This window comes from Salmo trutta, chromosome 32, assembly GCF_901001165.1.
Source record: "Salmo trutta chromosome 32, fSalTru1.1, whole genome shotgun sequence".
In the NCBI taxonomy this organism is placed as follows: Eukaryota; Metazoa; Chordata; class Actinopteri; order Salmoniformes; family Salmonidae; genus Salmo; species Salmo trutta.
Genome location: NC_042988.1, coordinates 11,941,937 through 12,013,455, shown reverse-complemented (window position 1 = coordinate 12,013,455; position 71,519 = coordinate 11,941,937). Strand labels below are relative to the sequence as shown.

The window sequence follows — 71,519 nt, the reverse complement described above, 5'->3', positions numbered from 1 at the left end:
TACCTCGGGGGACGTAGTGCCCTGGTGCTTCAGAGAAAAGTTGCCATTGATGCACACGGGAGGGGATATGGGCCCCTCGTACTCTGGGCTGTTGTATTCTGGAGATCCACTGCCACCGTACAGTGAATCGTAGGCTGAGCAGTACCCTTGTGTCCGTAAGGGATGCGAGTTGGAACCAGACTGATACTGAGGGCTGGAGAGGCGGGAGCACTGGTAGGGGTAAGGATGCATGGAGAAGGAGTTGGAGCCGGGATAGCGTCCCCCCTCCGGACACTGCTCCGTTAGGAAGTTTCGGGAGTTGAGCTGCAGACAACCCGCAACCAGGTTGGTCGTGGGTTGGGACAGTCCTTTACACAGCGTCTGCACGTAGGACACAAGATCAGGCTTCTTCCCGGAGCGCAGGATCTCAGAGAGGGCCCAGATGTAGTTCTTGGCCAAACGGAGAGTCTCGATTTTGGAGAGCTTTTGCGTTTTGGAGTAACAGGGCACGACTTTACGCAGATTGTCGAGCGCAGAGTTCAGATCGTGCATGCGCGTCCTCTCTCGTGAGTTTGCCTTCTGACGACGCAACTTGGAGCGCTCGATACGCGCAGGTGTCATTTTACGCTTCTTAGGGCCCCGTTTTTTGGGCCCGTCCCCCTCTGCACCGTCCTCTCCTTCGTCCTCATCCGCCTCGTCGTCGTCCTCGTCTTCCCCGCCGATCTCAGAATGTGCCCGGCTGCTTCTCAGGTCCGGGACATCCATGTCGTCATCGCCCACGCGGCAGTGACCCTCATCATCCTTGGTCTTCGAGTCCTCGCTCTCGCTGTCCTCTGCCCAGGCCGAATACTTATGCATGTCGGGAAGCAGCGACGGGTCACTGAACAGCCTAGTCAACATTGCGGCACTGAAAGAAATAAAGGACGTTGTGTGAGGAGTGAGGACATTTCAAATCAGAAAAGGGCTAAAGGAAAAAAGAAGACTGTAATGAAATGCATTCAACAGCAATGGGATAATACTCAAATGTTGATGAATATCTCTTCATGATAAAGGCGGAGGACATGAATAACCTAATAAGACTGAAATGATACGTGTTGGGAGGAACTAAAACAGCATGCCATCGGAAGCATTTCAGTGAACACCCGGGTCTATTGCCCAACCGGTCCCCTATTTAATTCCCTGCTGTCGTCCATGTGCCTCCTCCTGCCCTCGCGCAGCGGGTCTCAACAGCAGAGGCCACATTACAGACCCGTGGGGCGCGCTGTGAAGCAACGTGCCCCTACTTTCACTCCCCCCCCGACGCCCACATACTCCTGGCTACATTCCAGCACCATTCCACCGCACTACCCACCTCCACAAAAAGCATGGCAAGAGGATATGTACAGTGTCTCTACCTTGGTGTTGATCATCGTGTCAGAAGATAACAAAATATTGTGTGTGGATATCGGAAGTTATTTTAATTAATAGGCTATCATATTTTTGTAAAATGTGACATTGAGATGACTTCTACCACACCTGCAGAGCCGCTGTTGTTTTACCACGCTCAGCCGTATAGCCTACCAGAGGACACTATAGGATACCATGGGTTATATTATCCACAAAGATCCATTTTGATTGCCAATAAATAATTATAATGATGATGATAATAATAATAATAATGTACATTGTTATTATGACACTCAATAACGATTTAATGTGTAAATATCTTACCCAAACGCCAATTAGAATATCATCCAAATATTATAATCCAAAAATACGAAGTTGATTGAGCCGGGCCTTTTTGAAAATAGCATCAATTATCCGAAAAGGAGAAACGAGATGGTATTTGAATGTAAATAGCCAGTGCAAAGATATGATAGATGGACAGTTTAAACCATCTCAAACCAGTAACACGTTGCCACTCTAAATCACTGTAAATCTCTTGTATCTCTGGTAGGCTGGAGAACTTGTGGTTGGGCTACGTGATGTGTGGACCCAAAGTCAACCAGGAGGAATACGGTGCTAATTATCTCGAGGGTGTGCCAGAGGCAAAATCTCGTTTGGAAATTTCAGGCTCAGGAGATTTGCTCAATTAAAAAAAAAAAAAAAACTTTAATTAACAGACCATGTAAGACTACCTTACAAGAAAAATATTTCACACATAATTCAGTATGCACGACTGAGCGATTCCAAACCACTTTTAGTTGGAAAGGTTTGTATTTACAGATGGAAATTGCTTGTATCCTTTTAGCAGTCGTTAAATATATATCAAAAAGGCATTTCAGAAAACAGATTAGTATTTTCTTTAAATTGCAACAATAATCTCCTCCTGCATGGCTTGTGCTTGCGTGATTTAGGGGAGCTATCGATGTATTTGGAATGTAAAAGGTTGTGCTGTTTAAATAAGAATAGTGGATGATAAAACTACACAAATAAATAATGTCCGTATTAGCCTACTGTACTTTCGCTTTCAATAACGCCCCACCCACCCTTTCATTTTCTCCAAGATGAACACCCAGATAAAATCATCGATAAATCTTCTATCTAAGCCATGACACGCAGAAATAATTAGCTGACGGCGAAGAATAATTCTGCCTCCCCTCTCTCTCCCTATGTATCTCTCTTTCTCTTCATCTCTCTGTTTCCATAGGTCCATGGAAACAGGCTTTATTTTGTATTTGTCACTAATCAAATCAATGCATTAAATTCTGGAGGAAGATTGTTGCTATTTTTTCGATTGATCACCGAGATAGACGGTAAACTAGAGCTTGTCTTTGTGTATAGCTGTTTTCTGGACAAAATAAGCATGGAACATTATATTGCACTCCTAGCCTATAATTAACACACAGAATGGAGGTCCGCGCTGTTAAAAGTTGAAGGACAAATAGAGCATAACATCGTGCCAAACGAAGAACCATAGCTACACCATAATCCAAATGTTCAAAAGCGGCATATAGCTGAGTGAATTCAAAACAGACGTTTACAGGAGGCACAAACATCCACCAAAAAAACGGTCCCGAATTAACCTTGCATTATTAATCTCTATTTATTAAATTAATTACGTTCCATATTGGGAAGGTCACTCGTCGATTTGTTTACACTCCAACTTACCTCCGCGGGAGCTCTTGAAGGGGTGGAAAGCGCGTGAGTTCAGACCATCTTCTGGGACCGCGAGCAAACGCTCCTATAGGTGCGGCAGGGTGCTTTCAGTGTGCTATCCGCGCGCGCGCTCTGAGACAGTGTGGCATCGCTACCAGGCAGGGTTACATACCAGCTATGATGCCAGGCCATATGGTTGGCACGTCACTGGCAAGAACCATCACATGAGAGCCGGTGATTGACATGCGCCCGCATTCGGAGAGATTGTCTTCCCGAGGGAAGAGGGCCCCGCCATCTGTCACTGCGCTCGCGCTCACACAGCCAGAAAAAGAGAGAAACTGAGAAGGAGGCAATACGAGTGAAAGAGAGGAAACAGAAAAGTGGGCGAACAAAAATGTTTGTTGTAGACAACGGATATTATTGCTGTATTTGCCTTTATTTTTTATTTTTGTACATTTAACCTAAGGGTTAAGTTAAACGATGGCATGCATAAAACAACGGTGCTCAAGGAGAGGGGGTTGGGGTGCATTTGCAGACCTGGGAACAGAAGGCGATATTGTTTATCTATTTATTTACCTAATTGAATGGCATTATAGTGATCTATTCGGGGGGGATAGCAAAACAAATAGCATTGCGCGCAGACTCTACGGGCAGAATGATCGATGAAGACGGACAGACAGATAAATATCGGCTATGGAGACCCTATAGATTTTTTGTTATTTACAGGTGCTCGTGAGATGAGATCGGAGATTAGACGTGAGCACGGGTAGGGGGGATGACGAGGTTGCTTGAGCGCTGGTGTTTTCAGAGTGAGACGCTGAGGGGTGCCTGGGGGGCGAGCGAGCTCCAGTCCTCCTGCACAGCAACAACGATGGGGCCCAGGTGTGCGACCCCACCAGGGACGGGATAAGGGCGGGGTTCGGTGAGGGAGGGGGCCAGGGGTTGGTTGGAGCTGGCATCTGTGCGGTTGCCCAGAGTGGGAGGAGCGTTGGCACACTAACCAAATCAATGGCCTTATAAATAAGGGAGCTGCAAGCCTACGAATTCCTGCTTTCTGCTTCCCCACTTCTTGTGTCATTGGTATCTCTGAGTTATCTCTATTCCAAGTTCCAACTCCAATATCTCACCATTAGGCAGTCATTAGTGAAGTTAATCTGGAAAATGAGCTCTGTGACCACCAGGTCCAAGTTGGCATGCATGTGTCTGTCCATTGGCACAGCAATGACAGACCATTGAGCAGTGGGAAAAGGGACATTTTGAAGCAGGAAAATAGCACCATGGGTTCATGTCCTTGGACCAGGTTCTCCTCCAACTCCCCAGAGATCCCAGTTAGACACCCACCAGGGGAGGGTCACCTGCGGGGTCAGCAGTAGTGTGGCAACAGCTGTGGCTATGGGGGTCATGATTCTGCACATTCGATAATGTGTCCCATCCAGTCCCTGACGGGCTGAGAGAGAGGATGGCATTCTGGCACCACTCCAAAGGTGGGGGATGGAAGGCATCACGTCAGGCCCTGCTGCCAGCCAAATCGGTGCACTACCTCAGCAGCACTAGTGAGGCGGGAATGGAGGGTGGTGGGCACGGGTTTCCTTACCCGTGCATTTCAACAAGTCCCAATCATCCTTCAAATCACCTTGCCAAAATAAATGGCAAATGTCAACAGCATCGTTTTAGCCAATGACAGGCTAAAGGAGACAACAAACATGGCGGCTGTAAACTGGTATTAGAATACTGGGAAGAGTTTATGCAAAATAATGTGTTCGTGTGTATGGATTTTGCCAGATCAAATCAAATCGAATTTTATTGGTCACATACACATGGTTAGCAGATGTTATTGCGAGTGTAGCGAAATGCTTGTGCTCCTAGTTCCGACAGTGCAGCAATATCTAACATATAATCTAACAATTCCACAACTACCTAATGCACACAAATCTAAGTAAAGGAATGGAATAAGAATATATACATATAAATATATGGATGAGCAATGACAGAGCGGCATAGGCATAGATGCAATAGATGGTATAAAATACAGTATATATACATATGAGATGAGTAATGCAAGATATGTAAACATTATTAAAGTGGCATTATTAAAGTGACTAGTGATCGATTTATTAAAGTGGCCAATGATTTCAAGTTTGTATGTAGGCAGCAGCCTCTCTGTGTTAGTGATGGCTGTTTAACAGTCTGATGGCCTTGAGATAGTACCTGTTTTTCAGTCTCTCGGTCCCAGCTTTGATGGACCTGTACTGACCTCGCCTTCTGGATGGTAGCGGGGAGAACAGGCAGTGGCTCGGGTGGTTGTTGTCCTTGATGGTCTTTTTGGCCTTCCTGTAACATCGGGTGCATAGATGTCCTGGAGGGCAGGTAGTTTGCCCCCAGTGATGCGTTATGCAGACCGCACGACCCTCTGGAGAGAGCCTTGTGGTTGTGGGTGTTGCTGTTGCCGTACCAGGCAGTGATACAGCCCGACAGGATGCTCTTAATTGTGCATCTGTAAAAGTTTGTGTGGGTTTTAGGTGACAAGACAAATTTCTTCAGCCTCTTGAGGTTGAAGAGGCGTTGTTGCACCTTCTTCACCACACTGTCTGTGTAGGTGGACCATGTCAGTTTGTCCGTGATGTGTACTCTGAGAAACTTAAAACTTTCCACCTTCTCCACTGCTGTCCCATTGATGTGGATAGGGGGTGCTCCCTCTGCTGTTTCCTGAAGTCCACGATAATCTCCTTTGTTTTGTTGACGTTGAGTGAGAGGTTGTTGTCCTGACACCACACTCCGAGTGCCCTCACTTCCTCTCTGTAGGCTGTCTCGTCGTTGTTGGTGATCAAGCCTATTAATGTTGTGTCGTCTACAAACTTGATGATTGAGTTGGAGGCATGCGTGGCCACGCAGTCATGGGTGAACAGGGAGTACATGAGGGGGCTGAGCACACACCCTTGTGGGGCCCCAGTGTTGTGGATCTGCGAAGTGGAGATGTTGTTTCCTACCTTCACCACCTGGGGGTGGCCCGTCAGGAAGTCCGGGACCCAATTGCACAGGGCGTGGTTGAGACCCAAGGCCTCAAGCTTAATGATGAGCTTGGAGGCTACTATGTGTTGAATGCTGAGCTATGAACAGCATTCTTACATAGGTATTCCTCTTGTCCAGATAGGATAGGGCAGTGTGCAGTGTGATGGCGATTGCATCGTCTGTGGACCTATTGGGGCGGTAAACAAATTGAAGTGGTTCTAGGGTGACAGGTAGGGTGGAGGTGATATGATCCTTAACAAGCCTCTCAAAGCACTTCATGATGATAGAAGTGAGTGCTACAGGGCGATAGTCCTTTAGTTCAGTTACCTTTGCCTTCCTGGGTACAGGAAAAATGGTGGCCATCTTGAACTGGGGGGCAGCAGACTGGGATAGGGAGAGATTGAATAGGTGAGTAAACACAGCCAGCCAGCTGGTCTGCACATGCTCTGAGGACGCGGATAGGGATTCCGCCTGGGCCGGCTGCCTTGCGAGGGTTAACACATTTAAATGTTTTACTCATGTTGGCCACGGAGAAGGAGAGCCCACAGTCCTTGGTAGTGGGCCGCGTCGGTGGCACTGTATTGTCCTCAAAGCGGGCAAAGAAAGTGTTTAGTTTGTCTGGAAGCAAGACGTCGGTGTCCACGACGTGGTTGGTTTTCCTTTTGTAGTCTGTGATTGTCTGTAGACCCTGCCACATACGTCTCGTGTCTGAGCCGTTGAATTGCGACTCATTTGTTTCTATACTGACATTTCGCTTGTTTGATTGCCTTGCGGAGGGAATAACTACACTGTTTGTATTCAGCCATATTCCCAGTCACCTTCCCATGGTTAAATGCAGTGGTTCACTCTTATGAACCACCTGGGTCTTATCATTGTCTGTTGACGACCACCCACTATATACTATAATTTAGAGACCCTTCAATGGGTATTTGCTCTATAAAGGGGTAGTCCTTTAGGTGCAACACTCGCATGTACTTCAACACTATGACTCTCATTGGCTGCAGTGGATTGGTTGGTCAGATTATCTACCACAGGGGTGTCAAAGTCTTTTCGCCACACCCCTGTACATGTCACCTCCCAGCATCCCACACTACCACGATTCTGACCAGATTACACGTATTTCACTTTTCCGTCTGTGATGCAAGTCCTACACTGCAACTTCCACACACACACACACACACACACACACACACACACACACACACACACACACACACACACACACACACACACACACACACACACACACACACACCCTCCCCCGCCAGACTCCCAGACCCCATCTGCACTCTCCTCTCTCCAGCCTCCTAATTGCATATGCACAAATGCAAATGCCTATTAATTAATTACTTGACTAATTAGTGCAGTGGTATTAGAGAGCGATAAATCAAGTGGAGATGGGGCCGAGGATGAAGGGGCAGGAGGAGGTCTGTGTGCAGCCAGCATCCACAATGAACACACACCAGGGGGAGTGCTGCTACTGCTCATCTGTGTGTGTGTGTGTTTCTGTGTGCCCATAAGAGTGTGTGTGCACTGGAGATTCCTAAAAATCATTAAAAGACTGAAGAAGTGAAGAGAAAAGAGCGAGTTTATGAATACAGAGAGTTTGTGGTTCAGCTCATGTATCAGTTTTGACGCTAATGGTAATGTAGCCTAGTTGAGAGGCATACAACAAACCTGGCAGACCTGGCAGCTCTGTCTGTGTTTGTAGGTCTGCCAGGACACATCATAGGTGCCCATAGAGATCTCCGGTCTGAAATATTCATCCCTGTGCGCTCACCGCTCACCAAGACAGTGTGGTCCTAATTGCAGCATCAGACAGCTCCACCTCTCTGTCTCTGTGCTGCCTGGCTCTGGCCGTGGATACCAGCTGCATTTGTCTGTGTGTGGGTCCATGTGTGTCTGTGTGTCTGTATGGAGGTGGAGAAAGGTACTCACACTACTTTGTGCTTTGCTTACGTGTCTGTCTGTCTGTCTGTCTGTCTGTCTGTCTGTCTGTCTGTCTGTCTGTCTGTCTGTCTGTCTGTCTGTCTGTCTGTCTGTTTAGACTGCCTGACTGACTGGGTGTCTGTGTGTGTGTGTCTCTGTGTGTGGCTACAGGGTGTGCGTGGCTCAGGGATTCTTCATCAGTTCCTGTGCCAGACCATGCCCGGCCAAGCTGAACCATCTTATGGGATTTCTGCCTTTTAATTATAGTAACGATAGAGGATTAATTGTGGCAGTGGAAACAAGGGCCCATAGATTATTGATGATATGAGTGAGGGGCTTGGGGGTATAGAGTGAGGGAGGGAGAAAGAGAGAGAGAGCGAAAGAGAGCGATATAAAGAGAGACAATGGGAGAGAGAAAAAGAGGAGAGCGAAAGTGAGGAGAGGGATAGAAAGAGGGAGAGAGAGGGAGGTAGGTAGAGAGAAAGAGAGCGGGAGAGAGAAAAAGAGAAGGAGAGAGAGGGACAGAAAGAGGGAGAGAGAGAGAGTGCTAAATAAATCACTGCCTTAGTCACAGCCACCTCCTCTCCTCTGTCATAATGTCCACCGCCTGCTACAGAACCATGTCTAGATGTCAGTGTCCGGGGTTTATTCAAATGATCAAATATGAGGCAAAAGCGACATCTGTAGGATATTATGTGACACTGCATCCTGGCATGCTTTCTGTTTGTTTCATTGCTGCATCTCCTTTTCTACCAGTAGATGGTGGACTTTGGACACAGTGTTCCTGCCGTGGGTCTTTTCATCACTTCTTCCCCCTGCCTCGTCTGTAATCCACCTCTCACAGTGGACCTGGTCCATGTCAACATGTGCTTTGTGATTCTCCCTTTTTCCCTATTCTGTTCCTCTCGCTCTCCCTCTTTCTCCGTCTCCCAGGGATTATCCCATCATTCGGTGAGTGTGCCGTTGTTGTCCTAACACATTCCAGATGGATGTAGGTCCAGGCCAGAGCGCTCACTTTCTCAGTATGTTCAGTGTCTGGCTTTGTCATCATAATAGTCCTTATGGTACAATAATCTCTCTCTCTCTCTCTCTCTCTCCCTCTCACTCTGTGTGTCTCTCTCTCTCTCCCTCTCGCTCTGTGTCTCTCTCTCTCTCGCTCTGTCTCTGTCTCTCTCTCTCGCGCTCTCTCTCTCCCTCGCGCTCTCTCTCTCTCTCTCTCTCTCCCTCTCACTCTGTGTGTCTCTCTCTCTCTCCCTCTCGCTCTGTCTCTCTCTCTCTCTCGCTCTGTCTCTGTCTCTCTCTCTCGCGCTCTCTCTCTCCCTCGCGCTCTCTCTCTCGCTTTCTCTCTCTCTCTCGCTTTCTCCCTCTCAATTTAATTCAAGGAGCTTTATTGGCATGGGAAACACATGTTAACTATGCCAAAGCAAGTGAAGTAGATAATATACAAAAGTGAAAAAATAAATAAATGAACAGTAAACATTACACTCACAGAAGTTACAAAAGAATAAAGACATTACAAATGTCATATTATGTATATATATATATACACAGTGTTGTAACGATGTGGAAATGGTTAAAGTACAAAAGGGAAAATAAATAAACATAAATATGGGTTGTATTTACAATGGTGTTTGTTCTTCACTGGTTGCCCTTTTCTTGTGGCAACAGGTCACAAATCTTGCTGCTGTGACGGCATACTGTGGTATTTCACCCAGTATATATGGGAGTTTATCAAAATCGGGTTTGTCTCTCTCTCTCTCTCTCTCTCTCTCTCTCTTTTTCAATGCCTGCTGGCACTTTGGAAGTATAGTAACAATGTACATATTGCCAAAGCTTACTTTGGATATTTACAATATGCAAATAATAAGAATCAAAATTGTCAACGGGACAACAGTAACAACAATAACCAAGGGTCAGAATAACCATACATTCAACAATAACAATAAGTATACAGTAGAGTACATGTGCAGGTTGATTGGTCTGTTAGACACTGTCCCTCATCTTATGTCAGGCAGCAATGTAGTGCGCTGCCAACCCACAGCTCTCTGCGTCCTCCCCCAACAGGATGGGTAGCCTACTCTCATCAGAGAGGTCTTTGAAACCTTGAATAAGGGTTTCAAATTTGGGGAAATGACACTCTCTAATTGTTTTATATATTTTTTAAACATTTTGTCAGGAAATGCAGCTCTGTCTCATGTTCTGCTGTTGTGCAGTGGTTGCACAGCCTTTCCTCTACAGGGAGCCAGGTTTTCCTGTGTCTACCCTTCTCAATGGCAAGGCTGTGCTCACTGAGCCTGTACTTTGTCAAGGTTTTGATAAGTAACCATGGTCAAATAGTTAGCCACGGTGTATTGTCGATTTAGGGCCAGATAGCACTGCATTTTGCTTTGTGCTTGTGTTTCCCAATAAGCAATATAGTTTTGTTTTGATTGTGTTGTAATGATTGTGTTGCCTCATTAAGGTGTCCAGTTGAGCTTATTTTTAACTTAAGTCGTTGTAGTGTGTGCAGTACTCTATATATATTTTTACCAATTGAGAACTTTGGTCTAATTCCCTGAGATCTGAGATCTTTCTCGCTCTCTCTCTCTCTCTCTCTCTCTCTCTCTCTCTCTCTCTCTCTCTCTCTCCCTGTCTCACTCTCACTCTCCCGCTCTCTCTCTCCCGCTCTCTCTCTCTCTCTCTCTCTCTCTCTCTCTCTCTCTCTCTCTCTCTCTCTCTCTCCCCTTCTCTCTCTCTCCCCTTCTCTCTCTCTCCCTCTCTCTCCCCTTCTCTCTCTCTCCCCCTTCTCTCTCTCTCCCCTTCTCTCTCTCCCCTTCTCTCTCTCTCCCCTTCTCTCTCTCTCCCCTTCTCTCTCTCTCCCCTTCTCTCTCTCTACCCTTCTTTCTCTCTCCCCTTCTCTAGCTCTCTCCTTCTGTCTCACTCCCCTTCTCTCCCTCACTCCCTCTCTCTAGCTCTCCCCTTCTCTCTCACTCCCTCTCATTAGCTCTCCCCTTCTCTGTCTGTCTGTCTGTCTGTCTGTCTGTCTGTCTGTCTGTCTGTCTGTCTGTCTGTCTGTCTGTCTGTCTGTCTGTCTGTCTGTCTGTCTGTCTGTCTGTCTGTCTGTCATAGTGGTGCTTGTACTCATGTCACCATATCACATACCATTATGGTGTGTGTGTGTGTTTCTACTTGCACGCATTACCGTATGCATATTCATCTGGTTCCCACAGTGCCATCCCTGTACTGGCAGACAGGCCAGGAGATAGTGCCATCCCTGTACTGGCAGACAGGCCAGGAGATTGTGCCATCCCTGTACTGGCAGACAGGCCAGGAGATTGTGCCATCCCTGTACTGGCAGACAGGCCAGGAGATTGTGCCATCCCTGTACTGGCAGACAGGCCAGGAGATTGTGCCATCCCTGTACTGGCAGACAGGCCAGGAGATTGTGCCATCCCTGTACTGGCAGACAGGCCAGGAGATAGTGCCTAAACAATGGTCTGTCTCATCCTCAGTCCAGGAGCAAGGCAGGAGATACACAGATGGATTTGAACTAGCTGCCTCACCTGTCCAGTGCTACCTTCCCATACCCTATAACGACCCCATGACCAGAGTCATTGTATGATGTGAACACATAGTTAGTATTTGCCAGCTGGGATGCGTCAGCAGAGGGATGAGTGAAGTGAGGACTGATAAACACTCTCTTTCTGTGTGACCTGTTATGAATTATGAGAACACCTGCCGTCCTGGGACAAAGCCTCTCTGTGATCCTTAGAAATGAACGATTTTACATTTTACGCTGCTGTTGACGTCCAAACCCCAGGTGCTTCAGCTTATTACCAACAGAACACTTGGCTGGCGCTCATGAGGAATTAGGGTGGGGCAGGATTTGGACCGGACTGAGTGTGGCTGTGGATTATAGTTTCAATGATCCATTACCTTTCCATGGCCTTGCCATCTCCATGTACGCAGGTATCTACGTTTCTTTACGTCGTGTGAGCCACAGAGGTTCTATAGTTGACTATTACGTCATTATATGGGGCCAGCTCTCAAACCTCCACTCTTCCTAGTCTGAGCTCATTGAGCCAGAGCAGAGCTGAGCCGAGCATGGCTGAACTTGCCTCTGGGGGGGCTGTAATAACTCTGGGGAGAAGCCCTGTCAACCCCTGCCCTATTGGCTGTCACATGGACAGAGATGCCCCATTTAGGAGAGGTTAGAGTTACATACTTGTCCAGTCTGTCATGGGAGATGCAGTCTTCTCTTTCTGTGTGTGTTTATGTGTGTGCCCTGCAGCTGCCAGAGTCAATTCCAGGAGTTTTAGGGCGGATTTCTGTTTTTGTATTCTCATTCCAGGATGTCTGGCTCGAATTCTGCCAAGATCAAAGCTGAATGGCCCCAGGCTCTTTCATTCTTACGTGCTAACAGAGGAGGTAGATGTGTGCAGAGAAGGCGATGAAGCCAAGCCCTCTAAAGCCATGCTTCTCAACTTGTTTTGCCTCGGGACCCAAATTGAACCAGGTTGTCTCAGCTGGACCCAATATTCGCATCACGAAAAATAATCGGCAAAATACAATCTGGAAAACTATTTTTAATGCTATTGTCACGACTTCCGCCGAAGTCGGCTCCTCTCCTTGTTCGGGCGGCGTTCGGCGATCGACGTCACCGGCTTTCTAGCCATCGCCGCTCCATTTCTCATGTGTCCATTTGTTTTGTCTTGTTCCATACACACCTGGTTTTCATTGCATGTATTTAGTCCTCTGTTCCCCTCCATGCCTTTGTGTGTAATTGTTTATTGTTATGTGGATATTGTTCAGGCGCTATACTTTTGTTATGTTCCGTGTTTTGGGCACGTTTATGTTTTTATGTCCTGTCGTTTTTGGACCGGAATTAAAGTACACCTGTTTACTACACTCTGATCTCCTGCACCTGACTTCGCCTTCGTACACACCCCTAACAGCTATATTGATAGTAAATGTAGCAATTATATGACATGGGAATAACATTGCCAATAATACAAGTTTGCTGATATTCTTAATGAAGAACGTTAATAAACTCAGGGCCGGAGTAATGCAGGGGCTTACCGGGGCTAAAGCCCCTGGGCCAAGGCCCCTGGGGGGATCCAAGAGGTAGCAACTACTAAACTTCAGCCATCGAAGAGAAGTGGGACAACATTCCACAGGCCACAATCAACAATCTGATCAACTCTATGCAAAGGAGATGTATCGAGCTGCATGAGGCAAATGGTGGTCACACCACATACTGACTAGTTTCTGATCAACGCCCCTACCTTTCTTTTAAGGTATCTGTGACCAACAGATGCATATCTATATTCCCAGTCATGTGAAATCCATAGATTAGGGACAAATTTATTTATATCAATTGATGATTTCCTTATATGAACTGTAATGCAGTTAAAATCGTTGAAATGATTGCATGTTGCGTTTATATTTTTGTTCGGTGTATATATATTTATATTTTACTCAGACACCCGTGACCCATTCAAAACCTCCCGTGACCCACCATTCGCTGCTCTAAAGCCCACTGATGAACTTCCGATCTGTCCTCCCACATGTAAGCAAGGCAGAGTGAATAACACGGCTGGCAGCGTTCCTCCTCCTCTGACTGGCCCCCCCTGTCACCTAGTTGCACTCCTCCACCAACCGCTGTGCTGTCTCCCTCATCCCATGCCCCACTCCCACTCCAATACAACCTGTCCTATGTGTGTCTTTGGCTTCAAGTTTCTCTCCCACTCTGTCTATTCCCCTTTCTCCTCTTGGGCACTGGAAAAGCTGTTTTTGTTGACATGCTGTGATTGCGACCTTTTACCAAGCGCCAGCCTCGTCTTGTTGTTGCTGCTTCACCTGATACTAAGTCCTCTCATGAACTTTATGTTCCAGCCCACTCACCACTCTAACTCTAGACTTGCCTGTAACCGTCAGAACTTTACGGTCTGCCTTGTGTAATGAATGGAATACGTACAGTACCATATATACAGTGAAGGCATGTTGTTCAGTGGGTCATATTTACACTATTTGTTCTGTTCATAATTAGTGTGTTCTCTCCGTGCTGTATGCTGATGTGTCCGAGTTGTTGTTTTAGTGGCAAAGGTGCATAAAGATGGCAGCCCCCATGTACTTACCACAAATACCTCGTTTGCTCAGTTCGCCGTGTTGTACATTTCCCTCCGTTACTCTTTTTTTTGGTACCGGCTTTTGCGCAGTATACATGATCTCAAATCTAGCTCCAAGACAGTGGCAATTTGAAAAAACAATTTACCGCCACATTGAACCATGTCGCGCGCTGTAGTTTAAGAACTCTGTGGACCAGTGTTAAAAACAATGACGTAACATCGGAATTCCTCCATCTTTATGCACCTTCGCCGTTGAACCATCTCAGCGCCTGATTCGCAGCTCTCTGTGGAACAGAACAGAACAGAAATGAGACTGTTAACATTCTTCCTGCATCCTAAGATCTTGTTCTTTATGGAAATTCATTAGATGTGTACCCAGCATGCCATGAGTCACCATCAGATATTCATAGCACCACTGTTTACTAAATTAGCCAGCCAATCATAGCACATGCCTCTCTGCCTCCATGCCTGATGCTGATTCTTCTGCATCTGTCATTATTTATTCCTTGTTTTGCTCAGTTTTCTCTCTGTTTTTCGTCCTTTCTTTCTTCCTTTCCACTCTCTGTATCCCGTTGTGTCTCTATTTCTCCCTGTTTGTTCCCCCCTGCTTTCTCTCTTTCTCCTCCCCCTCTCTCCCTCTGAGAGCACAAATCTCTCATTCACAAACAGAGGCCAAAAGAGGCTCAGCTGATGGGATGAGATTATCTTTTTTTCCTGATTACAAATCAACGTCAGCTTAAATATATACAAAAACACAACTCCCCTCACTCCGGTCCATCCCTCCCCCTCTCTCTTCCCTCCCTCACTCTAGCTTCCACCGCCAACCTCCCTGCCTCTGTCCCACCCCCTTCTCTCTCTCTCTCTCTCTCTCTCTCTCTCTCTCTCTCTCTCTCTCTCTCTCTCTCTCTCTCTCTCTCTCTCTCTCTCTGCCAGCTCTAAGGACGTGTCTCAATTACTCTTGTTGCACAGGTTGTGAGCGAGGGAAAGAGAGGGAGGAGAGAGAGAGAGAGAGAGAGAGAGAGAGAGAGATAAACACACACCACCTACAACGTCAAACAAGAGTAAGTGTCAGACAGAAACAGGCAGAGAGGAAGAAGGGAGGGAACAGGGGAGATAAAGGATAGAAGAAATAGCTGACCGTGAGTGAAAGAGGAGAGCAACAAAGATAAACAAAGAGAACTCCATCTGTTTTGTTTTTGAAGTGAGACAGTAGTGGAGAGGTGTGTGTGTGTGTGTATATATATAGAGAGAGAGGTAGACCCAGCAGAAGCAGGACTGCTGTACAGTGTGTTGTGTTGGGACCTTCCTCCAGGAAGCCGAGTGGAGCAGAGCTTGGTGCCTGGTGAGAGAGTGACCCCCCTGGGACACAGGCACAGCCATGGATCCCTCTGCGTCGGATGAGGTTGGGGACGAGTGCAAGGAGAGCAGGAAGATCCACTTTGCTGTGCAGTCCTCGGCACCCACCCAACTGGACCCCCGGCAAGTAGAGATGGTAAGTGAGAGAATTGGTTTGACCAGGGTAGAACAGTGTCTGTCTGTGTACAGTCAGTATGTGTTTAGCTTGTCCTCAGTTAACCTATGTGTGTGAGTGTGTGTTCATCGTGTTCTGCGTGTGTTGCGTCTGACCTGTGTGTCTTGTGTGTTTTCTTGTATGCATCTCAGTTTATCGTGTTATGCACGTGTGCTACAGAGGTTCGACCTCACAGCCAAGCTCAGGGATAACTTATTGTTGATCACGGTCACTGTCAGGATTGGAACTTGTGTTTTACCATCCTAGGACAAACCATGTCATATTGGACCATCAGTCTTAACTGCAGTGTGACTTCTCTTTTTTTGTTGTATCTTGATCTGTGGCCTGATCCTGTCTTTTTCTGCCACATGGTTGAGAATACAGTGTTGTCATCTCCTTCTCGGCTGTTTCTTATACTTTTGTTCTACGGCCTATTTAACTATGGGTCCCATTGTCGCTGAATGTTATCACTCTGGCCAGTTAAACCTTCTAAAAGTTGACCATGGTTTGTTATATCGTTGTGGTCACAGAACTATAGTTAATGATTACACAAGTGACTAATATTTGTCTTGGTCTGACAGATTTTCTATTGGACTGCTAGTCCTTCTCACTTTGTAGAGTCTGTTTCCCTGTCTTGCCTGGTTCTTTTCTGCTGTTTGCCTGTAGACATAGAAAGATGGAACGGGACAATTCTGGCTCTTCTCCTTGGCCCTGCAGCCTGTCGACAGTGTGTTCGATTTTAGTCTGGGAGAAAGTGGGTCAAAGTAGGAGTTGGTTGGTGCTGTGTGAGATCCAGGCCAGTGGCTCAGCCTCAAAAGATAGAGAGAGAGAAATAGAGAGAAATAGAGAGAGGAAGACAAGAACGCTATACTATGAAGGAGTGCAGAGAAACAGGCACAACCTGTTTTCTCTCACTTTCACCTGTCTGGTGTCAGCTCCCTGAGCTGCTGTCCTTGTTACAGAGCTCTATCTCACATCAGCTAATAGTTTGGCATGGCACCGTCTCCATGCTTTAGCCTGATTGAATCACTTACGCTGTACAGTCTCTGACTCAAGGGCACGACTGCAGCACTCAAACATCTTGGGCTGTGAACCCATGACCCTCTCCTCTCCCTGTCCAACGGCCTTCTCTGCTTCAGCCCTGAAACCCTCTCTCTCTCTCTTAGAGAAGTGTTAAACCCCTCTGGTCTGTTAGTCAATGTTTTTATGTTCTTTTCTGTTGATGGCTCTCTTTCTTCCTTTTTCTCAGAGGAACTGTTGCTCAATCTCCCCTTACATCAGATGTTGTGATAGATTATTTCTCCCAGCCTGCAGCTGCAGGCAGACTGACCCTGGCCTTTGGCCAGAGCCTCCTGTGGGGGCAGCTGGCTGGCCTGCTCCCCCACCCTCCATGGGGCATCGTGTCTGGCTGGCGCCCCCATCCGGAGAGCAGAGGCTGGGGTCATCTGGTTTATTTGAAAGCAGTTCAGATAGTTTACAGTGAAGTCCACAGTAACATTCACATCTAAAGAGAGGTGCAGATTAAATGGTGCTGACTGTACTCTACTCTGGGAGGGGCTCCATGAAGGGACTGCTGTCTGTGAGTTGTGTTGGTTATGTGTATGTGTGTGTGTGTGTGTGTGTGTGTGTGTGTGTGTGTGTGTGTGTGTGTGTGTGTGTGTGTGTGTGTGTGTGTGTGTGTGTGTGTGGTCTTTGTGATGGTTGTACTCAACTTTTTTTATTAAGACAGGTCAACAGTGTGTGTGATTTAATGTAGGTACCCATGTGTACAAGCTAACTTGTGTGTTTGTGGGCGAGTGTTGAGGTGTGTGCCGTTACTATACCACAGAAACATACTGTCACAAACATACATACTGTGGGGAGAGTGGAGGATGTTTCACAGCTGTGTGTGTGTGTGTGTGTGTGTGTGTGTGTGTGTGTGTGTGTGTGTGTGTGTGTGTGTGAATTACTGGAGATACAATCTAGCAGTGGTTATTTTGGGGCCCCAGGGACAATGGGGTGGGCATAGTTAATGACTAAGACTCATTTTAAGAGACCCTCATTATCCCACAGCATTAAACACACCCACGCATGTATACGAACACATAAACACACTCAAGGCCAGTGTTTGCTAAGGGGGTTTGATACACAAATCACTTCAATTATTTTAGCACAACAGTTTTAATGACAGCTACCAACTCTAACTATGTAGACTGCAGTACAGTTAGTATACTAGACTAGCAGAGGCCCATAGGAGTCATTTACCCGGAAGCACAACTAACATGATTTAACAAACAGCACCGTCACAATGACCGGTTGTATTCTACCGCAGGGTTGTTTCCATGACGACCGAACGCACAGCGACGTTCCACAGCCTCCCTCACAGATCACCTCTGAAAGGTCACTGTTTTAATGGAGGAATGTCTCCGTGTGGTTGGGTCGTTTGCATAGGCGCTAGCTTGCACATGTGTAAATGTACGAGTGGGTCCAGGATCCTGATTTCTGCCCTGGGGGTTTTGATGTGAGAGCGGCTCCCATAGCTGACACCTAGTGTGCCCTGGACCTGACTCAGACAGAGAGCGAGAGAGAGAGAGAGCACAGAAACATGCCCCACGGTAAGGTGACCAGATTTTGGATATGAAAATCGGGTACATTTTTGCTGTAGCTAGCGGCGTGAAAACATTATAAAAACAATGTCATGGAACTACATTTTCACTATAGTCCTTTCAAATACTTGTATTAATTTTAACACAGAGATGGATTACCCATCCGAGACTATCTAGTAGTTTTCAAGTTTGGTTCAGTGGTTAAAATGTATCACTGATCAGATGTTTGGCTGTACATTCTTATAAAAGGGCTGCGGCAAAGCCATGGGAGCAAGCAAGTTTGGTACCGGGACAGACAACATTTTGACATGCAAATCTGATTGGATACAGCGTTGGATTATTGAAATATCAGACTCCATATCAGATTTAACTCCAGAGTTGCTTTTTTCTTTCTGAGGGCCAATCGGGGCCATTTCTGGGGACCGCTCTAGTCGGGGACAGCTCACCAAAATCGGGGACTGTCCCAAGAAATCGGGGACGTCTGGTCGCCCTACCCCATGGCCTCATTCACACTTAACACTCAGACCAACTAGACAAGACCCCAGCACATCCACTGGCTTGATACACGTGTAGGCTATGACCACTCAACATCTGTTTTAGGGAAACCATGCAGATAAGATTTGTGTTTCTTGAGAGTCGTTTCAACATTAGATGTGTTCATACATGCTCTGAGATTTTCCCAAAGGAAATGAACGATTTTAATAGGGAAAAATGTAATGCAACTCTTGTGTCACAAAAGTCATTGTGGTGGCCTACAGTACAGGATCAACAGCACATGGCAGCATTTGTTTAACCTCCCTATTCCCCCATGTAACGCTCTGGGAGGGACTGGTGTGGGGGAATGCTCATAATGGACACAGATTAGGGTCATCGTTCAGACTGAGAGGCTCCAGTTGATTCACTCACAGTGAGTCGGCCCGTCCCATTCGTCTATGGACTAAACACACAACACGAGCCCTCTCCATACTAATCCCAATGTCAATCCACCTCTGATCCTATGGATTGATAGATAAACTCAGGAGACCAAGGATATCAAAGTACACCAAAGGGCAACAACCGCCCGGTCACCTATATTAGGTCCAATCTAAATGAATCCAGCAGATGGGATAGAGAGCCTCTGTTGGGGTGGAAGGGTGAACACCCTCACCCCACCTCACTCTCCTGAGTTATGTGCCCTTCCTCTGGCTGGGCGTCACACAGCAACCTTTGGTTCAGCGAGTGTTTGTGTGGTAACACTGTGGATCTGATGGACTGTCAATATGCACTCCTAACCAGAGCTTCTCAGTGGAGGGCCCAGAGCACAGAGCATGCTGGGTTGGTAAAATATCATGATCATTTAGGCTGCATGTGTGTGTCATGTCACCGGAGTGGGTTCTAATCCAGAGGTGATTCGTTAATGCAGTTTATCTGCCAATGGGATGTTTCGAACGATGAGTATTCCAGTAAATGAAAATAGTAGTGAAATATGTTATGCTTATTAAGGTGTTACATTAGTTATACCTCATTCACAACAAAAGGCAGTGCTTTTTCCCCCCCTCTCTAAGGTCATCACCTGAGCTCTTGTTGATGAGTGTCTTGTTATCAATAACAGCATAAGTGGAATTGATTTGGCTGGTGTAATCAAAGCACTATGGATTGCCAATTGTGTGATACATTACAAAGTAACAGCTGTTATTAACTGTATAGTATTGTCCCACAGTAACAACAAAAAATATAGAAAACAATGGCTTAATCATGCCCATACCTTATTTTATTTACTTACACCATTTTGTTTTGTTGTGTTAATTTGAAGCGTGTGTCTGTATGTCTATTTTAAAGAGCAACTGCCCCTAAAAAACAACTTCTCATTTAGATATCAGCCATGTGACGTTGATATGAGTCAGAAACAGTTATTCTACTGTCAAAATTGGCCACGCTACAAAGTGTAAATAGGATAATTTTGGTCATAAAGTCAGTCTCGTCCAAAATTGAGTTTTGTGAGACTTGGGGTCTTGACTGCATCGTAACGGAAATGAAGGTTGGGTTTGTTTCAATCCTGCCCACAGCTGGCAGCATACAAGTAATCATCAATTCGGAGTGTAGCTTTAGGTGACCCGATCGTGGTAAATTTGGGTTGATTTTGGATATCACTATGGGGCTAGATAGGGACTACTGGTGAATTACACAATGTATATGCGACAATATATTAAATTCCAATAGCTCCAAATTTCAATGACTTAAAACCTCAAACCAACTATAAATTGTAGAAATTCATATACAAATTTGGAAAGCATTTCATGACAAAACTGCAAGGTTTGCAACATAAAAACGTCTCATTTTCATTGTGTAATTTATCGACGGTCCCTAACTAGCCCCGGAGATAGGCTATCCAAAGTCATACCAATTTTGCCACGATTGCACACCACCCGGCTGAAGCTAATGGGCTAAATTACTTGTCTAACTCTTCCAACCTGCGAATACACACACAAGACAATTCAGTCATGGCACCTAGCATTTCTTAATTAACCAAATCTAAAGCGAGGCCAAATCACAAAGTGCAGTCGTCCTAATTAGATTGTAATCAGATTACATGTAACTGCTGTACATTTGCATATCTAGATACGATCTTATTCTATTAGGAAAGTGAATCCCACACTAATACTGCTCCTCTTTTTAATTGAATCTCATTGATAGACTATTAATAAACTCAGGCTGATTGACATTCTGTTGTCCTTTACATGCTTCCCATGATCAATGTTTTCCATGTGGCTTATCTCTCTAATTATTTAACTGTAGTCAATATGAATGTTTCTCTCTTGCGTAGTGTAGAAGACCAATTCCTTTTGTGTGACTGTATGTGCTCATACTTGTGTGTGCCTGTCCTCTGTGAGTCTACAGGTGTTGTATAAACAGGTAAAGCACAAATATTGAAAGTAGGCCGAGTGATTTGTGGTGTGATGACACTGTACGCAGTCATCAAAAGATCAACCAGAGAGCACTTCAAGAGCATGGGGGCTTATTATGATGTAACGTGTGTGTGTGTGTGCTGTTAAAATGCTACCACCCAACCCTGTGTTATTATAAACGAGTTCCCTGTTGGATTTGGGTACACACATGTACAACACTGTAACTGTCACGTCCTGACCAGTAAAGGGGTCTTTTGTCATTGTAGTATGGTTAGGGCGTGGCAGGTGGTGTTTGTTTTGTGTGTTTTGGGGTTTTTGGTCTAGGGGATTTTGGTTCTAGTTTTCATTTTCTATGTTTTGTTTTCCAGGTTTGGCCGAGTGTGGTTTCCAATCAGAGGCAGGTGTCTTTCGTTGTCTCTGATTGGAAGCCATACTTAGGCAGCCTGTTTTCCTTTGGGTTTTGTGGGTGGTTATTTTCCGTTATAGTCTGTGAACCTTACGGAACTGTTTGCGGTCGTTTTGTTTTTTCTTTGTTTAAGTGTTCTCTTTAAATAAACAAGTAAGAATGAGCACTATACCCGCTGCGCCTTGGTCTGTCCTTAACAACGCTTGTGACAGTAACAGCGCTCTCCATAAATCACACCTAGCACGGCCTGCCTAAATGTCAACTCCATAGAAATTAACATTATATCCTGTGAAATGATTACCCAATGCCTCTGAATATAATGTCAGTAAAATGCCTTAATTTCCATAATCTCAGACCCTATTCTAAACATGCACATCCACATAGTAGGTAGTCTTGTGCACTCTTGTACTACCCATCCACTCCAGCCAGTCAGCCAGTCAGTCAGTCAGCCAGCCAGCCAGCCAGCCAGCCAGCCAGTCAGCCAGCCAGCCAGCCAGCCAGTCAGCCAGTCAGCCTGTGAGCTGCAGGCTCTCAGCAGTGCACCCTGCTGCTGTGACAATAACAGCAGTACCATTTCCGTTGAGGGGAGAGAGAGGAAGGATTATGATCTTACAGCTCTGTTGCGAACAACAGTGGTGGGGGTTCTGGATCTGTCATGTTAGCTGATCCTACCAGGAGTGGATCAGAGGGTTGGGTCAGTACCAGGACCAAGAACTGCCTACATGGGTCTGGGTTTACAGTGGCAAGAAAAAGTGTGTGAACCCTTTGGAAATACCTGGATTTCTGCATAAATTGTTCATACAATGTGATCTGATCTTCATCTAGGTCACACCAATAGACAAAGAGTCTGCTTAAACGAATAACACATAAGCAATTATACGTTTTCATGTCTTTATTGAACACACCGTGTAAACATTCACAGTACAGGGTGGAAAACTATGTGAACCCTTGGATTTAATAACTGATTGACCCTCCTTTGGCAGCAATAACCTCAACCAAACGTTTTCTGTAGTTGCGGATCAGACTTGCACACAGTCAGGAGGAATTTTGGACTATTCCTCTTTACAGAACTGTTTCAGTCTAGCAATATTTTTGGGTTGTGGTGTGCACTGCTCTCTTGAGGTCATGCCACAGTATCTCAATCGGGTTGAGGTCAGGACTCTGACCGGGCCACTCTAGAAGGCGTATTTTCTTCTGTTTAAAGCCATTCTGTTGTTGATTTACTTCTGTGTTTTGGGTTGTTGTCCAGTTGCATTACCCAGCTTCTGTTGAGCTTCAATTGGCGGACAGATAGCATAACATTCTCCTGCAAAATGTCTTGATAAACTTGGAAATTAATTTTTCCGTCGACGATAGCAAGCTGTTCAGGCCCCGAGGCAGCAAAGCAGCCCAAAACCATGATGCTCCCTCCACCATACTTTTCAGTTGGGATGAGGTTTTGATGTTGGTGTCCTGTGCCTTTTTTTCTCCACACAGTGTTGTGTGTTCCTTCCAAACAACTCAACTTTAGTTTCATCTGTCCACAGAATATTTTGTCAGTAGAGCTGTGGAACATCCAGGTGCTCTTTTTCAAACTTCAGACGTGCAGCAATGTTTATTTTGGACAGCAGTGGCTTCTTCCGTGGTGTCCTCCCATGAACACCCTTCTTGTTTAGTGTTTTACGTATCGTAGACTCATCAACAGAGATGTTAGCATGTTCCAGAGATTTCTGTGAGTCTTTAGCTGACACTCTAGGATTCTTCTTAACCTCATTGAGCATTCTGCACTGTGCTCTTGCAGTCATCTTTGCAGGACGGCCACTCCTAGGGAGAGTAGCGACAGTGCTGAACTTCCTCCATTTATAGACAATTTGTCTTACCGTGGACTGATGAACATCAAGGCTTTTAGAGATACTTTGGTAACTCTTTCCAGCTTAATGCAAGGCAACAATTCTTCATCTTAGGTCTTCTGAGATCTCTTTTGTTCGAGGCATGGCCTTTTCCCGGACCTGCTGTTTTCGACTCTCTCTCTCTACCGCACCTGCTGTCTCTAACTCTGAATGATCGGCTATGAAAAGCCAACTGACATTTACTCATGCACCCTCTACAACCACTGTGATTATTCTAATCATTTTTTGTACCCTGCTGGTTATCTATGAACGTTTGAACATCTTGGCCATGTACTGTTATAATCTCAACCCGGCACAGCCAGAAGAGGACTGGCCACCCCTGAGAGCCTGGTTCCTCTCTAGGTTTCTTCCTAGGTTCCTGCCTTTCTAGAGTTTTTCCTAGCCAACATGCTTCTACATCTGCATTGTTTGGGGTTTTAGGCTGGGTTTCTGTATAGCACTTTGTGACATCGGCTGATGTGAAAGGGCTTTATAAATACATTTGATTGATTGATCCACGGTATAGCGCGATTGGAATTTAAAGGCAATGTTCCCGCTGCATATGTCAGCTCGATCGGAAATAACCCTTACATTTCAACCGCACTATACTGCGGATCTTCCACGATGCGGATTGAATCGACCCCTTAGTGTATGTATAAGAAAGGACAAAGGTGGAACAGTGGAACAGTCCTGTGTATGTATTCGACTGACTGTTGACCGATGGCTAATTAACTGGGTAGTGCAGTGGGCAGGTCAGTGAGGATGGGTAGTGGGGTGGGCAGTTGGGTGATGATGGGTACTGGGGTAGGTGTGACATCATACTGCCAGTGGCTATAATTACTTCCTGTCTCTTCTGATGTTTGCTGGTTACTCATTGAATCCCAGTGAATGGTGCCTGACATCATCATATATTCTACTGTGACACTGTGACAAGTGTGAGTGGATCTGACAGAGGTGTGACATGACAGAGCTCCCGAGTGGCGCAGCTGTCTAAGGCACTGCATCTCAGTGCAAGAGGCGTCACTACAGTCCCTGGATTGAATCCAGGCTGTATCACATCCAGCCGTGATTGGGAGTCCCATAGGGCAGCGCACAATTGGCACAGCGTCGTCCGGGTAGGCCGTCATTGTAAATAAGAATTTGTTCTTAACTGACTTGCCTAGTTAACTAAAGGTTAAATAACAAAAATAGAGCTGTGTAGCTACTGTACTGTATATGACTCTTAGATGTTAGAGAAGCTAGAGAGAAAGGGGCTGAGGTTCCTATAGGTGGGTGTGTTAGGTTTAAGAACAGGTACATGGAGACAGTATGGGGATGCTGGTGTTTTGTTTTATTTATTAGGATACCCATCAGCTGACATCAGTGGCGACAGCTAGTCTTACTGGGGTCTGACATAACGAAAACTACATTACAGACAAAATACTTGACCATTTAGATACATTTAAAAACATGGAACATTAATGGCATCAAACACATCAAAGATGTGGTTTCCATGTGGTTGATTCCATTCCATTGACTCCGTTCCAGCCATTATTATGAGCCGTCCTCCCCTCAGCAGCCTCCACTGACATACATGTATGTACATACACACTACAAGTAGGTCACATGGGGGAGAGGCGTTGTGCCGTGAGGTGTTGCTTTATTTGTTTTTTGAAACCAGGTTTGCTGTTCACTTGCACTATTTAAGATGGGAGTTCCATGCACTCATGGCTCTGAATAATACTGTACGTTTCCTTGAATTAGTTCTGGACCTGGGGACTGTGAAAAGACCCCTGGTGGCATGTCTGGTGGGGTAAGTGTGTCACGCCTGCTCCCGCTCCCCCTCTCTGGCGCTTGAGGGCGCAGGCTACCCTTCTTTACACGCACCTGTCACCATCATTACACGCAGCAGCGCTCATTGGACTCACCTGGACTCCTTCAAGTTGTTGATTACCTCCTGTATATCTGTCTGTTCCTCGGTGGTATTCCCTATGACCACATTAATTGTTATGTGTTCCTGTCCAGACGTTGTTCCTGTTCCGTTTCATGTCCATCAGCTATTAAACCTTCACTTGCTGTACCTGCTTCTCATCTCCTGTGTCGATCCTTACAAAGTGTGTGTGTCAGTGATGTGTGTAAGTTGACTATGCAAACAATTTGGAATTTCCAACACATTAATGTTTCTAATGAAAACAAGAAGTGAGGCAGTCTTTCCTCAACTCTTAGCCAAGAGAGACCTGCATGCATAGTATTAATATTAGCCGTCTGACTACAATGAAGAGCGAGGCGTGCTGCTCTGGCTATAGGGATGCTCTGACCCCCTATTTCAGTTTGTTTACACAAAGTTCCAACCTGCTATCTTCTATCCACATGCAGCCCGCATGTGCTGTACATCTCTTCCTTCAAACACGATGATCATCAATGTCTCTTCTGTTTCAGTTCTTTTTCTTTCATAAGCTCATAATACCAGCAGCATTCTGTTCAAGTAGGGAGAGAGATGTTCTTTATTTCTCTATATTTTGTTATCTGTCACCAAAGGAATTTCATTACTTTTCGGTCTGTGCTGAGTTTCCAAACCACGTCAGCACCACCAGGCTTTTGATTTAAACCTTTGATGGTTTTGTTCTTGACAGAAGTGTTGCCGCGTTGCTAATGCCTCTTAATAGAAAAATAATCGCAGTGCACAAAGTGAAGGATTACTTTTCATTTTATTGTGTCATTTCCTTTAGCACTTAGTGCGACCTAAAGGTCCAACCATTTAATTTGTCTGGGCTCTCCCAGGGCCTGACACGGAGACGAAGGGAGATACCACTGGAGAAATGAATAGAGTGAGTCCTGCTGCCTTAGAGTTCAGGCAGACACAGAGCTGTGATAGCAGAGGGTGAATGAGGCTTTGCAGCTATGTGCTCTTAATCAGAGGTGGACAGAGCAGAGATGAAGGGGTAGAGAGAGAGAGGGGGACAGAGATGGAAGTGTGGATTAGAGAGAGAGCGAGAGAGAATAGTAGCAGATGGGATATTGACCTGCTTGTGTGAGAGAGAGAGATTTTAATGAGTTGTGTTTGACAGTGTTAGGTTGGAGGGGTGGTTAGTCACTCCTCAGTCGTGAGTACGTGCCCGGTTGCACACGTAAGTGTACTTTTAATTGCATAAAAGTTGCCATGCACATATGCAAACACTATTCCCGGTCAGTGTAGCCCATGCGTGTCTGTGTGAGGCCGGGCATCCTAATTGTACAGTATATCAATCACTTGTAAATCTATATGCGTTTGAGTTGAATTATGGCCCAATCGTTACAGTGAGAGAGACAAGGATGGACCGCCGTTTTATGGGACCAAAGTGCTGCGTCCACCTCTATATCTGGGATCTGCCACACGCTGGGCTAATGAGCTGGGCTAATGTAATGAAGTAGTACCTACCCTATACCTGGAGGACAGGACAGGACGCCACTTAGGGTTGACAGGGGAGTATAACATGGGGGTGTGTCTCATTTGTGTTGTGTTGGCATTGCAGGTGCTGGGTGGATATATTGTCTCCCTTTAGAGATGGTTGGCTGGTATGACGTAGTAGAGCTCTGCTTAGTTTTAGCAGCATTAGCTAGAGAGAGCCTCTCTCTCGCCTACGCAGGGTCCACTGGGGGTCCTCAGATCTAGTTTACACTGTTCTACTGCTGTCTTTTAATAGGCTGGCCCGTTAGCTGGCCTATCTACGAGGACCGCCTCTGGAGAGCAGACCCACATCAGCCAGATCTGCACCCCACTCAGCAATGCAAGGGGTGCTAACCCTCACACTCTCTTTTTCTATATGCATGCACATGCATGCACGCACGCACGCACGCACGCACACACACACACACAGTACCAGTCAAAAGTTTGGACACCTACTCATTCAAGGGTTTTTATTTATTTTTACTATTTTCTACATTGTAGAATAATAGTGAAGACATCAAAACTATGAAATACCCCATATGGAATCATGTAGTAACCAAAAAAGTGTAAAACAAATCAAAATATTTGTATATTTCAGATACTTCAAAGTAAAGACCCTTTGCCTTGATAACAGATTTGCACACGCTTAGCATTCTCTCAACCAGCTTCACCTGGAATGCTTTTCCAACTGTCTTGAAGGAGGTCCCACATATGCTGGGCACTTGTTGGCTGCTTTTCCTTCACTCTGCGGTCCAACTCATCCCAAACCATCTCAATTGGGTTGAGGTCGGGTGATTGTGGAGGCCAGGTCATCTAGTGCAGCACTCCATCACTGTCCTTCTTGGTCAAATAGCCCTTACACAGCCTGAATGTGTGTTGGGTCATTGTCCTGTTGAAAAACAAATGATAGTCCCACTAAGCGCAAACCAGATGGGATGGCGTGTCGCTGCAGAATGCTGTGTTAGCCATGCTGGTTAAGTGTGCCTTGAATTCTAAATAAATCACAGACAGTGTCACCAGCAAAGCACCCCCACACCTCTTCCTCCATGCTTCACAGTGGGAACAACACATGCAGAGATCATCCGTTCACCTACTCTGCGTCTCACAAAGACAAAGCGGTTGGAACCAAAAATCTCAAATTTGGACTAAAGGACAGATTTCCACCAGTCTAATGTCCATTGCTCGGGTTTCTTGGCCCAAGGAAGTCTCTTGTTCTTATTGGTGTCCTTTAGTAGTGGTTTCTTTGCAGCAATTCGACCATGAAGGCCTGATTCACGCAGTCTCCTCTGAACTGTTGATGTTGAGATGTTTCTGTTACTTGAACTCTGTGAAGCATTTATTTGGGCTGCAATTTCTAAGGCTGGTAACTCTAATGAACGTATCCTCTGTAGCAGAGGTAACTCTGGGTCTTCCTTTCCTATGTTGGTCCTAATGAGAGCCAGTTTCATAGCTCTTGATGGTTTTTGCGACTGCAAAGTTCTTGAAATAATGTCTTAAATTAATGATGGACTGTCATTTCTCTTTGCTTATTTGAGCTGTTCTTGCCATAATATGGACTTGGTCTTTTACCAAATAGAGATATGTTCTTTATACCACCCCTACCTTGTCACAACACAACTGATTGGCTCAAACGCATTAAGAAGGAAAAAAATTCCATAAATTAACCTCTTTAGGGTATGTGGGATGAAATCGTCCCTCCTACTCAACAGCCAGTGGAATCCCGTGGCGCGTTATTCAAATACCTTAGAAATGCTATTACTTCAATTTCTCAAACATATGACTATTTTACACCATTTTAAAAGACAAGACTCTCGTTAATCTAACCTCACTGTCCGATTTCAAAAGGCTTTACAACGAAAGCAAAACATTAGATTATGTCAGCAGAGTACCCAGCCAGAAATAATCAGACACCCATTTTTCAAGCTAGCATATAATGTCACATAAACCCAAACCACAGCTAAATGCAGCACTAACCTTTGATGATCTTCATCAGATGACAATCCTAGGACATTATGTTATACAATACATGCATGTTTTGTTCAATCAAGTTCATATTTATATCAAAAACCAGCTTTTTACATTAGCATGTGACGTTCAGAACTAGCATACCCACCACAAACTTCCGGTGAATTTACTAAATTACTCACGATAAACGTTCACAAAAACATAACAATTATTTTAAGAATTATAGATACAGAACTCCTTTATTGCACATTTTGCAATATTCTGAGTAGATAGCCCAGCCATCACGGCTAGCTAATTTGACACCCACCAAGTTTGGCCCTCACCAAACTCCGATTTACTATTAGAAAAATTTGATTACCTTTGATGTTCATCGTCAGAATGCACTCCCAGGACTTCTACTTCAATAACAAATGTTGGTTTGGTTAAAAATAATCCATAGTTATGTTCAAATATCCTCTGTTTTGTTCGTGCATTCAAGACACTATCTGAAGGGTAAAGAAGGGTGACGCGCCCGACGCGTTTCGTGACAAAAAAATGTCTAAATATTCCATTACCGTACTTCGAAGCATGTCAACCGCTGTTTAAAATCAATTTTTATGCCATTTTTCTTGTAAAAAAGCGATAATATTCCGACTGCGAAACCCTGTTTACGTTCAAAGACAGAGAAAATAAAAACATGGTGTCGCCTCGTGCACACGCCTCAGTCTCATTGTCCTCTGATCGACCACTATCCAAATGCGCTAATGTTTTTCAGCCTGGGCCTGCAAAGACATCATTCAGCTTTTTGCCGCCTTCTGAGAGCCTATGGGAGCCGTAGGAAGTGTCACGTTACAGCAGAGATCCTCAGTTTTCAATAAAGAGAGTGTAGAAGCCCAAGAAATGGTCAGACAGGCCACTTCCTGTAAGGAATCTTCTCAGGTTTTTGCCTGCCATATGAGTTCTGTTATACTCACAGACAACATTCAAACAGTTTTAGAAACTTTAGGGTGTTTTCTATCCAAAGCCAATAATTATATGCATATTCTAGTTTCTGGGCAGTAGTAATAACCAGATTAAATCGGGTACGTTTTTTATCCGGCCGTGCAAATACTGCCCCCTACCCTAAAGAGGTTAACTTTGAAGAAGGCATACCTGTTAAGATGGTCCTGGAGAGGATGGCTGCCGTTTCATGGGCTCTTAACCAACAGTGCTATTTAGTTTTTAAACATTTTTGTAATTTATTTTGTACATGTTGCTGCTACTGTCTCTTATGCCTGAAAAGAGCTTCTGGAACTCGATTACTCATCTTGAACTGGACAAAGAATTTCTCCTTAATGAGTCGGACAAAAGGGATTTACTGCAGACACCCGAACAGGCCCTCATCCCCGTCATTCGCAGGAGAAAGAGGCAGAAAAGATAACGCAGAAAGAAATTGGGGTGCCTTGTGAGGATCCGCCGATGAGTGGCTAATCTGCCCTTGCCATCCGTACTACTGGCCAACGTACAATCCCAGGAAAATAAATTGGACGAGCTAAAAGCATGTATATCTTACCAACAGGACATTAAAAACTGTTATCTTGTGTTTCAACGAGTCGTGGCTGAACGACGACATGAATAACATACAGCTAGCGGGTCATCCCCAGGGTGACCGTACGTACATATCCCAACCAGAAGCCTTGGATTACAGGCAAAATCCCTATTGAGCTAAAAGCTAGAGCTGCCGCTTTCAAGAAGCGGGACACTAATCCGGACGCCTATAAGAAATCCTGCTATGCCCTCAGACGATCCATCAAACAAGCAAAGCGTCAATGCAGGATTAAGATTGAATCCTACTACACCGGCTCTGACCCTCATCGGATATGGCAGGGCTTGAAAACTATTACGGACTACAAAGGGAAACCCAGACGTGAGCTGCCCAGTAACACGAGCCTACCAGACAAGCTAAATGCCTTTATGCTCGCTTCGAGCAAGCAACACTGAAGCATGCACGAGCGCACCAGCTGTTCTGGATGACTGTGTGATAAAGCTCTCAGTAGCCAATGTGAGCAAGACCATTAAACACGTCAACATTCACAAAGCCACGGGGCCAGATGGATTACCAGAACGTGTACTCAAAGCATGCGCGGGGCAAGTGTCTTCACTGACATTTTCAACCTCTCCCTGACTGAGTCTGTAATACCTACATGTTTCAAGCAGACCACCATAGTCCCTGTGCCCAAGGAAGTGAAGGTAACCTGCCTAAATGATTACCGCCTGTAGCACTCAAGACGGTAGCCATGAAGTGCTTTGAAAGGCTGGTCATGGCTCACATCAACAGCATACTCCCGGCTACCCTAGATACACTCCAATTCGCATACCGCCCCAACAGATCCACAGATGACGCAATCTCAATCGCACTCCACACTACCGTTTTCCACCTGGACAAATGGAACACCTATGTGAGAATGATATTCATTGACTACAGCTCAGCGTTCAACACCATAATGCCCACGACGGTCATCACTAAGCTAAGGACCCTGGGACTAAACCCCTCCCTCTGCAACTGGATCTTGGACTTCCTGATGGGCTGCCCCCAGGTGGTAAGTGTAGGCAACAACTTGTCTGCCACACTGATCCTCAACACTGGGGCCCCTCAGGGGTGTGTACTTAGTCCCCTCCTGTACTCCCTGTTCACTCATGACTGCATGGTCAGGCATGACTCCAACACCATCATTAAGTTTGCCAATGACACAAGTGGTAGGCCTGATCATCAACAACGACGAGACAGCATATAGGGGGAGGTCAGAGACCTGGCCGTGTAGTGCCAGGACAACAACCTCTCCCTCAACATGATCAAGACTAAGGAGATGATTGTGGACTACAGGAAAAAGAGGACCAAGCACTCCCCCATTCTCATCGATGGGGCTGTAGTGGAGCAGGTTGAGAGCTTCAAGTTCCTTGGTGTTCACAAAACCAACAAACTAACATGGTCCAAGCACACCAAGACAGTTGTGAAGAGGGCACGACAAAACCTATTCCCCCTCAGGAGACAAAAGATTTGTCATGGGTCCTCAGATCCTCAAAAGGTTCTACAGCTGTACCGTTGAGAGCATCCTGACTGGTTGCATCACTACCTGGTATGGCAACTGCTCAGTTTCCGACCGCAAGGCACTACAGAGGGTAATGCGTACAGCCCAGTACATCACTGGGGCGAAGCTTCCTGCCATCCAGGACCTCTATACCAGGCAGTGTCAGAGGAAAGTCCTAAAAATTGTCAAAGTCTCCAGCCACCCTAGTCATAGACTGTTCTCTCTGCTACAGCATGGCAAGCAGTACCAGAGTGCCAAGTCTAGGTCCAAGAGGCTTCTAAACAGCTTCTACCCCTAAGCCATGAGACTACTGAACATCTAATAAAATGGCTACGCAAACTACTTGCATTGCTTCCCCCCCATTTACGCTGCTGCTACTCTGTTATCTATGCCTATGCATAAGTCACTTTAATAACTCATGTATATATTACCTCAACTAATCGGTGCCCCCGCACATTGACTTTGTACAGGCACCCCCTGTATATAGCCTCGCTAATGTTATTTTACTGCGCTCTTTAATTTGTTACTTTATTTAACGGATTTTTGTTAACTGCATTTTTGGGAGCTTGTAAGGAAGCATTTCACTGGAAGGTCTTCACCTGTTGTAGTCGGCTCATGTGACAAATACAATTTTATTTGAATTGAAATGCATTCCAGGTGACTACCTCATGAAGCTGGTTGAGAGAATGCCAGGTGTGTGCTAAGCTGTCAAGGCAAAGGGTGGCTACTTTGAAGAATCTCACATAACATTTTTTGGTTACTACTACTACTACAGACCATATGTGTTATTTCATAGTTTTGATGTCTTCATTATTATTCTACAATGTAGAAAAGAGTAAAAATAAAGAAAAACCCTGGAATGAGTAGGTGTGTCCGATCTTTTGACTGGTAGTGTACATGCATTGACACAAGCACAAAATCATGCATGCGCACACACACACACACACACACACACAATGTCAACCATGGCATATGAATCCTACCTGAGTAATTGTCACACATTGAATGCAGGAGTGAAGAGCAGAGAAGGGTTGTTGTGCCCAGTGCAGGTTTACTTGGTCCTATCAGCTTAGTTTAATCTTCCATACCCCTATGCTACTGATTAAAATACCATCACTGAGTCGACTCACACAGCCCATTAGTGCCAACGGTCTTATAGGAGAACGAAAGAGAAACATCCTGTTAAGCGGAGTGACACAGGGGAAGCCAAGAGCAGACCCAGATGAGGAAACAGGGATGAATGAACCGGGATGAATGAACAGGGAGATATGGAGTGCAGATCCGGGGTAGCTCGGATGAGTTGCAGAAAAACCAGATGTGGAGACTAAGGTTTGAGTAGAACAGGGAAAACATGTCCTGAAGGGAATCCAAGGTAGTGATGGTGAGTAAAATCCAGAGTAAGGTAGTTGGGTGGTGAGATGTGGAACAGGAGACAGAGCAGTAACTGCAATGAGAGTATAAACGGTGTCAGGCAGGGAAACAGGCACAGCAGAGTAACAGGATCTTGCGTAATAATAAATGGCTAGAATCATGAACTGACTGAGCAGAGTGGAAGTGGCAGGACTGAGTATTTGTAGAGGTCTTGATTATGGAACGAGTTGCAGCTGGTAGGGATCTGCTCTGACTCCAGCACACCTGTCTCCAACCACACAGAGAGGGAGAGAAAGAACAGGGGGAGTAACTGCAGGTCAAGAAGACACCGGATGAACACCAGAGGGCGTAGCAGGAGCAGATGTGACAGTACCCCCCTCCTCCACGGACGCCACCTGGCGCATGGCCCGGCTTGTCTGGGTGTGAGGTATGAAAATCCTGTAAGAGGGAGGGCTCCAGAATGTGACGACGGGGCACCCAGCAGCGCTCATCAGGCCCATATCCCTCCCAGTCCACCAGATGCTGCCAACCACAGCCCCGACAGTGCACATCCAAAAGCCGCCAAACGGTATAGGCAGGATGGTCGTTGATGAGCTGAGGGGGTGGAGGAGCAGCTGCAGGAGGGGACAGGACCAGACTGGTTTAATTAAGGATACATGGAAGGTGGGCTGAATTTTGAGAGAGTCTGGGAGTTTCAGATGAACAGCGGAGGGGTTTATGACACGATCAATCTCAAAGGGGCCAATGAATCGAGGAGCTAGTTTTTTGGAAACCACTTTCAGTAGCAAGTCCTTAGATGAAAGCCATACCTTTTGGTCTGGAGTGTAGACTGGGGCTGAAGCACGGCGATGGTTAGCTTGGAATTGGGTCCTGGCGGATGCATGAAGAAGGGCAGCCCCTCCTGCAGATGCGACAACAAAGGCACATGTGGTCCTGGACTGAGGGCACCTCTACTTTGACCTCTTGGGCAGGGAACAAGGGAGGTTGGTAACTCAGAGCACATTCAAAGGGAGACATACCTGATGAGGCGTTGATGAGGGTGTTGTGGGCATATTCCACCCAGGGTAGCTGGGCACTCCAGGAGGAAAGGTTAGCCGAATTCACACAGCGTGTTTCAGTTCCAACTCCTGGTTCGCACGCTCAGTCTGGCTGTTGGTGATATCCAGACGAAAGGCTGACCTTAATACCCAGAGCCGTGCAGAAGGCTCTCCATACCTGGGATGTAAACTGAGGTCCTCTGTCAAAAACAATGTCACTAGGGATGCATGCAGCTGCAAAACATGGGATACCAGCAGGTCCACAGTCTCCTGGGAGGAAGGAAGCTTGGAGAGGGGAATGAAGTGAGCCACTTTGAAAAAAAATAAAAAAGTCAATAATAGTAAGGATGACTGAGTTACCATTCAATGGGGGAAGGCCAGTGACGAAGTCCAAAGCTATGTGTGATCAGGGGCGACTGGGTATGGGAAGAGGATGAAGCAGACCAGATGTAGGCTTGGAGGTTTTGTTCCGAGCAGGGGCTGAGATGAATTCCCAAGCGTCTCTCCATGGTGGGCCACCAAAATCGCTGATGCAGGAAGGCGACAGTCTGGTTCATGCCAGGGTTACATGTGAGGTGAGTAGAATGGGCCCATTGAAGAACATCAGAACGAACTGAATTTGGCACAAACGGAGCCTTACGAGGACCGTTTCTAGGATCAGGCTGGTTCAGCTGAGCCTGACGAACACAGGACTCAGTCTCCCAGGAGACAGCAGCAACGATGCAGGAGGATGGCATAGTGTTTTTAGCTCGAAACTTGTGTTGTCTGCTGTGAACTGACGGGAGAGGCCGTCAGGCTTGCTATTCTTAGATCTGGGGCGATAAGTGAGTGTGAAGTTGAATCTTCCATAAAACAATGCCCACCTGTCCTGCCGAGAGTTCAGATGAATGGCGGCCTGGATGTAGACTAGATTTTTGTCATCCGTCCACACAATGAAGGGAAAGACCGAACCCTCTAACCAGTTATGCCACTCCTCAAGAGCCAGCTTAACAGCCAGGAGTTCCCGGTTACCTATGTCAAAATTTCTCTGCAGGTGAGAGCTTGCGGGACAAGGATGTAGCTTCTGATCTGAGGGAGAACGTTGAGACAGGACTGCACCTACCCCGGTGTCAGAAGCATCCACCTCTAGGATGAACTGGAGTTCTGGGTAAGGATTGGAGCAGAAGTGAAGCGATGCTTGAGTTCCCAGAACGCTGCCTCTGCCTCAGGGGACCAGTGGAATGGAGTGGAGGTCAGAGTGGTGAGAGGAGCTGCCAAACGACTGTAGTCACGGATGAATCGTCTATAAAAATTGTCAAACCTCAGGAAACGCTGTAACTGCTTCAGATTGGCAGGTACAGGCCACTCTGTCCTTGAGCAATAATGTAACCCAAGAAGGACACAGAGGAAACCTGACTCACATTTCTCCGCCTTAACAGCTTATTCTCCAACAGCCTTTGGAGAACGTGTTGCTTGTTTCTAAGGACCTCAAGGTCCTTAGAAAAAATAAGAATGTCATCCACATAGACAAAAACAAAACACCCAATGACATCATTAACCAGGCTATGTAAAACAGCAGGGGCATTAGTGAGACCAAAAGGCCTGACCAAATACTCAATGTCCAAGTGGTGTGTTGAACGCCGGTTTCGACTCGTCCCCTTCTCTGATGCGGACAAGGTGGTAGGCATTCCGGAGGTCAAGTTTAGTAAACACTGTGGCCCCATGGAGGGGGGCAAAAGCAGTACTGATGAGTGGCAAGGGATACTTGTTCTTGACAGTGATACTATTCAACCCACAAAAGTTTATGCTTGGCCTCAGTGACCCATCCTTTTTCTTGAAGAAGAAAACCCCAGCACACACTGGAGAGGAAGAAGGCCTGATATGTCCGACAGCCAGGGAGTCCTGGATGTGTTCTTCCTTGGCTTCTTGCTCGGAGCGAGAGAGGTTATACAACCTGCTACTAGGGAGGGGAGCTCCAGGCTGAAGCTCGATAGCACAGTCGTATGGCCGATGAGGCGGCAGAGATGGGGTGTGGTGCTTACTTAATACAGGAGCTAGACTGTGATATTCTGGAGGAACAGAAGACAGGTCTGGGGGATCTGGAATGGACTGGGGTGCAGACAAGGCAGGAGGAAGGGCAGAATGTAGACAATTAGAATGACAAAATGTACTCCAAGTAGTTAACCTTCCGGCGGACTAGTCAATCTGTGGGTTGTGTATTTTTAACCATGGATGTCCCAGAACCAGAGGTGAGTGAGAACAGTCGATTATGTGGAAACTGATTTTTTTTCCTAGTGATTTCCAGAGAGACGCAGGATAACAGGAACAGTAGCTTTCCATAGGAACAGTAGCTTTCCATTGAGAGCGTTGGCATCCAGAGGTGAATGGAGCAAAACAGTGTCCAGACCCAACTGATTAATGACCCCTCGGTCTAGAAAGCTCGTCGGCACCTGAATCAATGAAAGCAGGCAGAGGAAAAGCCTGGTTCTGCCACACAAGGTTGGCCTCAAGCAGGGGTCTGGGAAATGATGGGCAGGTGATTTGGCTCAACAGTTTATCCCCACTTCTGCTGAGCCCCCTCTTTTGCTGGACACAGGGAACAAGGAGACCCGGTGACCAACCTGGCCACAATATAGACAGCTCCTAGTACTGATACGCCGCTGCCTATCCTCTGGAGATAGACGGGTCCGGCCGACCTGCATTAGAACATGCCTGGAGATGAGATGCAGTCGGAGAAAGTGAGCAAGGCACTGAAGCAGATGTTATGGGACATGCAACCCTACCTCCCCTCTCCTTCCAATGCTCATGGAGACGGTTATCAATGCGGATAGTGAGAGAAATGAGTTCGTCAAGTCCATCAGGCTCCTCTCTGGACACCAACTCGTCCTTGAGGGTCTCAGTGAGTGCGTTCCGGAATGCTCCCTGAAGGGCCTCATCATTCCAGCCGCTCTCTGCGGTGAGGGTGTGGAACTCACATGCCATTTCAGTCACACTCTGGGAGCCTTGACGAAGGACAGAAGTTCTTTAGCAGCATCCTTTCCACAGACCGGGTGGTCGAAGACCTTCCTCATCTCATCTGTGAATCCACTGTATGAGAAGCAGATAGGTGACTGTCTCTCCCACACCACAGTGACCCAGGAAAGTGCTGGTCCTCAAAGGCAGCCAATCAAAAAATACATCTTGGCTCATTCACTAGCATAAGAGTAGGGCTGTTGCTCAAATACTAGTAAACATTGCACAAGAAAGGCTCTGCAAGCGGCAAGATTTCCATCATAGCGGTCAGGAGTCAGAACAAAAGGCTCCCTGGGCAGAAAAGAGGGACTTGAGACTGGTTGTGAACTCTGGGCGGAGGTTCTGACCTGTAGGTCAGACAGGCTCTGTGAAAACTCCATGATATTCTCCAGCAGGGTTTTCAGGGCTTGGTCATGTTGCTCAAGAAGGGTGCCTTGACCAACAAGAATTTGGTGAAGAGTAGTGGAGTCTGCTGGGTTCATCTCTTGGCCAGATCGTACTGTTAAGCAGAGCAACACAGGGGAACCCAAGAGCAGACCCAGATGAGTAAACAGGGAGATAGGGAGTGCAGATCCAGGGTAGCTCAGATGAGTTGCAGAAAAACCAGATGTGGTGACTGAGGTTTGAGTTGGCTGAGTAGAACTGAGTAAATGGGTCCTGAGGGGATTCCAAGGTAGTGATGGTGAGTAAAATCCAGAGCAAGGTAGTTGGGTGGTGAGATGTGGAACAGGAGACAGGAGCCAGAGACAGAGCAGTAACTGCAATGATGATAAACAGTGTCAGGCAGGGGAACAGGCACAGCAGCGTAACAGGATCTTGAGTAATAATAAATGGCTAGAATCATGGACTGACTGAGGAGAGTTTACAATCTGGCAGAGTGGAAGTGGCAGGACTGAGTATTTGTAGAGGTCTTGATTATGGATTGAGTTGCAGCTGGTAGGGATCTGCTCTGACTCCAGCACACCTGTCTCCAACCACATAATCACACAGCGAGGGAGCGGGAGAGAGAGAGAGAGAGTGTACAGGGGGAGTAACTGCAGGTCAAGAAGACACCGGATGAACACCACAGGGCGTAGCAGGAGCAGATGTGACACATCCAAGGGGGAGGTGTGAAAGTCACATAAATCAAAGTAGGTTCAAAACGCTCTCTTTTTCCGCTCACCATCACTACAGCTCTACACACAGGCATGTACACACACACACACACACACACACACATGCACAAATACACTGCTGCTGAGGGGAGAATGGCTTATAATAATGGCTGGAATGAAGTCAATGGAGTGGTATCAACCACATGGAAACCATATGTTTGATGTGTTTGATTCCATTCCATTTACTCCACTCCAGCCATTATTATGAGCCGTCCTCCCCTCAGCAGCCTCCACTGATGCACATACACACACTTACCCTAGATAAGCATGTATCTAAGCCACCTTCAGTTAAAATAAGGTCTCCTTTTCATTTAACCTTAGTTTAACCAGGTGAGTCATTCAAGCACCTTCTTATTGATAATGAAGGCCTGGCTCTCTTGAAGCTTAAGAGCTGTAATATTTCCCCTGTGCTTGTAGGCTCTGTGGGGGACAGGGAGTCCCGTGGGGACACATACCGGCTGTAGCCCCACCTGTGGAGCCTGTGAGTGGCCCTGTGACAGCTCATCAACAGCCCACGTCTGTGTACCAAACGGCACCCTATTCCAATATAGTGGACTACCTTTGACCAGGGCCCACTCTGGTGCACTATATATGGAATAGGGTGCCATTTGGGATGCATTCCTGCTCTACATAGCTGCTGAGAGGCCAGAAACAGTGGGACTGATACTTAAGGATACTGAACAATGGCTGCAACTGAGGAGAGTGGGAGAGGGTGGGAGAGTGTGGGAGAGGGGGGGAGTGGGGGGTAAAGTATAACAGGAGTAATCTCACATGCTGTGCCCCAGTATAAAAACGTAAATGTGAAGGTCACAGATGATCTTATGTAACTATTGAAGTGGGGTGATTGAAAGACTGGAAAATTACAAGTGGCTGTGTGTTATGTCATCTGGCCTTTCCCACCGTCATCCGCCCTGCTGCCACCGTCACCCAGCCGGATGTGTGTGTGTATGAGAAATGCCAGGTGTGTGTCTGTGTGTTTGACCCGTATACGGTGCATATTATTCTTTGGAAATGGCATGTGTGCATAATCACTGTGCATTGATGCCTGTCACAATAGCTGTTACTCACCCTGACCCCTCTATGCGTTTATAGCTGTATATACTCACCTTCTCTATAATCGATGGTGACCTTTTCCTGGAAGCAGCTTGATGCCATTCATTGGTCCATTACAGGAAGTTAATCATTCTAGCAGCCCTAGTAGTCTACAGGTAATAGTGGCGGTAAAGAGGTTTAGGGTTAAACGTCACCGTCTCTTCATTAACATGGGAAGGCCAGTAGTGATGTCAGTAAGAGCTGAGTCACTCTCACACGCTCTCTGAGGGTCCACGCACACACACATACACACACACACACACACACACACACACACATACTGTATAAATAATTTTATTATACCACAATGACCTCAATTATCCAGCAACACCCTTTCAGCTCTAGGGCAAAAACACATACGCTTGCTCTATCCCCCTGTCTCTCTCGTTCTCTCATTCTCTCTCTCTCTCTGTGTGTGTGTGTGTGTGTATGCCACTTGCTTTCTCTACCTTTTTGAGCTCCCTTGACATTTGTTATTTTAATTTATCTTGCTCCGTCTACCTCACTGTTCTTTTCTCTCTCCTCTCCCTTCCTCTAAAGAACAGTGACATGTCAGAGCTCACCCCAGAGCCCTAGGAAGATCAGTCCTCTACATACCTGGATTGGTACTATGTATAAGGCCAAGAAACATCCCAGTATAGTAGCTGGGACATGGGCCTGGTTAACATCTGGTCTGCTGCGCTCTGTCTTACCCACTCTTCCACCATTACCTCAGGCAGGCGGGCAGGCAAGGGGGTTGGTTTTACCCAGCAGAGATATCAGGTGTGAGCCAGGCTGACCAGCAGCAGCAGCCACAGCAACAACCAGGGCCTCTCACCATATCAGTGGAGAGAGATGTGGACGTCGGGGGTCACACAGTGAGGGAGCCCTGCTGGGATGTCTCCCAATGAGGGAGTGGAGAGATGTCGTTCAAGCTGAGCGCCATAATAAGATTACAAAACCCGGTGGGCACAGCCCGGTGATGTGGGAAAAGGGAAGAGAGATGGGTGAGAGAGAAAGAGGAAAACGATAGGAGAGAGGGGGAGATTGAGAGAGAAGGTTGTAAAGAAAGAGAGGAGGGGGATTGAGGATAATGTCATGTCACTGTCAAGGAATGAAAAATGATATGTGGGGTGAACAGGATAAAGGGAGGAGAGGATGAAGTGGAATTGGAAGTGGGGGGTGAGAGAGAGTGAGAGTGAGGGATAGAGGGGAAGTGAGGAGAGATATACAGAACCTTCATGAGGAGATTATGATGTGTTGTGTGGCCAACCAAGCCTGTGCTTTGGCAACAGTGACCTGCTTGCTTTGACGCACAGTTCCTAGACCCAGGATGTTTCCCAAATGGCACTCTATTCCATTACATTTACATTTAAGTAATTTAGCAGACGCTCTTATCCAGAGCGACTTACAAATTATTATCCAGAGCGACTTACAAATTATTCCCTCTGTAGTGTGCTACTTTTGACCAGAGTTTTGACCAGGGCACATGGGGCTCTGGTCAAATGTAGTACTCTACTGTATATAGGGAATAGGGTGCCATTTGGGACGAGGACCCTGTCTGCCCTGGTTAACTAGAGGAATGAGATCCACAGGGTCAAACACATTCAGAGAACAACTTCATGGAAACTAGAGAAGTGCCACTGATGATGTGTGACACCATAAACAGAGAGGAGGAAAGGTTCAGGCTATGGCCAAGGTTGGCTGGTATAGATCTAGAGAGGACCCACTGGTTACAAACTGGTTGAATCAGCATTGTTTCCACTTCATTTGTCAACGTATTGTGACCTGTTGTCTACGTGGAAAATACATTGGATTTGAAAAAAGTCGTCAGCGTAAACTGTTGTTTTGAAGGTGAAATTTCAACCACAGGATTATATGATCATGGTAACCAATATTCAACATAGACAAACCTTGTATAAAATATGTTTAATTTTCACCTTTGAAACAACGTCATCTTCGACGTAATATCCACTATAAGATAGAAAGCAGTAGTCTGGGCAGCACCTCCTGCTGGAGAGCACCTTAGAGGCTGCTGTCCTATGTACATGGACTTGAAATCACTGGCCACTTTAACCAAGGAACACTAGTCACTTAAATAATGTTTACATATTTTGCATTACTCATCTTATATGTATATACTGTATTCTATACTTTTCTACTGTATCTTAGTCTATGCTGCTCTGACATTGCTCATCCAAATATTTATACATTTTTAATTCCATTTTACTTTAGATTGGTGTGTATTGTTGTGAAATTGTTAGATATTACTGCACTGTTGTAGCTAGAAACACAAGCATTTTGCTACATCCGCAATAACATCTGCATGTGACCAATAACATTGGATTTGATTTGATCTACACCTATCTCGTAGGTCTCCCATCCAGAGTTTTAACCAAGCCCATCACTGCTTAGCTTTAATATTTGTCACTGTCTATTACCAATATGCTAGTAATAAATATCTTGGATTCACTTCTCCATTCAACCAAAAATAAAAGTTCAAGAATAGAGATTAAATCAAATCAAACTGTATTTAGATTTTTGGTTGAAATGAAAACGTGAATCCAACATATCAATTGTTAATTCATTTGTAGACAAGTTGGAATTAAAGCCAGGCTCAGTGGCACCGATGGGACTATTCATGCAGAAGATACATCTCCTTAAAAAGTTGATATTTGGTTGCATTGTCTACCGAACACAATTCAATATTACTTTTGTAAGACAGCAAATAGCCTAATGTGAAGGCTATTTTACAAACTAATGTAACAATATTTCTTCAACCTTAAAATGAGTGGCCACATTTTGAGGTTACTGTAACAATAAATGTCTTCTTATGTAATAATAGAAAGCGTTTATGTTCAGGTTTGCAGGTCTGTGGAAATCTTCACTACTGCTATAATAATCTGCATTGACTCTCAAACAGCATTGATCCCTTGCACCATGTACTTTAATGTAATCTCAACTGTAATCCAGGTCATTTAGCCATGCTGTTAGATCAAACACAGTGATAACACATTCATTTGTTGTAGAAATAAACCAAACATCTCACATTGTATTCCCATTTGAACTTGAATGTGCTTTTAAATGGTTGAAAGCGCAGTGAAAACACATTTTAAGTGACAACTAAACCAAATATAAGACAATCTTTTCATTGGAATTTGGTTGTAATTTTAGATCAGGGGTTCTCAAACCTTTTGGGGCCGGGGGACCCCTTTTGTGTTAGCAAATTCATCAGAGACCCGTTCGTAATCAGAACACAACTCGAGTGCGTTAACAACAGCCTACAAGGAGTTTTACTATGACGTCTGCAGTACATGGCTGGATGAACCAAGTCTCGGGCCCAGGGAAAGAACAAGGCCTGCTTCTTGGCATCAGAGAGAACGTTCAGCAGTTTTCAATCTAATTTCCTGTAATTCTACACATTTTGTCATGGGACGGATATTTGTTTTTATTGTTGCAGCTCTAAAGCTAATATCCTGCAATTCAACACAGAGAGAAAACTTGCAGTTTTAAATTACAGTGCATTTATGTCAAATAAAAACACTTTGGGGGGAATGCTATTGAATAGAAAAATGTACAATTGGTGGAGTACTGTGGATACCAATAACACTGTGAGTCTCCCAGGCCTATGTTGCCCAGTATTAAGAACGTACATTGTAAGCATTTCACTGTTAGTCTACACCTGTTGTTTACAAAGCATGTGACAAATCAAATTGGATTTGATTTGATTGATTTGATTGTAGATTCATAATTTTACATTGTGTAGTTTTACACACGTTTAACTTATTCCACAGATCCTTGGCCAAAAGTCATTTAATATGTTGTTAGTAATATTCCCCCCAAAACAATTATGTAAAAAAAAACAACTCTGTTTTAGATGTTTAAAAATAATATTGATAACACATTGGGAATTCAACAAACCTTTGGCTGTCTTTTTGAGTGGGTGAAAATAGTTTGGAATCTCATTAATCAACGTACTAAATATGACCCAATTGTGTGCCCAGTGAGGAGACTTGTCATGAACTTCTCTGTTTGACATTCCAGGCTTCCATCCTTATAGTAGTGCACTGTTCATCTGACTTGAATGCATGTATCCAAAACAACTTACAGCAAGTTTGCAAACTGTTTTCGGCTTGATCTATTTAGACTGTGGGAGACTGTGTTTGTGAGTCAATGCACTGTGAATGTTGTTGCCAAACCTTCACAGTAGGGTTCTACCTGGAATTAAAACTACAGAACAGAAGGCCCCATAAACTGTTCTCCTTGACCCTCTCTCTGCATTCCTTCCATTGTCAAATGAATGAATCTTGTACTGTAGCTTAAGAATGCCAGTGTTGACAGAATGAGAGAGCCGTCTGCAGCGTACTGTGAGCACCCAGTTAGAGTGGTTAGCAGGTTACCCATTGGGACAGGTAGAACCCTACTGTGAAGGTTTGGCAACAACATTCACAGTGCATTGACTCGCAAACACAGTCTCCCACAGTCTAAATAGATCAAGCAGAAAACAGTTTGCAAACTTGCTGTGGTAAGTTGTTTTGGATACATGCATTCAAGTCAGATGAACAGTGCACTACTATAAGGATGGAAGCCTGGAAAGTCAAACAGATAAGTTCATGACAAGTCTCCTCACTGGGCATATAGTAATTTTATCTTTATTTAACTAGGGAAGTCAGTTAAGAAAGATTATTATTTACAATGACAGCCTACTGGGAATGGTGGTTTAACTGCCTTGTTCAGGGGCAGAACAACAGAGTGTTACCTTGTCAGCTCAGAGATTCAAACCGGCAACCTTTCGGTTGCTGGCCCAACGCTCTAACCACTAGGCTGCCTTCCGCCCCAGGAAACCTAAAGGGAGTGAGCTCCAGTCCGCCTGCCACTGGTCTAGAGAAGCTGGAGAGAGGAGGGGAAAAAGGGGGAGAGAGGAGGGCAGTAATACCTACTATAGGGCCCTCACTGGAAACATTCTTTATCAATTAGTCGCATGTTTTTGTTTCTACATGTTTTTGTTGGCAGATATGCAAACATGAATTTATGCTCACAGACTTGTTTGCTTGAGTGACATAGTTTTGCATCAAACTACTGTTCTGCAGTGAATACCCACAGGCACATGCATATTGATTGGTAAACTATGTTTGTACCATATAATGTATATATCAACCATGTACTAAGTACAATGTATTTAATGACTAACGTAGAGTTCAGAGTGATACTGATTTCTCCCGGGGGGTTGCTCTGTTAATTGGGCTAAATCAGGGTCACACAGAGAGTTTCTCTCTCTCTCTCTCTCTCTCTCTCTCTCTCTCTCTCTCTCTCTCTCTCTCTCTCTCTCTCTCTATATATATATATATATATATATATATATATATATATATATATATATATATAGATATGTGTTTAAATGTGAGTTTGCATCCCAATATTACACTTTACAAACATCACAGAAGACTGAAACATAACAAAACCATTTGACATAGAAACACAGGATTTTTAGTGGATTTTTTTTATTTTTATGAAATCATGAAAAATACTAATAACATTGCACCCATGAGGCCACTAGAGGGCACGTTGGTCATTCGACTGCAGGAAAGGGACCTATGTGACATAATTGGATGTCCTCTGTTCTGATGACCTCTTGTTGACCCCTAACCTCTGACCCCCTGGCCTGCCCCGACAGTACTCAGACTTGACTCCTTGCCTGGAGTCAAATTAGGAGAACTGGACACATTACAAGCGCTGATGAGATAGCTTACACCCAAAAAACCAAATACCAGATTCTCTTCTTCTCTCTCGTGTGTGTCTAGATCCGGCGCCGGCGGCCTACACCTGCAACACTGTTCAGAGTGGCAGACCAGTGTTCTCCTGAGGATGATCAGTCCACCCATCAGGTAACAGAGCGCCCCTAGTGCCTCAGAGGATAACTGCATGTCACCCTATAGTCATGTGAATGGTTGCGTTATTTCAAAATTGTAGACTACATTCAACTTGTTCTTCCTTCCACAGTGGATTGTAGGAGAGAATGGGGTACTCAAGCCCAAGCGAGTCAACCCAAATGTGTATCAACCACCATCCCTGAAAGGTAAGAGTATAGCTGACTGAGTAAGTAGTGTATACATGTCCTCTGTATGGTGAATTATCCCTGTGTTGATACTGTGTTTACCTTGCTTTACTGTTCTGTTGCCTCCTGCTTATATTATTAGTGAAATGGGGGCAGTGGGGTAAGATGCACGTGACAAATTAATACAAGTCATGTCAATCAGTTGGAGTATCTTTATAAGAGTAGGTACTATACTGTATATACAGTATCTCACAAAAGTGAGTACACCCCCCACATTTTTGTAAATATTTGAGTATATCTTTTCATGTGACAACACTGAAGAAATGACACTTTGCTACAATGTAAAGTAGTGAGTGTACAGCTTGTATAACAGTGTAAATTTGCTGTCCCCTCAAAATAACACAACACACAGCCAATGTCTAAACCGCTGGCAACAAAAGTGAGTACACCCCTAAGTGAAAATATCCAAATTGGGCCCAATTAGCCATTTTCCCTCCCCGGTGTCATGTGACTCGTTAGTGTTACAAGGTCTCAGGTGTGAATGGGGAGCAGGTGTGTTAAATTTAGTGTCATCGCTCTCACATTCCCTCATACTGACTGGTCACTGGAAGTTCAACATGGCACCTCATGGCAAAGAATGCTCTGAGGATCTGAAAAAAAGAGTTGTTGCTCTATATAAAGATGGCCTGGGCTATAAGAAGATTGCCAAGACCCTGAAACTGAGCTGCAGCACGGTGGCCAAGACCATACAGCGGTTTAACAGGACAGGTTCCACTCAGAACAGGCCTCGCCATGGTCGACCAAAGAAGTTGAGTGCACGTGCTCAGCGTCATATCTGGAGATTGTCTTTGGGAAATAGACGTATGAGTGCTGCCAGCATTGCTGCAGAGGTTGAAGGGGTGGGGGGTCAGCCTGTCAGTGCTCAGACCATACGCCGCACACTGCATCAAATTGGTCTGCATGGCTGTCGTCCCAGAAGGAAGCCTCTTCTAAAGATGATGCACAAGAAAGCCCGCAAACAGTTTGCTGAAGACAAACAGACTAAGGACATGGATTACTGGAACCATGTCCTGTGGTCTGATGAGACCAAGATAAACTTATTTGGTTCAGATGGTGTCAAGCGTGTGTGGCGGCAACCAGGTGAGGAGTACAAAGACAAGTGTGTCTTGCCTACAGTCAAGCATGGTGGTGGGAGTGTCATGGTCTGGGGCTGCATGAGTGCTGCCGGCACTGGGGAGCTACAGTTCATTGAGGGAACCATGAATGCCAACATGTACTGTGACATACTGAAGCAGAGCATGATCCCCTCCCTTCGGAGACTGGGCCGCAGGGCAGTATTCCAACATGATAACGACCCCCTAAACACACCTCCAAGACGACCACTGCCTTGCTAAAGAAGCTGAGGGTAAAGGTGATGGACTGGCCAAGCATGTCTCCAGACCTAAACCCTATTGAGCATCTGTGGGGCATCCTCAAACGGAAGGTGGAGGAGTGCAAGGTCTCTAACATCCACCAGCTCCGTGATGTCGTCATGGAGGAGTGGAAGAGGACTCCAGTTGCAACCTGTGAAGCTCTGGTGAACTCCATGCCCAAGAGGGTTAAGGCAGTGCTGGAAAATGATGGTGGCCACACAAAATATTGACACTTTGGGCCCAATTTGGATATTTTCACTTAGGGGTGTACTCACTTTTGTTGCCAGCTGTTTAGACATTAATGGCTGTGTGTTGTGTTATTTTGAGGGGACAGCAAATTTACACTGTTATACCAGCTGTACACTCACTACTTTACATTGTAGCAAAGTGTCATTTCTTCAGTGTTGTCACATGAAAAGATATACTCAAATATTTACAGAAATGTGGGGGGTGTACTCACTTTTGTGAGATACTGTATGCGCAAGAGGGATTTCTTCTATGGAAATATAGACACATGTTTTGCTTCTATGCACATATTTATATAGAGAGAGAAAGACAGCTGTGAGTCACTGAGTGTGAGTCTGTGCAGCTCTGGATCATCCAGGATTACCAAAGGAGCATATACAGCAGATAGACACACAGACACAGTTGTAAATGTTGCTTCATACTTGTTGTTTCACGCAGAGCCATAAACATAGAGCATGTGCAAGTAAGACCAGAAAAAAATCTGTTTGGAGGCTTGTTAGTAGATGTTAATTAAAGAATTAAAGGGGGATTACTATATGCGTGTAGAGTGTTATTATAATAACCCAGTCTGTGTTCCTGCATCAGTATTCGATTCTTCATTAGCTGAGAGAGAGAGAGAGACAGACAGACAGACAGACAGACAGACAGATGCGCGCCAAGGTGACCTAGACAGAGGGGGATTAAGAGAGAGCAGGGTGAGTCAGCATTTTTTAGCGAGCAAAAGAACAGAAGACCAGACAGGAGAAATGAAAGGATAAAAACAAATGCAGGAAAGAGTAAAGACGTGTGTGTGTGTGTATATAGGACACAAATGTATTATACCAGTCCATTACAAACTATAAAACATGAACGTGCTGGCTATTTGTCTGTATGTCTGTCTGTCTTGCTGGGTGATTGGCTGGCTGCTTATCTGTCTGTCTGGCATGCATCTGAAAGCCCGTATGACGCATGGTAACGTTGACAGTGTTGAAGCCTGGTAAACCCAAAACAACCTATCCCTCTCTCCCTTTGTCCCTGTGTGTGTTCCTGTGTATCATGTGTATGTGTGCGTCCAGCCGTCCAGAAGATGGCTGAGGCACACATGCAGAACCTGGGTGTCTACCCCCCCTTGGAAGACCCCTTTGAGGGGGAGGAGTACGACGACTACCCCTGTCATGAGGAGAGGGAGGAGAGATTCCCCACCAAAGCTGCTGGTGAGATAGGGATTCCATACACTGTCAACCAGTAACACACTATATACACTCACTCATATAATCGCATTGATGCTTTCACCAATGGTGTAACCGGCTTACATGTTAAGCTGTGTGTATAGCCATTGTTATTCAGTGCCCACTTTTAAGTCAGATGGGATGAACGTTGCACTATGCCATGTTCAAAACAGCAGGGCCTGAGATAAAGTCTTCTCTGCGACAAGTAGCAGTGATATTACATAAGCACATATTAGCATCACTCCACCAAATCTATCAGAGAGCACAGCAGACCTCCCTGTGCTTCCATCCTGCCCTGTGCCAGTCAGGGGCCAGAGATGCTTAGCCATGGCTAACAGTCTATCTGCTTTCTCTGTGGCATCAGTACTGATGCTGGGCTGCCAGCCCAGATGGCAGAGCTTCCTAGTGAAATCTCTCCTGTAGCATCGTTAAACGCTGTTTCATTGGCTATTACTGTCATCATTTTTCTGTAAATCTGTCGTTGGAACGCAACACGGCTGCAGAGTTGCTGTAGTGTCACACATCGCTAGACAGGGACTCTTAAAGATACATTGAAGTAGGATGTGATTATCCTCACTAGAGCAATTGCCTAATTAGGCCTGCATACACATGCACATTTATACAGAAGACACTTTCATATGTACTGGTATGATTCAGACGTGTATACCATGTTCCACACACACACGTATTTCTACACACACTCACAGGAGGCACATGCCTGACCAGGAAATGACAGGTAGAACCAGATTACCATAGACTGGTTTGGGAGTAGAGTTATTATGATGTCCCATAAATTGATTAACCTCTTTTCCCTAGTGCTGTTTGTTTACCTTCCCTGCATGTCTTTTCTGAAACATCCAAATCCACAAATCTAAGTAGTCATCAAGCTTCCTTGTGTAAAAGGTTAGTGGTTTGATTTGAAGGAGATCAGTGTGTGCTGCTGTTCTTTGACATCATCTCTTGTCTCCTTTGACCCCCAAGCGACCAGCACCACAGATCAATCAGAGAAGCCGGATGAAGAGGAGGAAGAGAAAGAGAAAGAAGAGGAAAAGATGGAAGAAAAGACAGAGAAGGCAAAGAAAGTGCGCAAAAGTGTAAAGTTTTAACACTACTTTAAACAACAAAAAAATAAAGGGAGAGATGGATGGTTGCAGATGTGTGAATGATTGAGTGAATGAATGAGTGATTTAATGTGTGAACGCATGAGTGAGAAAGAGAGCTTCTAAGTTTGAATGGTGCATATTCAAATTAAATGAATGAATGAATGAACGAAGGTAGGTACTGTTAGCAAATCTGTGAGCAAAGAATCTGTACATTAATCTAGAAGGGGAGAGGGGGGGAGAGGGAGGGAGAGCGAGTGTAATAGATATCGCCCTTGTGAAGAGGTGAGGAGTGGCTCCTTAGAGCTAATGAGACTAGTGGATAGGGCAAGGTCACCAAGGTCACTGTGACCTTGAGGTCCCTCACTGCAACGCTAGTCTTCTCTTCCATGTCAAGGGAACCATTCATTCACTTCTTACTTTCTAGCTTTGCTCTTTAATGTTACAGAGCAATGGAATAATGGCTAGAAATAATAACTACACATGACACTCAAAATAACAGCTTCAGTATAGAACACACACACACACACACAGAGGAGATATCATCAGTCTCTGACTATCGGTCCAGACTATATTCTAAAGCTGCTCCATTACTGTGCAGATATGATAATACAGACTCCCATATGGGTTCCTTTCAAAATCACAAAGACCTGTATTATGTGTACCAAATTTCACTCTGGCCTAGATTGGATATCTCTGCAGCCTAATCATATTGAGATCTTGTTCTTGGAAGAAGTGAGCAGCTGCTGCCATCTTGTGGCAAGATAGGGGATGTAGAATAACCAGAGAGTATGTATTGACATGGATTTATATACAATAAACTGTGCACTGCATAGGCCTTCAAATAATATGCATCTATATAATTGAAATGATCTAGATTTGTAATGCATTTGAAACATTTATTTGTGATGCATTTGAAGTTATTTTTGGTGCCCATCAAAGCTATTTGTGTCAATGATGTACTCTGGGTGTATGTGAGGATGCCATGCTTTTGTAAAAGTAGTCCAATTTATTTTTTTTGTGAGAAAAAAAATGTATTCATTTTGTATACAGAATCAGATTCTTATTGTTTGTTTGTTTAAATCATTTCCTGTGTAAAGACCTATTAATCAACTTAGCTGTATATGGCCTCTCTCTGTTGAACAATTGTCACAACGTTTAGTAACCTTTTAGTCACGACTTGGATAACTGTATTTTTCATATTCTCATGAAAAACAATACAGACAATACAATACATAGTGACTCTCTTTCTCTCTCTCTTCCTGCTGAAATGGAATGACACATTTGAATATAAAAATATTCACCCTCAGAATGTCATTATCATCATATACTCATTGATAATGTCAGTCTAATAAACAGTTTTCTTTATTTCCATCACATCTGTTCTCCAACTGCAGGAGTGCTTGAGTCAGCGGAATACATTTGTTGTAGTGTCACAGTTGAATGTCTCAATCTGTACCAACTGTTAATATATAGTAATTGTTTTGATTCTCTTTTTGTTGGACAAAGTGTTGAGACATATGGCACCTACTCCCTCCATTGTCTGGCTGGAGTGAGCATCCTCTCCTTCTCCAAGTCTATCTATCCTCTATGTTCAATAGACGAGTGCCATGGCAAGAATGAACTCTAATCGTACTATTCTTCTTTATTCCACTTTTTGTTTTCATTCTTTTTTCTGTACTTGTTAAAGATGTAGACATTTCAATGTGAGCAACAATAACAATATCTAAATAAACACATTTTCCTGATTTGAAATTACTTCGTGTGTGTGTCCTGGTGTGTGAAACTAATCTTAAAATCCTAAAACTTTGAAAATATACTTTATAGAATAATATATATGACCGCACAAAATGATTGCCACAAGATGGTCAGTATTTCACACCCTATGATGCAATTTATGAACATGACCCACATTCCAGAAGGAATTCTGATACTTCTGATGGTATGTTCTTCAAGTGGAGTATGTCAGAAAACACCCTCATGGAAAACAAAACTGGCAAAGTCAGCTGACAAATTAAAAATAGGCTTCCTAGAAAGTATGCTAATTAATTTCTTTGGACTGATAAGTTATTGCAACAATAGACAAATATAATGGTAGGTCCTTTAATATTGCATTTGTAGCTTAAGTAGCCTAATGCTACTGTCAGATGAAAAACAAATAGCTAACATCGTACCACCATAGACATTAAAACCAGATTACCACAAATCTAAACCGGAAGTGAGATAGTGACCCGTTTCATGTAAAAGGTATTCCCGGAAGATACGTTTCGTCGATGATGATGTACTAAATCAGGTGAGTTAAAGGCTCAGGACTACAGTTTTTCCTTTTTAAATTCAAACCAATTTCGTTTGGTCATTGTTCAGATGTGAAAGTTGTATCCTATTTATTTATATTTAATTGTAATATATTCATGAGAATGGGGTGTATACTGTGGCTATGTTGTTAGCTAGCCAATGGTAATGCTAAAGACAGCGCTAGCACTGTTGTTTTCTCCACTTGTAATGCAAGCCTATATCAATTAAAAATTACCCCCAGTATTATATACTAATTGTACATGTGTGTACGTAAACGGAACCTGCATGTATTGCTAAGCCAGTTGTCACTAGCCAGTTTCAGTTTAGCTGTCAGCTAGCTTGTTAGCTAACTAGCTATCTACCGTAGCTAGTTAGCTATGTAATGTTGCCTAGTTATTGTACAGTTTTAGTACCATTTCTAATGCAGTGATTTATGTCGACTGGTTTTGACATGACTGTCTGAGCATAACTCATTCAAGTTGGTCACTTATGTAATTTGGCTGGCGGTACACAGGCCAGATCTCAGGGTTAATTGCTTGTCTGTAGGAGGGTAATTTAGCCTAATGTGTTGTGTTTAGTCTTCAACTGATGCATTCCATGTTAATCAATACTGTAAATAGGTCTGCTCAGAATCAGATAAATCAACAGCATTTCTTGGTATCTCTAACAGTCGATTGTTCGAAGTAACTTGTTTACTTTATTAGAGGGTGGGGCAGGCCATCACAGTGAATATCAACTCTTGTTGATTGACTAAATCTATCTTTACGCTTTCCGTGCATGTATGCCTTTTTACTGAAAACACTGTGTTGTGTTACGTTTTCCTTGTGAGGTATTTACATTTTAATTCAATCACTTTTTGACAGCACTTTTTGTACCTGAATGCCAAAACATCAAAGAGATAAAGGTGCTCAAAGTTGACCCATTTTTGCATACTCCACCATAATATGAGACATCCATATCTTCATCACTGGAAAAGATAAACTGTTCAGATTGATATAATTTAAAAGCTTACAAACAGGGTATTGGGAAATTCAGAAGATCAACAGGCAATAATTCTGTATGATCTAATGTCTAGAATAGAATATCATCATTGATGCTGATCAAATCAAATGTTATTGGTCGCCTATACACACAATTAGCAGATGTTATTGTGGGTGTAGCGAAATGTGTGTGTTCCTAGCTCCAACAGTGCTGTAATATTTAACAATACACAACAATACAAGCTAATCTAAAAGTAAAATAATGGAATTAAGAAATATAGACATATTAGAACAAGCCATGTCGGAGTCCGGAGTATAATTAAGTGTGTGTGTGTGTGTGATGTATAAGCAGTATGTGGATAGAAAATGTAGTATATCTGAAGAATACATAAGATACAATAGTATATGTATAGCAATAGTTGAATAAGATGGCCTTGACTAGAATACAGTACAGTGCATTCGGAAAGTATTCAGACCCCTTGACTATTTCTACATTTTGTTGCAGCCTTATTCTAAAATTGATTAAATTCATATTTTCCCCTCATCAATCTACACACAATACCCTATAATGACAAAGTGAAAACAGGTTTTTAGAATTTTTTGCAAATGTATTTAAATACAAATACTTTATTTTCATAATTATTCACACCCTTTGCTATGAGGCTCGAAATTGAGCTCATGTGCATCTTGCTTCCATTGATCATCCTTGAGATGTTTCTACAACTTGATTGGAGTCCACTGGACATCCCTTCAAATGAGTGATTCAGCTATTTCAGCCATACCAGTTGCTGACAGGTGTATAAAATATAGCACAAGCCACACAATCTTCGTAGACAAACATTGACAATAGAATGGCCTTATTGAAGAGCTCGGTGACTTTCAACGTGACACTGTCATAGGATACCACCTTTCCAACAAGTCAGTTTGTAAAATTTCTGACCTGCTAGAGCTGCCTCAGTCAGCTGTTAGTGTGAAGTGGAAACGTCTAGGAGCAACAACGGCTCAGCCGCGAAGTGGTAGGCCACACAAACTCACAGAACGGGACCGCCGAGTGCTGAAGCACGTAAAATCGTCTATCCTTGGTTGCAACACTCACTACCGAGTTCCAAACTGCCTTTTGGAAAGCAAGGTCGGCACTAACTGTTTGTCGGGAGCTTCATGAAATGGGTTTCCATGGCCGAGCAGCTGCACACACTAAGATCACCATGTGCAATACCAAGCGTTGTCTGGAATGGTGTAATGCTCGCAATTGGACTCTGGAGCAGTGGAAACACGTTCTCAGGAGTGATGAATCACGCTTCACCATCTGGCAGTCTGACTGACGAATCTGGGTTTGGCAGATGCCAGGAGTACATTACCTGCCCCAATGCATAGTGCCAACTGTAAAGTTTGGTGGAGGAGGAATAATGGTCTGAGGCTGCTTTTCATGGTTCGGGCTAGGCCCCTTAGTTCCAGTGAAGGGAAATCGTAACGCTACTGCATACAATGACATTGTAGACGATTCTGTGCTTCCAACTTTGTGGCAACCGTTTGGGGAAATCCCTTTCCTGTTTCAGCATGACATTGCCCCCGTACACAAAGCGAGGTCCATACAGAAATGGTTTGTCGAGATCGGTGTGGAAGAACTTGACTGGCCTGTACAGAGCCCTGACCTCAACCCCATCGAACACCTTTTGGATGAATTATAACGCCGACTGCGAGCCAGGCCTAATCGCCTAACCTCACTGATGCTCTTGTGGCTGAATGGAAGAAAGTCCCATCAGCAATGATCCAACATCTGGTGGAAAGCCTTCCCAGATATCCTGTTATAGCAACAAAGGGGGGACCAGCTCTATATTAATGCCCATGATTTTGGAATGAGATGTTCAACGAGCAGGTGTCCTCATACTTTTGACCACGTAGTGCATGAGAATCTAAAAAAAAAATGGCATTTGTGTTTTTAGAATTTACGTTAAACTCGTTTTTTTCAAGAAATAGTCATAGTTCGACAACACTGTTTTGTAAGCTTTTAAATTATAGCAAACTTTTCCAGTGATGAAGACATGGATGTCTCATGGTAGGGTGGGGTATGCAAAATGGGTAAACTTTGAGCACCGTCATCTCCTGAATGTTTTGGCATACAGTACCAAAAAGTCACTTTCTGACCACTTCTTCCATGTGCAAACCTGTATGGAAAGTTTTGTTTAAATTTAAAGGGATGCTGTCAAAAAGTGATTGAATTCAAATGGATTTACCCTCCAGATTTTTTTTTTTCTCTTCTGTGTCTGGGCCAGTTTTCCAGACACAGATACTCCATCCAAATATCTTTTTAGTCCAGGACTAGGTTTGATCTGCTTCTGAGAGATCAGCTCACTGGCCACACCTCACCATTACTCCCCCTCTCTCTGTCCCAGGTGGATTGGCCCCTCTCTCAGTAGGAATGCCGGGCGGAGTCGAATATGGGGAGTTTGGGGGGAGCCTTCCTGCCATCGCCTCTCTGAATGCGTCCTACTCCACCACTGTATCCCTCCCCTCCCCCCACTACCTGGTGGTGCCCCCTGGGGAGAAGAAGGTCATCTCGGACGTCCGTCGCACCTTTTGCCTCTTTGTCACCTTTGACCTCCTCTTCATCTCCCTGCTGTGGATCATCGAGCTCAATGTGAGTTCACTCGTTGTCAATCTATTTCTACTCTCTTATTTTATTTATATTTATTTTGTTTAACCATTATTTGACTAGGCAAGTCAGTTAAGAACAAATTATTATTTACGATGACGGTCTACCCCTAACCTGGACAACGCTGGGCCAATTGTGCGCTGCCCTAATGGACTCCCAATCACGGCCGGTTGTGATACAGCCTGGAATTGAACCAGGGTCTGTAGTGATGCCTCTAACACTGAGATGCAGTGCCTTAGACCACTGTACCACTTGGGAGCCTGTTTTATTGTTGCTTTCTCTCATGTGTCTCACCTGTTGTTCTCTGCCCCTTGTTTTTGACTTTTTCTCAGTATCACTCTCCGTACTTATTTTCACTGTTCTATATTATGCCAATTGTATATATTGTGTGTGTGTGAACCACTGGGTATACACTGAGTATACCAAAGATTAAGAACCCCTTCCTCTACAAGGTGTCGAAAGCATTCCACAGGGATGCTGGCCTTCTCTTTCCCGTGATGACTGTCAAGTTGGCTGGATGTCCTTTGGGTAGTGGACCATTCTTGATACACACGGGCAACTGTTGAGTGTAAAAAAAAATAAAAAAAATGCTGTTCTTGACACAAACCGGTACGCCTGGCACCTACTACCATACCCTGTTCAAAGGCACTTAAATATTTTTTCTTGCCCATTCACCGTTTAAAAAGCATACATACACAATCCATGTCTCAATGCTTAAAAATCCTTCTTTAACCTGTCACTTCCTCTTTGTCTACACTGATTTTTGAAGAGGATTAAACAAGTGACATCAATAAGGGATCATAGCTTTCACCTGGTCGGACTGTCATGGAAAGAGCAAGTGTTCTTAATGTTTTATATACTCAGTGTATTGCTCTCATCTCTTTACCACTTCCTTAAAAATGTGAACAAGATTGTTGGTCAGATTCCCAGCAGAGCTGTTAACATTTTACTTTCGGTTATTTTCTCTCAGCGTGTGTCAGTTACTTTCTCTCATTATGTCAGTGGTCCCCTAATGATGATGGTATGTATGTGTGTTATAGGAAGAGCTTGCCTCTGGCTGCATGTTTTACATATGGTTCTACTCTTGCTTTGTCCCACTGCAGATCAATAACTCCATTTGGCAGAGCCTTGAGCTGGAGGTTGTCAAGTACAACTTTCAGTCCTCCTTCTTTGACATCTTTGTGAGTGTAAACGATCAAGCTATAATTGTAATGGGTCAGAAAGTCATACGTTTGAATGAACTGAAGGTACTGTCACGGTTATTCACATGCCGATGCTTGCCTTTATTGAAAGAAAAGTCGTCATGGCGAGCTCTCACGATCACATACGGAAATAACTTTTAGTTTTACTGTTTTCTGGTTTGTCTTTTTTTCTTCTTCTCCACCATAGCTACTTGCCTTGTTTCGTTTCCTGTGTCTCCAGTTGGGCTATGCTGCTCTGCGTCTGAGGCACTGGTGGGTCATTGCGGTAAGAGCGCTCCTTGAGACGGACCGACAGACTGGTACCTAGATGGACTGATGGTCATATGTGGTGTGCTGACTGCTCCCAATACCAGCTGTGAAAGCTCATTGTTTTTAACAGTGTTTCATTCTCATAGATCACCACTCTAGTGACCAGCTCCTTCCTTGTAGCCAAAGTCATTCTCTCCAATGTGAGTGCCTCCCCCTCTCCTCTTACCAGAAACCGTTTTGACTGAGCTCCACACTTGTCTGTGTTCTGAGCCACTTCACATTTTCACTTCTCTATTCAATTAGAACATAAAAATATTGTCAGTTTGTCTGTAGTTGACCTTTACTGTGTACTCAGCATGGTAGGGATGATATATTCAAATCTATTCTGATCTGAGTTAAGCCTTTCTTCTGCCCTCTGTGTCTACACGCCGTGTCGACAGCCTGAAGCCACACACCCCTACAATCTCTTCGCTATTTGTTTATAACAAAGGGGAAGGAGACACAATGTTGCTGTTGTCAAGATACTGCTCAGCATAATTTCTCAGAAATGGCTTAAGCAGTAGTGTTTATTCAAATGGAATATGGCTGTCTACACAAGTGTATGCCAGAGTCCCAAATGCCACCCTTTCCTCTATAGTGCACTACTTTTGACCAGACCCTTATGGACCCTGGTCAAAAGTAGTGAACTAAATAGGGATTAGGGTGCTATTTGGGATGTAACCTATATATACCACTTGTCTCAGACTGACATGTCATTCCTCACACAGCTGCTATCCCAGAATGCTTTTGGCTATGTGTTACCCATCACATCCTTTGTGGTGGCGTGGCTGGAGACGTGGTTCCTGGACTTCAAGGTGCTCTCCATAGAGGCTGGTGATGAGAGAGGTGAGTCACAGAGCGATGGATACATTTGAATGGGTCAGTGGAAACTCCTGGACATGTTTGTTCAGTCATTTTGCCAGATAGCACACGAATATGCAAAAGAAGAGAACTGGCCACCCCTCATAGCCTGGTTCCTCTAGGTTTCTTCCTAGGTTCTGGCCTTTCTAGGGAGTTTTTCCTAACCACCGTGCTTCTACACCTGCATTGCTTGCTGTTTGGGGTTTTAGGCTGGGTTTCTGTACAGCACTTTGAGATATCAGCTGATGTAAGAAGGGCTTTATAAATACATTTGATTTGAAGGTTTGTGCCCTCAGGAAATCCCCTCAGAAGGAGGAAGTGGGTTGTAGTGGACAGACATAAGTAGGGATGGAATGATGCATTGGATAATGGAATGGACAAAGAGGAGAGGAAGATATAGTCTTTTACGTCTCCCTTTATGGTCTCTGTCTCCCTCAGCCTACCTAGCAGCAGTGAACGCAGCGTCGGAGCGAGCTTCCATGATCTACCCACGTGCTGTGTCTGAAGGACAGTTCTACTCTCCACCTGAATCCCTCGCAGGTACCACACTGCATCTCCCTTTCTCTCTCCCTTATAATTCTCAATGTCTTTCTCAATCTTCTATGTCTCTCTTTCTCTTTGTTTCACCTTTACGCTGTCTCTTCCCTAACTAATCTCCATGCTACCTGTGTTATGCTGGCCAGGGTCTGAGGAGGACCTGGATGAGGAGGGGCTGGGTCGCAGGGCAGTCTCCCCCCATGAGAAGGAGCTGGTGAGGCAGGGTAAAGAGGCCATGGCCGTGGTGGAACAGATCCTGGCCCAGGAGGAGAACTGGAAGTTTGAGAAGAACAATGTGAGTGGCTAGTTCAGGGGCGTCAAACTCATTCCATGAAGGGCCGGGTGTCTGCTGGTTTCTGTTATTTCCTTTCAATTTGTATCCAGTTAAGACCTAGACAATCAGGTGAGGGGAGTTGCTAACTAATCAGTGACCTTCATTGGTCAATCAAGTACAAGGGAGGAGCAGACACTTGGCCCTCCATGGAATGAGTGACACCTGTGCGCCAGTTGCTTCTAGTTAGCTACTTGTTGTTGTACGCTGTCAGTTTGTGGGTTGGACACAAGATGGTTTAATAGTGACAGATTTACTGGATGTTGCTAATATGTATTATTATTATTATTATTATTATTATTATTATTAGTATTTAAAATGTAATAAAAGTATGCACTCTACTGTAAGTCGCTCTGGATAAGAGCGTCTGCTAAATGACTAAAATGTAAAATGATATGTTGTTGTTTTCTCCTTTTGTCAGGACATGGGGGATTCTGTGTACACACTGGAGATCCCCTTCCATGGAAAGACCTTCATTCTCAAGGTACACGGTCATCACTGTTTATTTCTGTGTATGGCATTTGCTTTCATAACGTGTAGCTTGTCTGGCGTAAGTATTTGGCACATTGGGCTATATGCCTTCGGAAAGTATTCACACCCCTTGACTTATTCCACATTTTGTTACAACCTTATTCTAGAATGGATTAAATAAATATTTTTTCCTCAGCAATCTACACACAATACTCCATAATGACAAAGCGAAAACGGGTTGTTCGACATTTTTGCAAATTTATAAGAAATGCATAAATATGAGACTTGAAGTTGAGCTCCGGTGCATCCAGTTTCCATTGATCATCCTTGATGTTTCTACAACTTGTTTGGAGTCCACCTTTGGTAAATTCTGGATGCGCCACTCGGGAGCCCTAGTGGCGCAGTGGTCTGAGGCACTGCATGTCAGTGCTAGAGACGTCACTACAGCACCCTGGTTCGAATCCAGGCTGTATCACAACCGGCCGTGATTGGGAGTCCCATAGGGCAGCGCACAATTGGCCCAGCGTCGTCCAGGTTTGGGCGGTGTAGGCCATCATTGTAAATAAGAATATATTCTTAACTGACTTGCCTAGTTAAATAAAGGTTACTATTCAATTGATTTGACATGATTTGGAAAGGCACACACTTTGACAGTTGACAGTGCATGATGAGGGGAAAAAATGATTTAATCCATTTTAGAATAAGGCTGTAATGTAATAAAATGTGGAAAAAGTCAAGGTGTTTCAATACTTTCTGAAGGTACTGTATATCATATATTCAAGGTCTTCGTAGACTGTTTGATAGGTTTTGTATTTATAGCTATGTGTTTGTGTGTTGTCTGTCCCAGGCCTTCATGCAGTGTACAGCAGAGCTGGTGTACCAGGAGGTGATCTTACAGCCAGAGAAGATGGCCCAGTGGAACAAAACCGTTTCTGGCTGCCAGGTAACCTACACTATCCTCTCTCCTCTTTTTCTCATGACTAGTCATCAGACAAACCGGCTTAACCTAGTACAGTGAACCTACTGTGAACCAATTTGTTATGATTTGGATAAATTGTTGTGGCCCATATGATGGTGATGTAGAGGTTAACCTAGGCCCTGTGTGTCCCCAGGCGCTCTCATTTGTTGACTTCTGCAACCGTAAAAGCCTTGGTTTCATGCATGTTAACATCAGAAGCCTCCTCCCTAAGTTTGCTTTATTCACTGCTTTAGCACACCCCGCCAACCCTGATGTCCTAGCCATGTCTGAATCCTGGTTTAGGAAGGCCACCAAAAATTCTGAAACTTCCATCCACAATTACAACATTTTCCATCAAGACAGAACTGCTAAAGGGGGCGGAATTGCAATCTACTGTAGAGAGAGCCTGCAGAGTTCTGTCATTCTATCCAGGTCTATGCACAAACAGTTTGAGCTTCTACTTTTAAAGATCCTTCTCTCCAGAAATAAGTACCGTAATTTCCGGACTATTAAGCGCACCTGAATATAAGCCGCACCCACTGAATTAAAAAATATATATTATTTTGAACATAAATAAGCCGCACATGTCTATAAGCCGCAGGTGCCTACCCGTACATTGAAACAAATGAACTTTACACAGGCTTTAACGAAACACGGCTTGTAACAGAAATAAATAGGCTTTAACGAAGCACGGCTTGTAACAAAAATAAATAGGCTTTAACGAAACACGGCTTGTAACAAAAATTAAAAAATTAGCAGTAAACAGTAGCCTACCAAGAAAGTCATTGGTCACTATCTTCCTCCTCCTGTGCACTGAAACCATCTCCTTCGGTGTCGGAGTTGAATAGCCTCAGAATTGCTTCATCCGATATTGGATCGTTTTCATTGTCGCTCTCGTCACTTTCATCCGGAGGCAAATCCCCCGCTGAGCCCTCTTCAACACGCAGCAGTCCAGCCTTTCGAAACCCGTTGATGATAGTGGATTTTTTTGACAATGCTCCACGCTGTCAGGACCCACTGGCAGACTTGACCATAAGTTGCTCTTCGCATGCGGCCCGTTTTATTGAAGGATTTCTCCCCACTTGTCATCCAAGCCTCCCGCTGAACACGGAGCGCCACCTTAAATGCACGATTTACACTGATGTCGAGTGGCTGCAAATACTTTGTTGTGCCCCCAGGAATCAGGGTGACAAAATGACTACCGTAATCAGAATGATGGGAAGTTTGAGAGCGCCCGATTTAATCTAAACAGTAAACAAAAAAAGTTGTTTGACCTTAACCCGTTCGGCAATTTCATTGGTCGACTCTAATGAAAGCTTCATGCCGCCAAAAAACAGAGCACGTCACAGAATGTATTTTTTTATTTTTTATAATTGAAAGCGGGAAAAATCCATATTAGCCGCGTCATTGTTTAAGCTGCTAGGTTCAAAGCCTGGGGAAAAAAAGTAGCGGCTTATAGTCCGGAAATTACGGTATGTGAATTGATTGCCCCCCATCTATCGTCAGAGTTCGTACTGCTAGGTGACCTAAATTGGGAAATGCTTAACACCCCTGCCGTCCTACAATCTAAGATAGATGCCCTCAATCTCACACAAATTATCAAGGAACCTACCAGGTACTACCCAAAATGTGTAAACATGGGCACCCTCCTAGACATCATCCTGACCAACTTGCCCTCTAAATACACCTCTGCTGTTTTCAACCGGCATCTCAGCGATCACTGCCTCATTGCCTGTGTCCGTTATGGGTCCGCGGTCAAACGACCACCCCTCATTACTGTCAAACGCTCCCTAAAACACTTCTGTGAGCAGGCCTTTCTAATCGACCTGGCCCAGGTATCCTGTAAGGATATTGACCTCATCCTGTCAGTAGAGGATGCCTGTGTTGTTCTATAAAAGTGCTTTCCTCACCATCTTAAATAAGCATGCCCCTTTCAAAAAAATGTAGAACTAAGAACAGATATAGCCCTTGGTTCACTCCAGACTTGACTGCCCTTGACCAGCACAAAAACACCATGTGGCGTACTGCACAAACTTCAAATAGTCCCCGTGATATGCAACTTTTCAGGGAAGTCAGGAACCAAAACACAGTCAGTTAGGAAAGCAAAGGATAGCTTTTTCAAACAGAAATGTTCATCCTGCAGCACTAATTCTGAAAATATTTTTGGGACACTGTGAAGTCCATGGAGAATAAGAGTACCTCCTCCCAGCTGCCCACTGCACTGAGACTAGGAAACACTGTCACTACTGAAAAATCCACGATAATCAAGAATTTCAATAAGCATTTCTCTACGGCTGGCCATGCTTTCCACCTGGCTACCCCAACCCCGGCCAACAGTCGGGGTTGGGGTAGCAACTGGCCCAAGCAGCAACTGGCCCAAGCCCCCCCCCCCCCCCCCCCCCCCCCACACACACACTTCTCCTTCACCCAAATCCAGACAGCTGATGTTCTGAAAGAGTTGCAAAATCTGGATCCCTACAAATCAGCTGGGCTAGACAATCTGGGCCCTCTCTTCCTAAAATTATCTGCCGCCATTGTTGCAACCCCTATTACTAGTCTGTTCAACCTCTCATATCGTCTGAGATTCCTAAAGTTGGAAAGCAGCCGCGGTCATCCCCCTCTTCAAAGGGCGAGACACTCTAGACCCAAACTGTTATAGACCTATATCCATCCTGCCCTGCCTTTCTAAAGTCTTCGAAAGCCAAGTGAACAAACAGATCACCGACCATTTCGAATCCCACCGTACCTTCTCCACTGTGCAATCTGGTTTCCGAGCTGGTCACAGGTGCACCTCAGCCATGCTTATGGTCCTAAACGATGTCATAACCGCCATCAATAAAAGACAGTACTGTGCAGCCGTCTTCATCGACCTGGCCAAGGCTTTCGACTCTGTCAATCACTGTATTCTTATCGGCAGACTCAACAGCCTTGGTTTCTCTGACTGCCTCGCCTGGTTCACTAATTACTTCTCAGATAGAGTTCAGTGTGTCAAATCGGAGGGCCTGTTGTCCGGACCTCTGGCAGTCTATGGAGGTGGCACAGGGTTCAATTCTCAGGCCGACACTTTTCTCTGTACATATTAATGATGTCGCTCTTGCTGCTGGTGATTCTCTGATCCACCTCTACGCAGACGACACCATTCTGTATACATCTGGCCGCTCTTTGAACACTTAACAAACCTCAACGAGCTTCAACGCCATACAACACTCCTTCTGTGGCCTCCCAACTGATTTTAAATGCTAGTAAAACTAAATGCATGCTCTTCAACCGATCACTGCCCGCGCCCGCCCGCCCTACTAGCATCACTACTCTGGACGGTTCTGACTTAGAATATGTGGACAACTATAAATACCTAGGTGTCTGGCTAGACTGTAAACTCTCCTTCCAGACTCATATTAAGCATCTCCAATCCAAAATGAAATCTAGAATTGGCTTCTTATTTCACAACAAAGCCTCCTTCACTCATGCTGCCAAACATACCCTCGTAAAACTGACTATCCTACCGATCCTTGACTTCGGCGATGTCATTTACAAAATAGCCTCCAACACTCAGACTGCATCCAATTTGCTGAGTAATCACAGTGCCATCCATTTTGTTACTAAAGCCCCATATACTACCCACCACTGCGACCTGTATGCTCTCGTTGGTTGGTCCTTGCTACATATTCGTCGCCAAACCCACTGGCTCCAGGTCATCTATAAGTCTTTGCTAGGTAAAGCTCCGCCTTATCTCACTGGTCACCATAGCAACACCCACCCGTAGCACGTGCTCCAGCAGGTATATTTCACTGGTCATCCCCAAAGCCAACACCTCCTTTGGCTGCCTTTCCTTCCAGTTCTCTGCTGCCAATGACTGGAATGAATTGCAAAAATCACTGAAGTTGGAGACCTATATCTCCTTCACGAACTTTAAGTGTCAGTTGTCAGAGCAGCTTACCGATCGCTGCAGCTGTACACAGCCCATCTGTAAATAGCCCATCCAACCAACTATCTCATCCCCATATTTGTTTTTCTGCTCTTTTGCACACCAGTATTTCTACTTGCACATCCTCATTTGCACATCTCTCACTCCAGTGTAAATTGCTAAATTGTAATTACTTCGCAACTATGGCCTATTTATTGCCTTACCTCCTTACTTCATTTGCACACACTGTATACAGATTTTTCTATTGTGCTATTGACTGTACGTTTGTTTATCCCATGTGTAACTCTGTTGTTTTTGTCGCACTGCTTTGCTTTATCTTGGCCAGTTCACACTTGTAAATGAGAACTTGTCCTCAACTGGCCTACCTAGTTAAATAAAGGTGAAAAAAATTATAAATGATGCCAAAGGCTGACATTGCTCTCCATTTGTTCCTTTAGATCCTCCAGAGGGTGGATGACAACACCCTGGTGTCATACGATATCTCTTCCGGGGCAGCAGGGGGGGTAGTGTCTGCCAGGTAACTCAACACAACATGGACTACTTCGAATATGGAGTCACCCTGTTCCCTATGTAGTACATTCTATAGGGTGCCAACCCTCATTTTGTCCATGTTTTGAATGTAAAAGTAATTCAAGTCCTTGTATCCCTCAGGGACTTTGTGAATGTGAGGCGGGTGGAACGCAAACGAGACTGCTACATCTCTGCTGGCATGGCAACCGACCATGACGCCAAGCCTCCGCACAGTCGCTATGTCAGGTCTGGCCTTGCCTCTAGACAGCCTCATTTCACTGGGAACAATACTGAAAGCAGATCATGTCAACCAAACTATTCATGCTAATTAGCTGATATGTGATATTACCATCCCTCTCCTCTCTCTCTCGCTCTCTCTCTCTCTCTCTCTCTCCTCCCTACCATCCATCTCTTTTTTTTGTTTTTTTTTTTCTTCTTTTTTTTCTCTTTTCTCTTTCTTTTCTTTTCTTCTCTAGAGGTGAGAATGGTCCAGGAGGGTTTGTGGTCCTGAAGTCCAGCAGTAACCCCTCGGTTTGTACCTTTATCTGGGTGCTCAACACAGACCTCAAGGTAAGAACAGACTGTTGAGGATGGTTTGTGTGTGCTTGTTGCTTTGATATATTGTCGGTGGGCTGGAGAAGCAGTATAACTTTCTTGTCTGATCTTGTTTTGTCTCAGGGTCGACTGCCCCGCTACCTTATCCACCAGAGTCTGGCTGCCACCATGTTTGAGTTTATGGCCCATCTACGCCAGCGGATCACTGACCTACGGTCCACTCGCTAGATGCCCTCTCACTTACTTCCTGTAGGGAAGCTGGATGCCTACAACCCACAGCGCCACCGCAGGTTTGGTGGTGTCACTGCAGATTTTTAGGAACACCTACATTTGGAAGTGCACCTGAGATTATGGTGGATATCAAACTTACTTAGACTAGAGGAAAGTCAACATCATAGCGGATGGGAGACTGCTGTGTCTGCACTTTCACCGGTCTTTTAGATGTGAGGAGGTCTGGGGCTGTCAGAGGAGATGTTCCTCTTCTCCCATGGACTCCATGTTGTTTTTAAACATAGTTACATAAAAATGTAACTTTTCTGCTGTTTCTCTCACTGGGATGCTAGTGCTGGATGCATCTCCCTCCATCCAAAACGTCTAACAGTATTGAAAGTGTAATGGTCGGATTAGGACTATGCTTGACGAGACTTGAAGGTGGATGTCTTTTTGACTGCGTAGGTTTTTTTCCTCTCTCACTGGAAGTGAACTGGTGCAATGACTGTGGGTTTGCTGCATCAGACCGCTAACTCTGAGCCTTACTCTACCGCACATTTATGTTATAGCCATAGACTGTCTGTTTTGCTTTTTTCTTGTTATTTTTCCACTGTCTTCACTGTCATTCTCTTGTAACCGGGGAAACCGCTACACATGACCACATTATGAACAAAAATTGAGCTGTTGGAACACGATGAACCCACAGTGTGTCCCTTTTTGTCCTCGTTGACTCTCACTGCACTGTTATCCATGGAAGTTGACTGTAGGAGTGTTGTGGTCCTCCAACCACTAGGGGGTGACACCACCACTGATCTACTAACAGGAGACCACCTACTTAATGGAACTCAAGATGGGTGGTTGTGATGACTTATCGGTCGCTCATGGGTTCATAAAGAGTTTCAGATACTCTAATCTTCCGTGCCAAGCCTTTAGTGGCCTTTTTAGCTAGAGGGAATCCATCTGCCCTTAATGATGGCTGATCTAAATTGTAACTGTATTGGTAAATGTATCGCAGCCTTCTGAAATGAGCCTTTACTGCAGACATACTATAGATGGAGAAGTGGCAGTAAATTTAATTATGTGATTATTTATGTTAAACATTTATCATTGTGGTGGATGCAATATTGAAATTGACTATAATTGGAGTTCTGATTCTTGACTGTCTGTATGTAATAAGAATATGACAGCTCCTCGATGGCAAAGCAAGCTGCTTCGCATATCACAACCTTCAGCCATCAGCCTGCTGTGTGCATGTTGATGCAGTGCTGAATGTCTAGTATGTCAGGTCATTGAACATTACGCTTGTGAGAACTCATGTTCCCCTCTCATGCCTTGCAGTCCTGTTAAAAAAAAAAAAAAAAAAAATCATAATTGGAACTTGCTCTGTTTTTGGCTCCACTCTATTTTAGGGCCCTAGTTAACAGGCTTAGCTACATCATTATTGTATCAGAACAGAAACAAAACATGTTGAACAAAGAAAAAATGTTACTTTTTTTTTTACGGGCTGTCTGAAAGTGAAAATAAGGTCTTCGATTTCCATGAAGAAGAAAAAGAAAGTCTGAAGTTAATTTGAACAGTTTGCCATCTGTGAGTGGGAGTTTCACACTTAATTCAGTTCTGTAAATCCCTTAACTAATAATTGGGCTGAGAAAGCAGTTGGTTGGTTTGGTGCCTTTGTCACAGTGACAGAAATGGGCATAGTGTTGCTGTGACCACACTTTTCTGTCACTGTTAGGACTTATCTATTACTAGAATTTCACTTGTTTGCTAAAGGTATGTGTTCAAAGGTTGTTTCTTTTTTAGTTTTGTATGTTTTCTTTTCTATGATTGTTCTAATGTTTTGAAATCATACGAACTGCAGATCATTTACAAAAATTTGTCAATTTAAGATCATTTTCAAAATTTTAACAGGATACTGACCAACTTTTTTTTTTTTTTTTTTTTAAACAGAAGATTAGTTCGCCTCGAATCTCTAATAAAATGTTGAAATTAGTTATTGATGAAACATCCTGACTCCCATTTCTCAGCCTTTCCAGTAAACAAACCACTCAACCCTGTAACACAAACTGTCCAAGATGCCTGAGTGAGTAGGTCATCCTATAGGCCTACATAGAAAGGCCCGATTTACTTAATGTACACTTGTGATATTAGGAGTGACTCCGCTGAAAAGGAAGATTTCACAGGGAAGGTGTCTGGGGTCACAAGCAGTTTATTTTAAACCACTGTGTGTTTGTTAATTGAGTTGATGCAGGCAAAATACAGGGTTTTGTCCATTAGGTGCCAAACTGAACAAAGAGGACTGGAACATGGAGAGACTACCTGGACTTGTCCACAGCAACCTTTGGTTTGCTAGACGTTCACGTTATATGGCAGACCAACCACACTACTTTCATTTTTGCCTTATTAAGTAACCTTGGGTGTTATGTAACCATACCAAACGTGACATGTCATACTGATATGAGCATCCCGGATTTTTGTTTACTATGTTACGCCTAATCTGAGACCAGGCTGTCCAATAAGAAACACTTTAAAAAGTTTCTTATTGCGTTCCCTAATGAACATGGTCACACTCCATTTCTCAGTCTCCCTCTTTCTCACCCTGTCTACAGTTTGTATGGTTCTCTGTGCGCTCGTGCTTGAGGCTGAGGTGTTTATATGATTATAACACTGACTAAAGTTGGCCTCACATGAAAGTCACCCTGTCATGGGAGCTGTCCATTAACAGTTATACTTCAATCTGCTATGTTGTCCTTTTTTGCCTTTTGGAGTGTGCTAGATAACAAGATACAGAATTTGGGTAGAGAGAATTTTGTGAACCAAGCATACCTTTAGTCTAAAATAGAAAGAGGTCCATTCTGCATGGATAGAATCTAGAGTCTTTTTATAATAGGAGCACTGATTATCTTGTTTACTGATGAAACGGTTTTCTGACATATTTGCTATTTTACCATTTCCACTACGTGTACAGTCGTGGCCAAAAGTTTTGAGAATGACACAAATATTAATTTTCACAAAGTCTGCTGCCTCAGTTTGTATGACGTAATTTGCATATACTCCAGAATGTTATGACGAATGATCAGATGAATTGCAATTAATTGCAAAGTCCCTCTTTGCCATGTAAATGAACTGAATCCCCAAAAAACATTTCCACTGCATTTCAGCCCTGCCACAAAAGGACCGTCTGACATGTCAGTGATTCTCTCGTTAACGCAGGTGTGAGTGTTGACGAGGACAAGGCTGGAGATCACTCTGTCATGCTGATTTGAGTTCGAATAACAGACTGGAAGCTTCAAAAGGAGGGTGGTGCTTGGAATCATTGTTCTTCCTCTGTCAAACATGGTTACCTGCAAGGAAACACGTGCCGTCATCATTGCTTTGCACAAAAAGGGCTTCACAGGCAAGGATATTGCTGCCAGTAGGATTGCACCTAAATCAACTATTTATCATCTCAACAAGAACTTCAAGGCGAGCAGTTCAATTGTTGTGAAGAAGGCTTCAGGGCGCCCAAGAAAGTCCAGCAAGCGCCAGGACCATCTCCTAAAGTTTATTCAGCTGCGGGATCGGGGCACCACCAGTACAGAGCTTGCTCAGGAATGGCAGCAGGCAGATGTGAGTGCATCTGCACGCACAGTGAGGCAAAGACTTTTGGAGGATGGCCGGTGTCAAGAAGGGCAGCAAAGAAGCTATTTCTCTCCAGGAAAAACATCAGGGACAGACTGATATTCTGTAAAAGGTACAGGGATTGGACTGCTGAGGACTGGGGTAAAGTCATTTTCTCTGATGAATCCCCTTTCCGATTGTTTGGGGCATCCGGAAAAAAGCTTGTCCGGAGAAGACAAGGTGAGCGCTACCATTAGTCCTGTGTCATGCCAACAGTAAAGCATCCTGAGACCATTCATGTGTGGCGTTGCTTCTCAGCCAAGGGATTGGGCTCACTCACAATTTTGAAAAGATGAACAATGCCTTTTCCAGCATGATGGAGCACCTTGCTATAAGGCAAAAGTGATAACTAAGTGGCTCAGGGAACAAAACATCAATATTTTGGGTCCATGGCCAGGAAACTCCCCAGACCTTAATCCCATTGAGATGGGTGTGGCCCAGAAGTTAATTTACAGCATGCCAGGACGGGTTATAGAGGTCTTGAAAAAGAAGGGTCAACACTGCAAATATTGACTCTTTGCATCAACTTCATGTAATTGTCAATAAAAGCCTTTGACACTTATGAAATGCTTGTAATTATACTTCAGTATTCCATAGTAACATCTGATAAAAATATCTAAAGACACTGAAGCAGCAAACTTTGTGGAAATTAATATTTGTGTCATTCTCAACTTTTGGCCACGACTGTTGAATACATCCAGATTATTGGCCTAGGGGCGATGACATCTAACAATAAATATTTTACTTTGAAGTACATTCCCTAAACAAAAGTTTGTTTCGTTTGAAATATGTAGTCTAGGCTTTTTTCGTCTGTGGAGTGTGTGGTTTTAAGTGGATATGATTGGCTGGATAAAGGAGATAAGAATGTGGGGGTACAGGAGCTAGGGCCTTGCTACTGCTGCTGGGGGGCAGAGGATCGTTCAGCTCACATGACTGTGCTGTGACTGAGTTGGGTCTTGTGTGTGTGCATGTGGATCTGTGGTGATGAGTAAGAGGGGAGAGACTACTCAGTACTCTCTTTGTGGTGAGACATTCCCTGGGTCATCCTCTCTTCCAGCTTCTCTGATCCAGGAGGAAAGTCTCTGGGCCAGGATTTGGAGACCCTAGCTAGCTACCTCTTCTGGACCTCAGACATCGGGACCTGGAATGAGAGGAGGATTCTACACCAGTATATACAGAGTGGATGTCGGATGGGGATTGGAACCCATCGATCTGTAACTTTTTTGTGTCTGGAAACTAGTTGAAAATGACCTGTTCCCGCTTGACTCTCTTTAGAATGTTTTCTGTCTGAATGAGATTTTCTTCTTGAAACTAATTTTGCCAGTGTGGAGGCGGGGTATCAACAGAGGGAGAATCGTGGGTGTTCAACAGCTCTGTGAGTGCTTGACCAACTTTTTCTCTTTACTCCTGTGGATATTGTTTTGAAATCAAACTCGGAGGGTGTGGCTCCAGGTCCGAGCCCTCATTCTACACCACTGGGTGACCTATCCTCAGCAGCCGCAACAGGGAACTGGGAGACAGAAAGAGGTGAATATAGTGTGTTGGACCAACTACACCGGTGGAGAGGACATTTTTTTCCCCCCCTTACCTGTCCTGTACCTGGATAGGACGGTACCGTATGCCCCCTCTTGTTTTGAAGAGTTTAACCATATCTGGACACTAGACCTTATCTGGACCTCTAACTGCTCTTCTCCGACCACTCTACTTCCCTCTCTGTCTCTATCAGAGATGGGGGCTGCCTTCAAGAGGTTCTGTGCTCGGTTCTGTTGCTGCTGCTGCTGTAGCGATGATGAAAGTGAGGAGGAGAAGGAGCCTTTAATCAGGTATGCAATCCATGACACACTGACATTCACACTTATCACCATGACAACCTGACACACTTCCACCACAGGAGGCTGCTGAGGGGAGGATGGCTCATAGTAATGTCTGGAATGGAGTGAATGAAATGGCATCAAACATGTGTTTTGATGTATTTGATATCATTCCACCTATTCCGCTCCTGCCATTACCATGAGCCCGTACTCCCCAATTAAGGGGACACCAACCTCCTGTGACTTACACACACTTATCGCGGCACACAATATGATGCTTAAAAAAACAGTCACAATTCCTCATGATTTCTCACCATCCTTATCGCTCCACACCAATCCATAGATTTGAGAGATATGTCATGCTCTCCATCCACAGCCCTCCGATTTAGTCACACTAGTGTAATACACAGGTGTGGAACCAACAAACAAACATCCTCTTTATATCTATTGAATTGATAACAGCTTCACAGTCATCCTGATGTTCCCCTGATAGACCACGCGCCGGTGTTGTGTGAGTGTCTATTTGTTATTTTGTCTATTTGTTTCAGTCCTGACGCTTTGGAGTACTTTGACCGCGAGGCGAAGAAGCGAAGGGAACAGGAACAGAACCTATGGAGTGAGCCAGGCGACCCGAGCCACTCAGAGAGAGACGATGACCGGATCCTGTACAACCTCATCCAGAACAGGAACCAGACCCGCAGGGGCTCGCTGGTACCAGAGGGGGGACCCAGGGAGGGGGACAGGGAACACTTACTGTATGACAACAGAGAGTTTGGCTCCCTAAGAGGGGGGAAACAACCCACCGGGCACACACTGGTTGAATCAACGTTGTTTCCACGTAATGTCAATGAAA

At 44.7% G+C, this 71,519-nt stretch overlaps 4 protein-coding genes across 8 annotated transcripts in view; 3 read left to right on the top strand and 1 right to left on the bottom strand.

Moving 5' to 3' along the window:
* Positions 1–3,294, bottom strand: part of LOC115171088 (neurogenic differentiation factor 2-like) — a 4,982-nt gene extending 1,688 nt beyond the window's left edge. The window contains exons 1-2 of one of the 3 annotated variants that reach the window (XM_029727591.1): positions 3,070–3,294; positions 1–886 (exon numbers count right to left, since the gene is read on the bottom strand). The exon at positions 1–886 is cut by the window's left edge and continues 1,688 nt beyond it. In XM_029727591.1, the coding sequence (XP_029583451.1) occupies positions 1–879 (879 nt within the window). In that variant the 5' untranslated portion in view covers positions 880–886; positions 3,070–3,294. Of the gene's footprint in view, positions 887–998; positions 1,316–1,689; positions 1,941–3,069 lie in introns of those variants that run through there. The other 2 variants (XM_029727592.1, XM_029727590.1) reach the window with 2 other exon arrangements.
* Positions 3,295–15,054: 11,760 nt separating this feature from the next.
* Positions 15,055–51,177, top strand: LOC115171087 (protein phosphatase 1 regulatory subunit 1B). 2 transcript variants are annotated; one of them, XM_029727589.1, is made up of 6 exons: positions 15,055–15,163; positions 15,415–15,594; positions 45,200–45,283; positions 45,399–45,474; positions 48,167–48,304; positions 49,301–51,177. In XM_029727589.1, exons 2-6 carry the CDS (start codon positions 15,481–15,483, stop codon positions 49,423–49,425), a joined length of 537 nt encoding a protein of 178 aa, XP_029583449.1. In that variant the 5' UTR covers positions 15,055–15,163; positions 15,415–15,480; the 3' UTR covers positions 49,426–51,177. The 2 variants fall into 2 exon arrangements, with proteins under 2 accessions (XP_029583449.1, XP_029583448.1); XM_029727588.1 differs by having other exon boundaries at positions 15,158–15,241.
* A 466-nt stretch (positions 51,178–51,643) lies between these two features.
* On the top strand, positions 51,644–66,680 carry LOC115171086 (stAR-related lipid transfer protein 3-like). The gene is made up of 14 exons (XM_029727587.1): positions 51,644–51,712; positions 55,088–55,332; positions 56,451–56,528; positions 56,737–56,814; positions 56,945–56,998; positions 57,566–57,683; positions 58,137–58,238; positions 58,382–58,530; positions 58,988–59,050; positions 59,885–59,980; positions 64,358–64,437; positions 64,572–64,676; positions 64,907–65,000; positions 65,109–66,680. Exons 2-14 carry the CDS (start codon positions 55,114–55,116, stop codon positions 65,211–65,213), a joined length of 1,341 nt encoding a protein of 446 aa, XP_029583447.1. The 5' UTR covers positions 51,644–51,712; positions 55,088–55,113; the 3' UTR covers positions 65,214–66,680.
* Positions 66,681–69,479: 2,799 nt separating this feature from the next.
* LOC115171085 (melanoregulin-like) overlaps positions 69,480–71,519 on the top strand; it is a 4,248-nt gene continuing 2,208 nt past the window's right edge. The window contains exons 1-3 of one of the 2 annotated variants that reach the window (XM_029727586.1): positions 69,480–70,382; positions 70,582–70,678; positions 71,215–71,377. In XM_029727586.1, coding sequence (XP_029583446.1) covers positions 70,584–70,678; positions 71,215–71,377 — 258 coding nt within the window. In that variant the 5' untranslated portion in view covers positions 69,480–70,382; positions 70,582–70,583. Of the gene's footprint in view, positions 70,679–71,214; positions 71,378–71,519 lie in introns of both variants that reach the window. The other variant, XM_029727585.1, reaches the window with a different exon arrangement.

Coding starts and splice junctions, on each gene's coding strand:
- LOC115171087 (XM_029727589.1), top strand. CDS start 15,481: ATGGATCCCTCTGCGTCGGATGAGGTTGGGGACGAGTGCAAGGAGAGC. Junction 45,284..45,398: donor ATGATCAGTCCACCCATCAG/GTAACAGAGCGC, acceptor TTCCTTCCACAG/TGGATTGTAGGAGAGAATGG. Junction 45,475..48,166: donor TCAACCACCATCCCTGAAAG/GTAAGAGTATAG, acceptor GTGTGCGTCCAG/CCGTCCAGAAGATGGCTGAG.
- LOC115171086 (XM_029727587.1), top strand. CDS start 55,114: ATGCCGGGCGGAGTCGAATATGGGGAGTTTGGGGGGAGCCTTCCTGCC. Junction 56,999..57,565: donor CCAAAGTCATTCTCTCCAAT/GTGAGTGCCTCC, acceptor TTCCTCACACAG/CTGCTATCCCAGAATGCTTT. Junction 64,438..64,571: donor GGGGGGGTAGTGTCTGCCAG/GTAACTCAACAC, acceptor TGTATCCCTCAG/GGACTTTGTGAATGTGAGGC.